Here is a 71,062-nt window from a genome sequence, read left to right as displayed (position 1 = left end):
AGTTCATGAGGCAGGTGAGTTGTTTTGGCAGTGAAAGAGCTGTGCTGCTGCTTTGGGCAGTTGCCATTCACCAACACACTCCCTTCCCTAGGTGTCATATCCACTTTCAGACATATGTGCTGCCAGAGCACTTGGTTTCCATGGCAGCGGGAAATGGCTTGGGCACTGAACTTGTCTTTGGCCGTGGAGTTTTGAGCGCCTTGAGTGAGGAGCTCCATGTTCGTTTTGTGTGGGTGCTGAAGCTGCTTGATTCCATCCCACTGGGCTCAATGGGCATGGGACCGGAAGTGACCCAACAAGGTTTCCTAGATAGCTGCCAGGACAGCTGATGGTATGTGAAGTTCATGAGGCAGGTGGAGTTGTTTTGGCAGTGGAAGAGCTGTGCTGCTGCTTCGGGCAGTTGCCATTCACCAGCACACTCCCTTCCCTAGGTGTCATATCCACTTTCAGACATATGTGCTGCCAGAGCACTTGGTTTCCATGGCAGCGGGAAATGGCTTGGGCACTGAACTTGTCTTTCGCTGTGGAGTTTTGTGCGCCTTGAGTGAGGAGCTCCATGTTCGTTTTGTGAGGGTGCTGAAGCTGCTTGATTCCATCCCACTGGGCTCAATGGGCATGGGACCGGAAGTGACCCAACAGGGTTTCCTAGATAGCTGCCAGGACAGCTGATGGTATGTGAAGTTCATGAGGCAGGTGGAGTTGTTTTGGCACTGGAAGAGCTGTGCTGCTGCTTCGGGCAGTTGCCATTCACCAGCACACTCCCTTCCCTAGGTGTCATATCCACTTTCAGACATATGTGCTGCCAGAGCACTTGGTTTCCATGGCAGCGGGAAATGGCTTGGGCACTGAACTTGTCTTTCGCTGTGGAGCTTTGAGCGCCTTGAGTGAGGAGCTCCATGTTCGTTTTGTGTGGGTGCTGAAGCTGCTTGATTCCATCCCACTGCGCTCAATGGGCATGGGACCGGAAGTGACCCAACAGGGTTTCCTAGATAGCTGCCAGGACAGCTGATGGTATGTGAAGTTCATGAGGCAGGTGGAGTTGTTTTGGCACTGGAAGAGCTGTGCTACTGCTTCGGGCAGTTGCCATTCACCAGCACACTCCCTTCCCTAGGTGTCATATCCACATTCAGACATATGTGCTGCCAGAGCACTTGGTTTCCATGGCAGCGGGAAATGGCTTGGGCACTGAACTTATCTTTCGCCATGTAGTTTTGAGCGCCTTGAGTGAGGAGCTCCATGTTCGTTTTGTGTGGGTGCTGAAGCTGCTTGATTCCATCCCCCTGGGCTCAATGGGCATGGGACCGGAAGTGACCCAACAGGGTTTCCTAGACAGCTGCCAGGACAGCTGATGGTATGTGAAGTTCATGAGGCAGGTGGAGTTGTTTTGGCACTGGAAGAGCTGTGCTGCTGCTTCGGGCAGTTGCCATTCACCAGCACACTCCCTTCCCTAGGTGTCATATCCACTTTCAGACATATGTGCTGCCAGAGCACTTGGTTTGCATGGCAGCGGGAAATGGCTTGGGCACTGAACTTGTCTTTGGCTGTGCAGTTTTGAGCGCCTTGAGTGAGGAGCTCCATGTTCGTTTTGTGTGGGTGCTCAAGCTGCTTGATTGCATCCCACTGGGCTCAATGGGCATGGGACCGGAAGTGACCCAACAGGGTTTCCTAGATAGCTGCCAGGACAGCTGATGGTATGTGAAGTTCATGAGGCAGGTGGAGTTGTTTTGGCACTGGAAGAGCTGTGCTGCTGCAGTTGCCATTCACCTCCATACTCCCTTCCCTATGTGTCATATCCACTTTCAGACATATGTGCTGCCAGAGCACTTGGTTTCCATGGCAGCGGGAAATGGCTTGGGCACTGAACTTGTCTTTCGCCAACTAGTTTTGAGCGCCTTGAGTGAGGAGCTCCATGTTCGTTTTGTGTTGGTGCTCAAGCTGCTTGTTTCCATCCCACTGGGCTCAATGGGCATGGGACCGGAATTGAGCCAACAGGGTTTCCTAGATAGCTGCCAGGACAGCTGATGGTATGTGAAGTTCATGAGGCAGGTGGAGTTGTTTTGGCAGTGAAAGAGCTGTGCTGATGCTTCGGGCAGTTGCCATTCACCAGCACACTCCCTTCCCTATGTGTAATATCCACTTTCAGACATATGTGCTGAGAGTGCACATGATTTCCATTGCAGCGGGAAATGGCTTGGGCACTGAACTTGTCTTTGGCTGTGGAGTTTTGAGCGTCTTGAGTGAGGAGCTCCATGTTAGTTTTGTGTGGGTGCTGAAGCTGCTTGATTGCATCCCACTGGGCTCAATGGGCATGGGACCGGAAGTGACCCAACAAGGTTTCCTAGATAGCTGCCAGGACAGCTGATGGTATGTGAAGTTCATGAGGCAGGTGGAGTTGTTTTGGCAGTGGAAGAGCTGTGCTGCTGCTTCAGGCAGTTGCCATTCACCAGCACACTCCCGTCCCTAGGTGTCATATCCACTTTCAGACATATGTGCTGCCAGAGCGCTTGGTTTCCATGGCAGCGGGAAATGGCTTGGGCACTGAACTTGTCTTTGGCTGTGGAGTTTTGTGTGCCTTGAGTGAGGAGCTCCATGTTCGTTTTGTGTGGGTGCTGAAGCTGCTTGGTTCCATCCCACTGGGCTCAATGGGCATGGGACCGGAAGTGACCCAACAGGGTTTCCTAGATAGCTGCCAGGACAGCTGATGGTATGTGAAGTTCATGAGGCAGGTGGAGTTGTTTTGGCAGTGGAAGAGCTGTGCTGCTGCTTCGGGCAGTTGCCATTCACCAGCACACTCCGTTCCCTAGGTGTCATATCCACTTTCAGACATATGTGCTGCCAGAGCACTTGGTTTCCATGGCAGAGGGAAATGGCTTGGGCACTGAACTTGTCTTTGGCCGTGGAGTTTTGAGCGCCTTGAGTGAGGAGCTCCATGTTCGTTTTGTGTGGGTGCTGAAGCTGCTTGATTCCATCCCACTGGGCTCAATGGGCATGGGACCGGAAGTGAGCCAACAAGGTTTCCTAGATAGCTGCCAGGACAGCTGATGGTATGTGAAGTTCATGAGGCAGGTGGAGTTGTTTTGGCAGTGGAAGAGCTGTGCTGCTGCTTCGGGCAGTTGCCATTCACCAGCACACTCCCTTCCCTAGGTGTCATATCCACTTTCAGACATATGTGCTGCCAGAGCACTTGGTTTCCATGGCAGCGGGAAATGGCTTGGGCACTGAACTTGTCTTTCGCTGTGGAGTTTTGAGCGCCTTGAGTGAGGAGCTCCATGTTCGTTTTGTGTGGGTGCTGAAGCTGCTTGATTGCATGCCACTGGGCTCAATGGGCATGGGACCGGAAGTGACCCAACAGGGTTTCCTAGATAGCTGCCAGGACAGCTGATGGTATGTGAAGTTCATGAGGCAGGTGAGTTGTTTTGGCAGTGAAAGAGCTGTGCTGCTGCTTTGGGCAGTTGCCATTCACCAACACACTCCCTTCCCTAGGTGTCATATCCACTTTCAGACATATGTGCTGCCAGAGCACTTGGTTTCCATGGCAGCGGGAAATGGCTTGGGCACTGAACTTGTCTTTGGCCGTGGAGTTTTGAGCGCCTTGAGTGAGGAGCTCCATGTTCGTTTTGTGTGGGTGCTGAAGCTGCTTGATTCCATCCCACTGGGCTCAATGGGCATGGGACCGGAAGTGACCCAACAAGGTTTCCTAGATATCTGCCAGGACAGCTGATGGTATGTGAAGTTCATGAGGCAGGTGGAGTTGTTTTGGCAGTGGAAGAGCTGTGCTGCTGCTTCGGGCAGTTGCCATTCACCAGCACACTCCGTTCCCTAGGTGTCATATCCACTTTCAGACATATGTGCTGCCAGAGCACTTGGTTTCCATGGCAGCGGGAAATGGCTTGGGCACTGAACGTGTCTTTGGCTGTGGAGTTTTGTGCGCCTTGAGTGAGGAGCTCCATGTTCGTTTTGTGTGGGTGCTGAAGCTGCTTGATTCCATCCCACTGGGCTCAATGGGCATGGGACCGGAAGTGACCCAACAGGGTTTCCTAGATAGCTGCCAGGACAGCTGATGGTATGTGAAGTTCATGAGGCAGGTGGAGTTGTTTTGGCACTGGAAGAGCTGTGCTGCTGCTTCGGGCAGTTGCCATTCACCAGCACACTCCCTTCCCTAGGTGTCATATCCACTTTCAGACATATGTGCTGCCAGAGCACTTGGTTTCCATGGCAGCGGGAAATGGCTTGGGCACTGAACTTGTCTTTCGCTGTGGAGCTTTGAGCGCCTTGAGTGAGGAGCTCCATGTTCGTTTTGTGTGGGTGCTGAAGCTGCTTGATTCCATCCCACTGGGCTCAATGGGCATGGGACCGGAAGTGACCCAACAGGGTTTCCTAGATAGCTGCCAGGACAGCTGATGGTATGTGAAGTTCATGAGGCAGGTGGAGTTGTTTTGGCAGTGGAAGAGCTGTGCTGCTGCTTCGGGCAGTTGCCATTCACCAGCACACTCCCTTCCCTAGGTGTCATATCCACTTTCAGACATATGTGCTGCCAGAGCACTTGGTTTCCATGGCAGCGGGAAATGGCTTGGGCACTGAACTTATCTTTCGCCATGTAGTTTTGAGGGCCTTGAGTGAGGAGCTCCATGTTCGTTTTGTGTGGGTGCTCAAGCTGCTTGATTCCATCCCACTGGGCTCAATGGGCATGGGACCGGAAGTGACCCAACAGGGTTTCCTAGACAGCTGCCAGGACAGCTGATGGTATGTGAAGTTCATGAGGCAGGTGAGTTGTTTTGGCACTGGAAGAGCTGTGCTGCTGCTTCGGGCAGTTGCCATTCACCAACACACTCCCTTCCCTAGGTGTCATATCCACTTTCAGACATATGTGCTGCCAGAGCACTTGGTTTGCATGGCAGCGGGAAATGGCTTGGGCACTGAACTTGTCTTTGGCTGTGCAGTTTTGAGCGCCTTGAGTGAGGAGCTCCATGTTCGTTTTGTGTGGGTGCTCAAGCTGCTTGATTGCATCCCACTGGGCTCAATGGGCATGGGACCGGAAGTGACCCAACAGGGTTTCCTTGATAGCTGCCAGGACAGCTGATGGTATGTGAAGTTCATGAGGCAGGTGGAGTTGTTGTGGCACTGGAAGAGCTGTGCTGCTGCTTCGGGCAGTTGCCATTCACCTCCAGACTCCCTTCCCTATGTGTCATATCCACTTTCAGACATATGTGCTGCCAGAGCACTTGGTTTCCATGGCAGCGGGAAATGGCTTGGGCACTGAACTTGTCTTTTGCCAACTAGTTTTGAGCGCCTTGAGTGAGGAGCTCCATGTTCGTTTTGTGTTGGTGCTCAAGCTGCTTGTTTCCATCCCACTGGGCTCAATGGGCATGGGACCGGAAGTGACCCAACAGGGTTTCCTAGATAGCTGCCAGGACAGCTGATGGTATGTGAAGTTCATGAGGCAGGTGGAGTTGTTTTGGCAGTGAAAGAGCTGTGCTGATGCTTCGGGCAGTTGCCATTCACCAGCACACTCCCTTCCCTAGGTGTCATATCCACTTTCAGACATATGTGCTGAGAGTGCACATGATTTCCATTACAGCGGGAAATGGCTTGGGCACTGAACTTGTCTTTGGCTGTGGAGTTTTGAGCGTCTTGAGTGAGGAGCTCCATGTTAGTTTTGTGTGGGTGCTGAAGCTGCTTGATTCCATCCCACTGGGCTCAATGGGCATGGGACCGGAAGTGACCCAACAAGGTTTCCTAGATAGCTGCCAGGACAGCTGATGGTATGTGAAGTTCATGAGGCAGTTGGAGTTGTTTTGGCAGTGGAAGAGCTGTGCTGCTGCTTCGGGCAGTTGCCATTCACCAGCACACTCCCGTCCCTAGGTGTCATATCCACTTTCAGACATATGTGCTGCCAGAGCGCTTGGTTTCCATGGCAGCGGGAAATGGCTTGGGCACTGAACTTGTCTTTGGCTGTGGAGTTTTGAGCGTCTTGAGTGAGGAGCTCCATGTTAGTTTTGTGTGGGTGCTGAAGCTACTTGATTCCATCCCACTGGGCTCAATGGGCATTGGACCGGAAGTGACCCAACAGGGTTTCCTAGATAGCTGCCAGGACAGTTGATGGTATGTGAAGTTCATGAGGCAGGTGGAGTTGTTTTGGCAGTGGAAGAGCTGTGCTGCTGCTTCGGGCAGTTGCCATTCACCACCAAACTACCTTCCTTAGGTTTCATATCCACTTTCAGACATATGTGCTGCCAGAGCACTTGGTTTGCATGGCAGCGGGAAATGGCTTGGGCACTGAACTTGTCTTTCGCTGTGGAGTTTTGAGCGTCTTGAGTGAGGAGCTCCATGTTAGTTTTGTGTGGGTGCTGAAGCTGCTTGATTCCATCCCCCTGGGCTCAATGGGCATGGGACCGGAAGTGACCCAACAAGGTTTCCTAGATAGCTGCCAGTTCAGCTGATGGTATGTGAAGTTCATGAGGCAGGTGGAGTTGTTTTGGCACTGGAAGAGCTGTGCTGCTGCTTCGGGCAATTGCCATTCACCACCACACTCCCTTCCCTAGGTGTCATATCCACTTTCAGACATATGTGCTGCCAGAGCACTTGGTTTCCATGGCAGCGGGAAATGGCTTGGGCACTGAACTTGTCTTTTTCCGTGGAGTTTTGAGCGCCTTGAGTGAGGAGCTCCATGTTAGTTTTGTATGGGTGCTGAAGCTGCTTGATTCCATCCCACTGAGCTCAATGGGCATTGGACCGGAAGTGACCCAACAGGGTTTCCTAGATAGCTGCCAGGACAGCTGATGGTATGTGAAGTTCATGAGGCAGGTGGAGTTGTTTTAGCACTGGAAGAGCTGTGCTGCTGCTTCGGGCAGTTGCCATTCATCAACACACTCCCTTCCCTAGGTGTCATATCCACTTTCAGACATATGTGCTGCCAGAGCACTTGGTTTGCATGGCAGCGGGAAATGGCTTGGGCACTGAACTTGTCTTTGGCTGTGGAGTTTTGAGCGCCTTGAGTGAGGAGCTCCATGTTCGTTTTGTGTGGGTGCTCAAGCTGCTTGATTCCATCCCACTGGACTCAAATGGCATGGGACCGGAAGTGACCCAACAGGGTTTCCTAGATAGCTGCCAGGACAGCTGATGGTATGTGAAGTTCATGAGGCAGGTGGAGTTGTTTTGGCAGTGGAGGAGCTGTGCTGCTGCTTCGGGCAGTTGCCATTCACCAGCACACTCCCTTCCCTAGGAGTCACATACACTTTCAGACATATGTGCTTGCCAGAGCACATGATTTCCACAGCAGCGGGAAATGGCTTGGGCACTGAACTTGTCTTTATCTGTGGGGATTTGAGCGCCTTGAGTGAGGAGCTCCATGTTCGTTTTGTGTGGGTGCTGAAGCTGCTTGATTCCATCCCACTGGGCTCAATGGGCATGGGACCGGAAGTGAGTCAACAAGGTTTCCTAGATAGCTGCCAGGACAGCTGATGGTATGTGAAGTTCATGAGGCAGGTGGAGTTGTTTTGGCACTGGAAGAGCTGTGCTGCTGCTTCGGGCAGTTGCCATTGACGAGCACACTCCCTTCCCTAGGTGTCATATCCTCTTTCAGACATATGTGCTGCCAGAGCACTTGGCTTCCATGGCAGCGGGAAATGGCTTGGGCACTGAACTTGTCTTTGGCTGTGGAGTTTTGAGCGTCTTGAGTGAGGAGCTCCATGTTAGTTTTGTGTGGGTGCTCAAGCTGCTTGATTCCATCCCACTGGGCTCAATGGGCATGGGACCGGAAGTGACCCAACAGGGTTTCCTAGATAGCTGCCAGGACAGTTGATGGTATGTGAAGTTCATGAGGCAGGTGGAGTTGTTTTGGCAGTGGAAGAGCTGTGCTGCTGCTTCGGGCAGTTGCCATTCACCAGCACACTCCCTTCCCTAGGTGTCATATCCACTTTCAGATATATGTGCTGCCAGAGCACTTGGTTTCCATGGCAGAGGGAAATGGCTTGGGCACTGAACTTGTCTTTTGCCATGTAGTTTCGAGCGCCTTGAGTGAGGAGCTCCATGTTCGTTTTGTGTGGGTGCTGAAGCTGCTTGATTCCATCCCACTGGGCTCAATGGGCATGGGACCGGAAGTGACCCAACAAGGTTTCCTAGATAGCTGCAGGACAGCTGATGATATGTGAAGTTCATGAGGCATGTGAGTTGATTTGGCAGTGGAAGAGCTATGCTGCTGCTTCGGGCAGTTGCCATTCACCACCAAACTCCCTTCCCTAGGTGTCATATCCACTTTCAGACATATGTGCTGAGAGTGCACATGATTTCCATGGCAGCGGGAAATGGCTTGGGCACTGAACTTGTGTTTTTCCGTGGAGTTTTGAGCGCCTTGAGTGAGGAGCTCCATGTTCGTTTTGTGTGGGTGCTGAAGCTGCTTGATTGCATCCCACTGGGCTCAATGGGCATGGGACCGGAAGTGAGCCAACAGGGTTTCCTAGATAGCTGCCAGGACAGCTGATGGTATGTGAAGTTCATGAGGCAGGTTAAGTTGTTTTGGCAGTGGAAGAGCTGTGCTGATGCTTCGGGCAGTTGCCATTCACCACCACACTCCCTTCCCTAGGTGTCATATCCACATTCAGACATATGTGCTGCCAGAGCACTTGGTTTCCATGGCAGCAGGAAATGGCTTGGGCACTGAACTTGTCTTTGGCTGTGCAGTTTTGAGGGCCTTGAGTGAGGAGCTCCATGTTCGTTTTGTGTGGGTGCTGAAGCTGCTTGATTCCATCCCACTGGGCTCAATGGGCATGGGACCGGAAGTGACCCAACAGGGTTTCCTAGATAGCTGCCAGGACAGCTGATGGTATATGAAGTTCATGAGGCAGGTGGAGTTGTTTTGGCAGTGGAAGAGCTGTGCTGCTGCTTCGGGCAGTTGCCATTCATCAACACACTCCCTTCCCTAGGTGTCATAACCACTTTCAGACATATGTGCTGCCAGAGCACTTGGTTTCCATGGCAGCGGGAAATGGCTTGGGCACTGAACTTGTCTATGGCTGTGCAGTTTTGAGCGCCTTGAGTGAGGAGCTCCATGTTCGTTTTCTGTGGGTGCTGAAGCTGCTTGATTCCATCCCACTGGGCTCAATGGGCATGGGACCGGAAGTGACCCAACAGCGTTTCCTAGATAGCTGCCAGGACAGCTGATGGTATGTGAAGTTCATGAGGCAGGTGGAGTTGTTTTGACAGTGGAAGAGCTGTGCTGCTGCTTCGGGCAGTTGCCATTCACCAACACACTCCCTTCCCTAGGTGTCCTATCCACTTTCAGACATATGTGCTGCCAGAGCACTTGGTTTCCATGACAGCGGGAAATGGCTTGGGCACTGAACTTGTCTTTGGCTGTGGAGTTTTGAGCGCCTTGAGTGAGGAGCTCCATGTTCGTTTTCTGTGGGTGCTGAAGCTGCTTGATTCCATCCCACTGGGCTCAATGGGCATGGGACCGGAAGTGACCCAACAGGGTTTCCTAGATAGCTGCCAGGACAGCTGATGGTATGTGAAGTTCATGAGGCAGGTGGAGTTGTTTTGGCAGTGGAAGAGCTGTGCTGCTGCTTCGGGCAGTTGCCATTCACCAGCACACTTCCTTCCCTAGGTGTCATATCCACTTTCAGACATATGTGCTGCCAGAGCACTTGGTTTCCATGGCAGCGGGAAATGGCTTGGGCACTGAACTTGTCTTTGGCTGTGAAGTTTTGAGCGCCTTGAGTGCGGAGCTCCATGTTCGTTTTGTGTGGGTGCTCAAGCTGCTTGATTCCATCCCACTGGGCATGGGACCGGAAGTGACCCAACAGGGTTTCCTAGATAGCTGCCAGGACAGCTGATGGTATGTGAAGTTCATGAGGCAGGTTGAGTTGTTTTGGCACTGGAAGAGCTGTGCTGCTGCTTCAGACAGTTGTCATTCACCAACACACTCCCTTCCCTAGGTGTCATATCCACTTTCAGACATATGTGCTGCCAGAGCACTTGGTTTCCATGGCAGCGGGAAATGGCTTGGGCACTGAACTTGTCTTTGGCCGTGGAGTTTTGAGCGCCTTGAGTGAGGAGCTCCATGTTCGTTTTGTGTGGGTGCTGAAGCTGCTTGATTCCATCCCACTGGGCTCAATGGGCATGGGACCGGAAGTGACCCAACAGGGTTTCCTAGATAGCTGCCAGGACAGCTGATGGTATGTGAAGTTCATGAGGCAGGTTAAGTTGTTTTGGCACTGAAAGAGCTGTGCTGCAGCTTCGGGCAGTTGCCATTCACCACCACACTCCCTTCCCTAGGTGTCATATCCACATTCAGACATATGTGCTGCCAGAGCACTTGGTTTCCATGGCAGCGGGAAATGGCTTGGGCACTGAACTTGTCTTTGGCTGTGCAGATTTGAGCGCCTTGAGTGAGGAGCTCCATGTTCGTTTTGTGTGGGTGCTGAAGCTGCTTGATTCCATCCCCCTGGGCTCAATGGGCATGGGACTGGAAGTGACCCAACAGGGTTTCCTAGATAGCTGCCAGGACAGCTGATGGTATATGAAGTTCATGAGGCAGGTGGAGTTGTTTTAGCACTGGAAGAGCTGTGCTGCTGCTTTAGGCAGTTGCCATTCATCAACACACTCCCTTCCCTAGGTGTCATAACCACTTTCAGACATATGTGCTGCCAGAGCACTTGGTTTTCATGGCAGCGGGAAATGGCTTGGGCACTGAACTTGTCTATGGCCGTGGAGTTTTGAGCGCCTTGAGTGAGGAGCTCCATGTTCGTTTTGTGTGGGTGCTGAAGCTGCTTGATTCCATCCCACTGGGCTCAATGGGCATGGGACCGGAAGTGAGCCAAGAGGGTTTCCTAGATAGCTGCCAGGACAGCTGATGGTATGTGAAGTTCCTGAGGCAGGTGGAGTTGTTTTGGCGGTGGAAGAGCTGTGCTGCTGCTTCAGGCAGTTGCCATTAACCACCAGACTCCCTTCCCTAGGTGTCATATCCACTTTCAGACATATGTGCTGCCAGAGCACTTGGTTTCCATGGCAGCGGGAAATGGCTTGCGCACTGAACTTGTCTTTGGCTGTGAAGTTTTGAGCGCCTTGAGTGAGGAGCTCCATGTTCGCTTTCTGTGGGTGCTGAAGCTGCTTGATTCCATCCCACTGGGCTCAATGGGCATGGGACCGGAAGTGACCCAACAGGGTTTCCTAGATAGCTGCCAGGACAGCTGATGGTATGTGAAGTTCCTGAGGCAGTTGGAGTTGTTTTGGCGGTGGAAGAGCTGTGCTGCTGCTTCAGACAGTTGCCATTCACCACCACACTCCCTTCCCTAGGTGTCATATCCACATTCAGACATATGTGCTGCCAGAGCACTTGGTTTCCATGGCAGCGGGAAATGGCTTGGGCACTGAACTTGTCTTTGGCTGTGAAGTTTTGAGCGCCTTGAGTGAGGAGCTCCATGTTCGTTTTGTGTGGGTGCTGAAGCTGCTTGATTCCATCCCACTGGGCTCAATGGGCATGGGACCGGAAGTGACCCAACAGGGTTTCCTAGACAGCTGCCAGGACTCTGATGGTATATGAAGTTCATGAGGAAGTTGGAGTTGTTTTAGCACTGGAAGAGCTGTGCTGCTGCTTCGGGCAGTTGCCATTCATCAACACACTCCCTTCCCTAGGTGTCATATCCACTTTCAAACATATGTGCTGCCAGAGCACTTGGTTTCCATGGCAGCGGGAAATGGCTTGGGCACTGAACTTGTCTTTGGCCATGGAGTTTTGAGCGCCTTGAGTGAGGATCTCCATGTTCGTTTTTTGTGGGTGCTGAAGCTGCTTGATTCCATCCCACTGGGCTCAATGGGCATGGGACCGGAAGTGACCCAACAGGGTTTCCTAGATAGCTGCCAGGACAGCTGATGGTATGTGAAGTTCATGAGGCAGGTGGAGTTTTTTTATCAGTGGAAGAGCTGTGCTGCTGCTTCGGGCAGTTGCCATTCACCAGCACACTCCCTTCCCTAGGTGTCATATCCACTTTCAGACATATGTGCTGCCAGAGCACTTGTTTTATATGGCAGCGGGAAATGGCTTGGGCACTGAACTTGTCTTTGGCTGTGAAGTTTTGAGCGCCTTGAGTGCGGAGCTCCATGTTCGTTTTGTGTGGGTGCTGAAGCTGCTTGATTCCATCCCACTGGGCATGGGACCGGAAGTGACCCAACAGGGTTTCCTAGAGAGCTGCCAGGACAGCTGATGGTATATGAAGTTCATGAGGCAGGTGGAGTTGTTTTAGCACTGGAAGAGCTGTGCTGCTGCTTTGGGCAGTTGCCATTCATCAACACACTCCCTTCCCTAGGTGTCATAACCACTTTCAGACATATGTGCTGCCAGAGCACTTGGTTTCCATGGCAGCGGGAAATGGCTTGGGCACTGAACTTGTCTATGGCCGTGGAGTTTTGAGCGCCTTGAGTGAGGAGCTCCATGTTCGTTTTGTGTGGGTGCTGAAGCTGCTTGATTCCATCCCACTGGGCTCAATGGGCATGGGACCCGAAGTGACCCAACAGGGTTTCCTAGACAGCTGCCAGGACAGCTGATGGTATGTGAAGTTCATGAGGCAGGTGGAGTTGTTTTGGCGGTGGAAGAGCTGTGCTGCTGCTTCGGGCAGTTGCCATTCACCAGCACACTCCCTTCCCTAGGTGTCATATCCACATTCAGACATAACTGCTGCCAGAGCACTTGGTTTCCATGGCAGCGGGAAATGGCTTGCGCACTGAACTTGTCTTTGGCCGTGGAGTTTTGAGCGCCTTGAGTGAGGAGCTCCATGTTCGCTTTCTGTGGGTGCTGAAGCTGCTTGATTCCATCCCACTGGGCTCAATGCGACCGGAATTGACCCAACAGGGTTTCCTAGATAGCTGCCAGGACAGCTGATGGTATGTGAAGTTCATGAGGCAGGTGGAGTTGTTTTGGCGGTGGAAGAGCTGTGCTGCAGCTTCGGGCAGCTGCCATTCACCACCAAACTACCTTCCCTAGGTGTCATATCCACTTTCATACATATGTGCTGCCAGAGCACTTGGTTTCCATGGCAGCGGGAAATGGCTTGGGCACTGAACTTGTCTTTGGCTGTGCAGATTTGAGCGCCTTGAGTGAGGAGCTCCATGTTCGTTTTGTGTGGGTGCTGAAGCTGCTTGATTCCATCCCACTGGGCTCAATGGGCATGGGACCAGAAGTGATCCAACAGGGTTTCCTAGATAGCTGCCAGTTCAGCTGATGGTATGTGAAGTTCATGAGGCAGTTGGAGTTGTTTTGGCAGTGGAAGAGCTGTGCTGCAGCTTTGGGCAGTTGCCATTCGCCACCACACTCCCTTCCCTAGGTGTCATATCCACATTCAGACATATGTGCTGCCAGAGCACTTGGTTTCCATGGCAGCGGGAAATGGCTTGGGCACTGAACTTGTCTTTGGCTGTGCAGATTTGAGCGCCTTGAGTGAGGAGCTCCATGTTCGTTTTGTGTGGGTGCTGAAGCTGCTTGATTCCATCCCCCTGGGCTCAATGGGCATGGGACCGGAAGTTACCCAACAGGATTTCCTAGATAGCTGCCAGGACAGCTGATGGTATGTGAAGTTCCTGAGGCAGGTGGAGTTGTTTTGGCAGTAGAAGAGCTGTGCTGCTGCTTCGGGCAGTTGCCATTCAGCAGCACACTCCCTTCCCTAGGTGTCATATCCACATTCAGACATATGTGCTGCCAGAGCACTTGGTTTTCATGGCAGCGGGAAATGGCTTGGGCACTGAACTTGTCTTTGGCTGTGAAGTTTTGAGCGCCTTGAGTGAGGAGCTCCATGTTCGTTTTGTGTGGGTGCTGAAGCTGCTTGATTCCATCCCACTGGGCTCAATGGGCATGGGACCGGAAGTGACCCAACAGGGTTTCCTAGATAGCTGCCAGGACAGCTGATGGTATGTGAAGTTCATGAGGCAGGTGGAGTTTTTTTATCAGTGGAAAAGCTGTGCTGCTGCTTCTGGCAGTTGCCATTCACCAGCACACTCCCTTCCCTAGGTGTCATATCCACATTCAGACATATGTGCAGGCAGAGCACTTGGTTTCCATGGCAGCGGGAAATGGCTTGGGCACTGAACTTGTCGTTGGCTGTGCAGTTTTGAGTGCCTTGAGTGAGGAGCTCCATGTTCGTTTTGTGTGGGTGCTGAAGCTGCTTGATTCCATCCCACTGGGCTCAATGCGACCGGAAGTGAGCCAAGAGGGTTTCCTAGATAGCTGCCAGGACAGCTGATGGTATGTGAAGTTCATGAGGCAGGTGGAGTTGTTTTGGCGGTGGAAGAGCTGTGCTGCTGCTTCGGGCAGTTGCCATTCACCACCACACTCCCTTAACTAGGTGTCATATCCACATTCAGACATATGTGCTGCCAGAGCACTTGGTTTCCATGGCAGCGGGAAATGGCTTGGGCACTGAACTTGTCTTTGGCTGTGGAGTTTTGAGCGCCTTGAGTGAGGAGCTCCATGTCGTTTTGTGTGGGTGCTGAAGCTGCTTGCTTCCATCCCACTGGGCTCAATGTGCATGGGACCGGAAGTGACCCAACAGGGTTTCCTAGACAGCTGCCAGGACAGCTGATGGTATATGAAGTTCATGAGGCAGGTGGAGTTGTTTTGGCAGTGGAAGAGCTGTGCTGCTGCTTCGGGCAGTTGCCATTCATCAACACACTCCCTTCCCTAGGTGTCATAACCACTTTCAGACATATGTGCTGCCAGAGCACTTGGTTTCCATGGCAGCGGGAAATGGCTTGGGCACTGAACTTGTCTGTGGCTGTGGAGTTTTGAGCGCCTTGAGTGAGGAGCTCCATGTTCGTTTTGTGTGGGTGCTGAAGCTGCTTGATTCCATCCCACTGGGCTCAATGGGCATGGGACCGGAAGTGAGCCAACAGGGTTTCCTAGACAGCTGCCAGGACAGCTGATGGTATGTGAAGTTCATGAGGCAGGTGGAGTTGTTTTGGCAGTGGAAGAGCTGTGCTGCTTTTTCAGGCAGTTGCCATTCACCAGCACACTCCCTTCCCTAGGTGTCATATCCTCTTTCAGACATATGTGCTGCCAGAGCACTTGGTTTCCATGGCAAAGGGAAATGGCTTGGGCACTGAACTTGTCTTTGGCTGTGCAGTTTTGAGCGCCTTGAGTGAGGAGCTCCATGTTCGTTTTGTGTGGGTGCTGAAGCTGCTTGATTCCATCCCACTGGGCTCAATGGGCATGGGACTGGAAGTGACCCAACAGGGTTTCCTAGATAGCTGCCAGGACAGCTGATGGTATGTGAAGTTCATGAGGCAGTTGGAGTTGTTTTGGCAGTGGAAGAGCTGTGCTGCTGCTTCGGGCAGTTGCCATTCACCAGCATACTCCCTTCCCTAGGTGTCATATCCACTTTCAGACATATGTGCTGCCAGAGCACTTGGATTCCATGGCAGCAGGAAATGGCTTGGGCACTGAACTTGTCTTTGGCTGTGGAGTTTTGAGCGCCTTGAGTGAGGAGCTCCATGTTCGTTTTGTGTGGGTGCTGAAGGTGCTTGATTCCATCCCACTGGGCTCAATGGGCATGGGACCGGAAGTGACCCATCAGGGTTTCCTAGACAGCTGCCAGGACAGCTGATGGTATGTGAAGTTCATGAGGCAGGTGGAGTTGTTTTGGCAATGGAAGAGCTGTGCTGCTGCTTCGGGCAGTTGCCATTCACCAGCACACTTCCTTCCCTAGGTGTCATATCCACTTTCAGACATATGTGCTGCCAGAGCACTTGGTTTCCATGGCAGCGGGAAATGGCTTGGGCACTGAGCTTGTCTTGGCTGTGGAGTTTTGAGCGCCTTGAGTGAGGAGCTCCATGTTCGTTTTGTGTGGGTGCTGAAGCTGCTTGATTCCATCCCAGTGGGCTCTATGGGCATGGGACCGGAAGTGACCCAACAGGGTTTCCTAGATAGCTGCCAGGACAGCTGATGGTATGTGAAGTTCCTGAGGCAGGTGGAGTTGTTTTGGTAGTGGAAGAGCTGTGCCGCTGCTACGGACAGTTGCCATTCACCACCACACTCCCTTGCCAAGGTGTCATAACCACTTTCAGACATATGTGCTGCCAGAGCACTTGGTTTCCATGGCAGCGGGAAATGGCTTGGGCACTGAACTTGTCTTTGGCCGTGTAGTTTTGAGCGCCTTGAGTGAGGAGCTCCATGTTCGTTTTGTGTGGGTGCTGAAGCTGCTTGATTCCATCCCACTGGGCTCAATGGGCATGGGACCGGAAGTGAGCCAAGAGGGTTTCCTAGATAGCTGCCAGGACAGCTGATGGTATGTGAAGTTCCTGAGGCAGGTGGAGTTGTTTTGGCACTGGAAGAGCTGTGCTGCTGCTTCAGGCAGTTGCCATTAACCACCAGACTCCCTTCCCTAGGTGTCATATCCACTTTCAGACATATGTGCTGCCAGAGCACTTGGTTTCCATGGCAGCGGGAAATGGCTTGGGCACTGAACTTGTCTTTGGCTGTGAAGTTTTGAGCGCCTTGAGTGAGGAGCTCCATGTTCGCTTTGTGTGGGTGCTGAAGCTGCTTGATTCCATCCCACTGGGCTCAATGGGCATGGGACCGGAAGTGACCCAACAGGGTTTCCTAGATAGCTGCCAGGACAGCTGATGGTATGTGAAGTTCCTGAGGCAGTTGGAGTTGTTTTGGCGGTGGAAGAGCTGTGCTGCTGCTTCAGACAGTTGCCATTCACCACCACACTCCCTTCCCTAGGTGTCATATCCACATTCAGACATATGTGCTGCCAGAGCACTTGGTTTCCATGGCAGCGGGAAATGGCTTGGGCACTGAACTTGTCTTTGGCTGTGAAGTTTTGAGCGCCTTGAGTGAGGAGCTCCATGTTCGTTTTGTGTGGGTGCTGAAGCTGCTTGATTCCATCCCACTGGGCTCAATGGGCATGGGACCGGAAGTGACCCAACAGGGTTTCCTAGACAGCTGCCAGGACTCTGATGGTATATGAAGTTCATGAGGAAGTTGGAGTTGTTTTAGCACTGGAAGAGCTGTGCTGCTGCTTCGGGCAGTTGCCATTCACCAGCACACTCCCTTCCCTAGGTGTCATATCCACTTTCAAACATATGTGCTGCCAGAGCACTTGGTTTCCATGGCAGCGGGAAATGGCTTGGGCACTGAACTTGTCTTTGGCCATGGAGTTTTGAGCGCCTTGAGTGAGGATCTCCATGTTCGTTTTTTGTGGGTGCTGAAGCTGCTTGATTCCATCCCACTGGGCTCAATGGGCATGGGACCGGAAGTGACCCAACAGGGTTTCCTAGATAGCTGCCAGGACAGCTGATGGTATGTGAAGTTCATGAGGCAGGTGGAGTTTTTTTATCAGTGGAAGAGCTGTGCTGCTGCTTCGGGCAGTTGCCATTCACCAGCACACTCCCTTCCCTAGGTGTCATATCCACTTTCAGACATATGTGCTGCCAGAGCACTTGTTTTATATGGCAGCGGGAAATGGCTTGGGCACTGAACTTGTCTTTGGCTGTGAAGTTTTGAGCGCCTTGAGTGCGGAGCTCCATGTTCGTTTTGTGTGGGTGCTGAAGCTGCTTGATTCCATCCCACTGGGCATGGGACCGGAAGTGACCCAACAGGGTTTCCTAGAGAGCTGCCAGGACAGCTGATGGTATATGAAGTTCATGAGGCAGGTGGAGTTGTTTTAGCACGGGAAGAGCTGTGCTGCTGCTTTGGGCAGTTGCCATTCATCAACACACTCCCTTCCCTAGGTGTCATAACCACTTTCAGACATATGTGCTGCCAGAGCACTTGGTTTCCATGGCAGCGGGAAATGGCTTGGGCACTGAACTTGTCTATGGCCGTGGAGTTTTGAGCGCCTTGAGTGAGGAGCTCCATGTTCGTTTTGTGTGGGTGCTGAAGCTGCTTGATTCCATCCCACTGGGCTCAATGGGCATGGGACCGGAAGTGACCCAACAGGGTTTCCTAGACAGCTGCCAGGACAGCTGATGGTATGTGAAGTTCATGAGGCAGGTGGAGTTGTTTTGGCGGTGGAAGAGCTGTGCTGCAGCTTCGGGCAGTTGCCATTCACCAGCACACTCCCTTCCCTAGGTGTCATATCCACATTCAGACATAACTGCTGCCAGAGCACTTGGTTTCCATGGCAGCGGGAAATGGCTTGCGCACTGAACTTGTCTTTGGCCGTGGAGTTTTGAGCGCCTTGAGTGAGGAGCTCCATGTTCGCTTTCTGTGGGTGCTGAAGCTGCTTGATTCCATCCCACTGGGCTCAATGCGACCGGAATTGACCCAACAGGGTTTCCTAGATAGCTGCCAGGACAGCTGATGGTATGTGAAGTTCATGAGGCAGGTGGAGTTGTTTTGGCGGTGGAAGAGCTGTGCTGCAGCTTCGGGCAGCTGCCATTCACCACCAAACTACCTTCCCTAGGTGTCATATCCACTTTCATATATATGTGCTGCCAGAGCACTTGGTTTCCATGGCAGCGGGAAATGGCTTGGGCACTGAACTTGTCTTTGGCTGTGGTGTTTTGAGCGCCTTGAGTGAGGAGCTCCATGTTCGTTTTGTGTGGGTGCTGAAGCTGCTTGATTCCATCCCACTGGGCTCAATGGGCATGGGACCAGAAGTGATCCAACAGGGTTTCCTAGATAGCTGCCAGTTCAGCTGATGGTATGTGAAGTTCATGAGGCAGTTGGAGTTGTTTTGGCAGTGGAAGAGCTGTGCTGCAGCTTCGGGCAGTTGCCTTTCGCCACCACACTCCCTTCCCTAGGTGTCATATCCACATTCAGACATATGTGCTGCCAGAGCACTTGGTTTCCATGGCAGCGGGAAATGGCTTGGGCACTGAACTTGTCTTTGGCTGTGCAGATTTGAGCGCCTTGAGTGAGGAGCTCCATGTTCGTTTTGTGTGGGTGCTGAAGCTGCTTGATTCCATCCCCCTGGGCTCAATGGGCATGGGACCGGAAGTTACCCAACAGGATTTCCTAGATAGCTGCCAGGACAGCTGATGGTATGTGAAGTTCCTGAGGCAGGTGGAGTTGTTTTGGCAGTAGAAGAGCTGTGCTGCTGCTTCGGGCAGTTGCCATTCAGCAGCACACTCCCTTCCCTAGGTGTCATATCCACTTTCAGACATATGTGCTGCCAGAGCACTTGGTTTTCATGGCAGCGGGAAATGGCTTGGGCACTGAACTTGTCTTTGGCTGTGAAGTTTTGAGCGCCTTGAGTGAGGAGCTCCATGTTCGTTTTGTGTGGGTGCTGAAGCTGCTTGATTCCATCCCACTGGGCTCAATGGGCATGGGACCGGAAGTGACCCAACAGGGTTTCCTAGATAGCTGCCAGGACAGCTGATGGTATGTGAAGTTCATGAGGCAGGTGGAGTTTTTTTATCAGTGGAAAAGCTGTGCTGCTGCTTCTGGCAGTTGCCATTCACCAGCACACTCCCTTCCCTAGGTGTCATATCCACATTCAGACATATGTGCAGGCAGAGCACTTGGTTTCCATGGCAGCGGGAAATGGCTTGGGCACTGAACTTGTCGTTGGCTGTGCAGTTTTGAGTGCCTTGAGTGAGGAGCTCCATGTTCGTTTTGTGTGGGTGCTGAAGCTGCTTGATTCCATCCCACTGGGCTCAATGCGACCGGAAGTGAGCCAACAGGGTTTCCTAGATAGCTGCCAGGACAGCTGATGGTATGTGAAGTTCATGAGGCAGGTGGAGTTGTTTTGGCGGTGGAAGAGCTGTGCTGCTGCTTCGGGCAGTTGCCATTCACCACCACACTCCCTTAACTAGGTGTCATATCCACATTCAGACATATGTGCTGCCAGAGCACTTGGTTTCCATGGCAGCGGGAAATGGCTTGGGCACTGAACTTGTCTTTGGCTGTGGAGTTTTGAGCGCCTTGAGTGAGGAGCTCCATGTCGTTTTGTGTGGGTGCTGAAGCTGCTTGCTTCCATCCCACTGGGCTCAATGTGCATGGGACCGGAAGTGACACAACAGGGTTTCCTAGACAGCTGCCAGGACAGCTGATGGTATATGAAGTTCATGAGGCAGGTGGAGTTGTTTTGGCAGTGGAAGAGCTGTGCTGCTGCTTCGGGCAGTTGCCATTCATCAACACACTCCCTTCCCTAGGTGTCATAACCACTTTCAGACATATGTGCTGCCAGAGCACTTGGTTTCCATGGCAGCGGGAAATGGCTTGGGCACTGAACTTGTCTGTGGCTGTGGAGTTTTGAGCGCCTTGAGTGAGGAGCTCCATGTTCGTTTTGTGTGGGTGCTGAAGCTGCTTGATTCCATCCCACTGGGCTCAATGGGCATTGGACCGGAAGTGAGCCAACAGGGTTTCCTAGACAGCTGCCAGGACAGCTGATGGTATGTGAAGTTCATGAGGCAGGTGGAGTTGTTTTGGCAGTGGAAGAGCTGTGCTGCTTTTTCAGGCAGTTGCCATTCACCAGCACACTCCCTTCCCTAGGTGTCATATCCTCTTTCAGACATATGTGCTGCCAGAGCACTTGGTTTCCATGGCAGAGGGAAATGGCTTGGGCACTGAACTTGTCTTTGGCTGTGCAGTTTTGAGCGCCTTGAGTGAGGAGCTCCATGTTCGTTTTGTGTGGGTGCTGAAGCTGCTTGATTCCATCCCACTGGGCTCAATGGGCATGGGACTGGAAGTGACCCAACAGGGTTTCCTAGATAGCTGCCAGGACAGCTGATGGTATGTGAAGTTCATGAGGCAGTTGGAGTTGTTTTGGCAGTGGAAGAGCTGTGCTGCTGCTTCGAGCAGTTGCCATTCACCACCACACTCCCTTCCCTAGGTGTCATATCCACTTTCAGACATATGTGCTGCCAGAGCACTTGGATTCCATGGCAGCAGGAAATGGCTTGGGCACTGAACTTGTCTTTGGCTGTGCAGTTTTGAGCGCCTTGAGTGAGGAGCTCCATGTTCGTTTTGTGTGGGTGCTGAAGGTGCTTGATTCCATCCCACTGGGCTCAATGGGCATGGGACCGGAAGTGACCCATCAGGGTTTCCTAGACAGCTGCCAGGACAGCTGATGGTATGTGAAGTTCATGAGGCAGGTGGAGTTGTTTTGGCAATGGAAGAGCTGTGCTGCTGCTTCGGGCAGTTGCCATTCACCAGCACACTTCCTTCCCTAGGTGTCATATCCACTTTCAGACATATGTGCTGCCAGAGCACTTGGTTTCCATGGCAGCGGGAAATGGCTTGGGCACTGAGCTTGTCTTGGCTGTGGAGTTTTGAGCGCCTTGAGTGAGGAGCTCCATGTTCGTTTTGTGTGGGTGCTGAAGCTGCTTGATTCCATCCCAGTGGGCTCTATGGGCATGGGACCGGAAGTGACCCAACAGGGTTTCCTAGATAGCTGCCAGGACAGCTGATGGTATGTGAAGTTCCTGAGGCAGGTGGAGTTGTTTTGGTAGTGGAAGAGCTGTGCCGCTGCTACGGACAGTTGCCATTCACCACCACACTCCCTTGCCAAGGTGTCATAACCACTTTCAGACATATGTGCTGCCAGAGCACTTGGTTTCCATGGCAGCGGGAAATGGCTTGGGCACTGAACTTGTCTTTGGCCGTGTAGTTTTGAGCGCCTTGAGTGAGGAGCTCCATGTTCGTTTTGTGTTTGTGCTGAAGCTGCTTGATTCCATCCCACTGGGCTCAATGGGCATGGGACCGGAAGTGACCCAACAAGGTTTCCTAGATAGCTGCCAGGACAGCTGATGGTATGTGAAGTTCATGAGGCAGGTGAGTTGATTTGGCACTGGAAGAGCTGTGCTGCTGCTTCGGGCAGTTGCCATTCACCAACACACTCCCTTCCCTAGGTGTCATATCCACTTTCAGACATATGTGCTGCCAGAGCACTTGGTTTCCATGGCAGCGGGAAATGGCTTGGGCACTGAACTTGTCTTTGGCCGTGGAGTTTTGGGCGCCTTGAGTGAGGAGCTCCATGTTCGTTTTGTGTGGGTGCTGAAGCTGCTTGATTCCATCCCACTGGGCTCAATGGGCATGGGACCGGAAGTGACCCAACAGGGTTTCCTAGATAGCTGCCAGGACAGCTGATGGTATGTGAAGTTCATGAGGCAGGTGGAGTTGTTTTGGCACTGGAAGAGCTGTGCTGCTGCTTCGGGCAGATGCCATTCACCAGCACACTCCCTTCCCTAGGTGTCATATCCACTTTCAGACATATGTGCTGCCAGAGCACTTGGTTTCCATGGCAGCGGGAAATGGCTTGGGCACTGAACTTGTCTTTGGCTGTGGAGTTTTAAGCGCCTTGAGTGAGGAGCTCCATGTTCGTTTTGTGTGGGTGCTGAAGGTGCTTGATTCCATCCCACTGGGCTCAATGGGCATGGGACCGGAAGTGACCCAACAGGGTTTCCTAGACAGCTGCCAGGACAGCTGATGGTATGTGAAGTTCATGAGGCAGGTGGAGTTGTTTTGGCAGTGGAAGAGCTGTGCTGCTGCTTCGGGCAGTTGCCATTCACCAGCACACTCCCTTCCCTAGGTGTCATATCCACTTTCAGACATATGTGCTGCCAGAGCACTTGGGTTCCATGGCAGCGGGAAATGGCTTGGGCACTGAAATGGTCTGTGGCTGTGAAGTTTTGAGCGCCTTGAGTGAGGAGCTCCATGTTCGTTTTGTGTGGGTGCTGAAGCTGCTTGCTTCCATCCCACTGGGCTCAATGTGCATGGGACCGGAAGTGACCCAACAGGGTTTCCTAGATAGCTGCCAGGACAGCTGATGGTATGTGAAGTTCATGAGGCAGGTGGAGTTGTTTTGGCACTGGAAGAGCTGTGCTTCGGGCAGTTGCCATTCACCACCAGACTCCCTTTCCTAGGTGTCATATCCACTTTCAGACATATGTGCTGCCAGAGCACTTGGTTTCCATGGCAGCGTGAAATGGCTTGGGCACTGAACTTGTCTTTCACCATGTAGTTTTGAGCGCCTCGAGTGAGGAGCTCCATGTTCGTTTTGTGTGGGTGCTGAAGCTGCTTGATTCCATCCCACTGGGCTCTATGGGAATGGGACCGGAAGTGACCCAACAGGGTTTCCTAGATAGCTGCCAGGACAGCTGATGGTATGTGAAGTTCATGAGGCAGGTGAGTTGTTTTGGCACTGGAAGAGCTGTGCTGCTGCTTCGGGCAGTTGCCATTCACCAGCACACTCCGTTCCCTAGGTGTCATATCCACTTTCAGACATATGTGCTGCCAGAGCACTTGGTTTCCATGGCAGCGGGAAATGGCTTGGGCACTGAACTTGTCCTTGGCTGTGGAGTTTTGAGGGCCTTGAGTGCGGAGCTCCATGTTAGTTTTGTGTGGGTGAGGAAGCTGCTTGATTCCATCCCACTGGGCTCAATGGGCATGGGACCGGAAGTGACCCAACAGCGTTTCCTAGACAGCTGCCAGGACAGCTGATGGTATGTGAAGTTCATGAGGCAGGTGGAGTTGTTTTGGCAGTGGAAGAGCTGTGCTGCTGCTTCGGGCAGTTGCCATTCCCCAACACACTCCCTTCCCTAGGTGTCATATCCACTTTCATACATATGTGCTGCCAGAGCACTTGGTTTCCATGGCAGCGGGAAATGGCTTGGGCACTGAACTTGTCTTTGGCTGTGGAGTTTTGAGCGCCTTGAGTGAGGAGCTCCATGTTCGTTTTGTGTGGGTGCTGAAGCTGCTTGATTCCATGCCACTGGGCTCAATGGGCATGGGACCGGAAGTGACCCAACAGGGTTTCCTAGATAGCTGCCAGGACAGCTGATGGTATGTGAAGTTCATGAGTCAGGTGGAGTTATTTTGGCAGTGGAAGAGCTGTGCTGCTGCTTCGGGCAGTTGCCATTCACTAAAACACTCCCTTGCCAAGGTGTCATATCCACTTTCAGACATATGTGCTGCCAGAGCACTTGGTTTATATGGCAGCGGGAAATGGCTTGGGCACTGAACTTGTCTTTGGCTGTGGAGTTTTGAGCGCCTTGAGTGAGGAGCTCCATGTCGTTTTGTGTGGGTGCTGAAGCTGCTTGATTCCATCCCACTGGGCTCAATGGGCATGGGACCGGAAGTGACCCAACAGCGTTTCCTAGACAGCTGCCAGGACAGCTGATGGTATATGAAGTTCATGAGGCAGGTGGAGTTGTTTTGGCAGTGGAAGAGCTGTGCTGCTGCTTCGGGCAGTTGCCATTCATCAACACACTCCCTTCCCTAGGTGTCATAACCACTTTCAGACATATGTGCTGCCAGAGCACTTGGTTTCCATGGCAGCGGGAAATGGCTTGGGCACTGAACTTGTCTGTGGCTGTGGAGTTTTGAGCGCCTTGAGTGAGGAGCTCCATGTTCGTTTTGTGTGGGTGCTGAAGCTGCTTGATTCCATCCCACTGGGCTCAATGGGCATGGGACCGGAAGTGACCCAACAGGGTTTCCTAGACAGCTGCCAGGACAGCTGATGGTATGTGAAGTTCATGAGGCAGGTGGAGTTGTTTTGGCAGTGGAAGAGCTGTGCTGCTTTTTCGGGCAGTTGCCATTCACCAGCACACTCCCTTCCCTAGGTGTCATATCCTCTTTCAGACATATGTGCTGCCAGAGCACTTGGTTTCCATGGCAGCGGGAAATGGCTTGGGCACTGAACTTGTCTTTGGCTGTGCAGTTTTGAGCGCCTTGAGTGAGGAGCTCCATGTTCGTTTTGTGTGGGTGCTGAAGCTGCTTGATTCCATCCCCCTGGGCTCAATGGGCATGGGACTGGAAGTGACCCAACAGGGTTTCCTAGATAGCTGCCAGGACAGCTGATGGTATGTGAAGTTCATGAGGCAGTTGGAGTTGTTTTGGCAGTGGAAGAGCTGTGCTGCTGCTTCGGGCAGTTGCCATTCACCAGCACACTCCCTTCCCTAGGTGTCATATCCACTTTCAGACATATGTGCTGCCAGAGCACTTGGATTCCATGGCAGCAGGAAATGGCTTGGGCACTGAACTTGTCTTTGGCTGTGGAGCTTTGAGCGCCTTGAGTGAGGAGCTCCATGTTCGTTTTGTGTGGGTGCTGAAGGTGCTTGATTCCATCCCACTGGGCTCAATGGGCATGGGACCGGAAGTGACCCATCAGGGTTTCCTAGACAGCTGCCAGGACAGCTGATGGTATGTGAAGTTCATGAGGCAGGTGGAGTTGTTTTGGCAATGGAAGAGCTGTGCTGCTGCTTCGGGCAGTTGCCATTCACCAGCACACTTCCTTCCCTAGGTGTCATATCCACTTTCAGACATATGTGCTGCCAGAGCACTTGGTTTCCATGGCAGCGGGAAATGGCTTGGGCACTGAACTTGTCTTTGGCCGTGTAGTTTTGAGCGCCTTGAGTGAGGAGCTCCATGTTCGTTTTGTGTTTGTGCTGAAGCTGCTTGATTCCATTTCACTGGGCTCAATGGGCATGGGACCGGAAGTGAGCCAACAAGGTTTCCTAGATAGCTGCCAGGACAGCTGATGGTATGTGAAGTTCATGAGGCAGGTGGAGTTGATTTGGCAGTGGAAGAGCTGTGCTGCTGCTTCGGGCAGTTGCCATTCACCAACACACTCCCTTCCCTAGGTGTCATATCCACTTTCAGACATATGTGCTGCCAGAGCACTTGGTTTCCATGGCAGCGGGAAATGGCTTGGGCACTGAACTTGTCTTTGGCCGTGGAGTTTTGGGCGCCTTGAGTGAGGAGCTCCATGTTCGTTTTGTGTGGGTGCTGAAGCTGCTTGATTCCATCCCACTGGGCTCAATGGGCATGGGACCGGAAGTGACCCAACAGGGTTTCCTAGATAGCTGCCAGGACAGCTGATGGTATGTGAAGTTCATGAGGCAGGTGGAGTTGTTTTGGCAGTGGAAGAGCTGTGCTGCTGCTTCGGGCAATTGCCATTCACCAGCACACTCCCTTCCCTAGGTGTCATATCCACTTTCAGACATATGTGCTGCCAGAGCACTTGGTTTCCATGGCAGCGGGAAATGGCTTGGGCACTGAACTTGTCTTTGGCTGTGGAGTTTTAAGCGCCTTGAGTGAGGAGCTCCATGTTCGTTTTGTGTGGGTCCTGAAGGTGCTTGATTCCATCCCACTGGGCTCAATGGGCATGGGACCGGAAGTGACCCAACAGGGTTTCCTAGACAGCTGCCAGGACAGCTGATGGTATGTGAAGTTCATGAGGCAGGTGGAGTTGATTTGGCAGTGGAAGAGCTGTGCTGCTGCTTCGGGCAGTTGCCATTCACCAGCACACTCCCTTCCCTAGGTGTCATATCCACTTTCAGACATATGTGCTGCCAGAGCACTTGGGTTCCATGGCAGCGGGAAATGGCTTGGGCACTGAAATGGTCTGTGGCTGTGAAGTTTTGAGCGCCTTGAGTGAGGAGCTCCATGTTCGTTTTGTGTGGGTGCTGAAGCTGCTTGCTTCCATCCCACTGGGCTCAATGTGCATGGGACCGGAAGTGACCCAACAGGGTTTCCTAGATAGCTGCCAGGACAGCTGATGGTATGTGAAGTTGATGAGGCAGGTGGAGTTGTTTTGGCACTGGAAGAGCTGTGCTTCGGGCAGTTGCCATTCACCACCAGACTCCCTTTCCCAGGTGTCATATCCACTTTCAGACATATGTGCTGCCAGAGCACTTGGTTTCCATGGCAGCGTGAAATGGCTTGGGCACTGAACTTGTCTTTCACCATGTAGTTTTGAGCGCCTCGAGTGAGGAGCTCCATGTTCGTTTTGTGTGGGTGCTGAAGCTGCTTGATTCCATCCCACTGGGCTCAATGGGCATGGGACCGGAAGTGACCCAACAGGGTTTCCTAGATAGCTGCCAGGACAGCTGATGGTATGTGAAGTTCATGAGGCAGGTGAGTTGTTTTGGCAGTAGAAGAGCTGTGCTGCTGCTTCGGGCAGTTGCCATTCACCAGCACACTCCCTTCCCTAGGTGTCATATCCACTTTCAGACATATGTGCTGCCAGAGCACTTGGTTTCCATGGCAGCGGGAAATGGCTTGGGCACTGAACTTGTCCTTGGCTGTGGAGTTTTGAGGGCCTTGAGTGCGGAGCTCCATGTTCGTTTTGTGTGGGTGCTGAAGCTGCTTGATTCCATCCCACTGGGCTCTATGGGCATGGGACCGGAAGTGACCCAACAGGGTTTCCTAGATAGCTGCCAGGACAGCTGATGGTATGTGAAGTTCATGAGGCAGGTGGAGTTGTTTTGGCAGTGGAAGAGCTGTGCTGCTGCTTCGGGCAGTTGCCATTCCCCAACACACTCCCTTCCCTAGGTGTCATATCCACTTTCATACATATGTGCTGCCAGAGCACTTGGTTTCCATGGCAGCGGGAAATGGCTTGGGCACTGAACTTGTCTTTGGCTGTGGAGTTTTGAGCGCCTTGAGTGAGGAGCTCCATGTTCGTTTTGTGTGGGTGCTGAAGCTGCTTGATTCCATGCCACTGGGCTCAATGGGCATGGGACCGGAAGTGACCCAACAGGGTTTCCTAGATAGCTGCCAGTTCAGCTGATGGTATGTGAAGTTCATGAGGCAGGTGGAGTTGTTTTGGCAGTGGAAGAGCTGTGCTGCTGCTTCGGGCAGTTGCCATTCACTAAAACACTCCCTTGCCAAGGTGTCATATCCACTTTCAGACATATGTGCTGCCAGAGCACTTGGTTTCCATGGCAGCGGGAAATGGCTTGGGCACTGAACTTGTCTTTCGCTGTGGAGTTTTGAGCGCCTTGATTGAGGAGCTCCATGTTCGTTTTGTGTGGGTGCTGAAGCTGCTTGATTCCATCCCACTGGGCTCAATGGGCATGGGACCCCAAGTGAGCCAACAGGGTTTCCTAGATAGCTGCCAGGACAGCTGATGGTATGTGAAGTTCATGAGGCAGGTGGAGTTGTTTTGGCAGTGGAAGAGCTGTGCTGCTGCTTCGGGCAGTTGCCATTCACCACCACACTCCCTTCCCTAGGTGTCATATCCACTTTCAGACATATGTGCTGCCAGAACACTTGGTTTCCATGGCAGCAGGAAATGGCTTGGGCACTGAACTTGTCTTTCGCCATGTAGTTTTGAGCGCCTTGAGTGAGGAGCTCCATGTTAGTTTTGTGTGGGTGCTCAAGCTGCTTGATTCCATCCCCCTGGGCTCAATGGGCATGGGACCGGAAGTGACCCAATAGGGTTTCCTAGATAGCTGCCAGGACAGCTGATGGTATGTGAAGTTCATGAGGCAGTTGGAGTTGTTTTGGCAGTGGAAGAGCTTTGCTGCTGCTTCGGGCAGTTGCCATTCACCAGCACACTCCCTTCCCTAGGTGTCATATCCACTTTCAGACATATGTGCTGCCAGAGCACTTGGATTCCATGGCAGCAGGAAATGGCTTCGGCACTGAACTTGTCTTTGGCTGTGGAGTTTTGAGCGCCTTGAGTGAGGAGCTCCATGTTCGTTTTGTGTGGGTGCTCAAGCTGCTTGATTCCATCCCACTGGGCTCAATGGGCATGGGACCGGAAGTGAGCCAACAGGGTTTCCTAGATAGCTGCCAGGACAGCTGATGGTATGTGAAGTTCATGAGGCAGGTGGAGTTGTTTTAGCACTGGAAGAGCTGTGCTGCTGCTTCGGGCAGTTGCCATTCACCAGCACACTCCTTTCCCTAGGTGTCATATCCACTTTCAGACATATGTGATGCCAGAGCACTTGGTTTTCTTGGCAGCGGGAAATGGCTTGGGCACTGAACTTGTCTTTGGCTGTGGAGTTTTGAGCGCCTTGAGTGAGGAGCTCCATGTTCGTTTTGTGTGGGTGCTGAAGCTGCTTGATTCCATCCCACTGGGCTCAATGGGCATGGGACCGGAAGTGAGCCAACAAGGTTTCCTAGATAGCTGCCAGGACAGCTGATGGTATGTGAAGTTCATGAGGCAGGTGGAGTTGATTTGGCAGTGGAAGAGCTGTGCTGCTGCTTCGGGCAGTTGCCATTCACCAACACACTCCCTTCCCTAGGTGTCATATCCACTTTCAGACATATGTGCTGCCAGAGCACTTGGTTTCCATGGCAGCGGGAAATGGCTTGGGCACTGAACTTGTCTTTGGCCGTGGAGTTTTGGGCGCCTTGAGTGAGGAGCTCCATGTTCGTTTTGTGTGGGTGCTGAAGCTGCTTGATTCCATCCCACTGGGCTCAATGGGCATGGGACCGGAAGTGACCCAACAGGGTTTCCTAGATAGCTGCCAGGACAGCTGATGGTATGTGAAGTTCATGAGGCAGGTGAGTTGTTTTGGCAGTAGAAGAGCTGTGCTGCTGCTTCGGGCAGTTGCCATTCACCAGCACACTCCGTTCCCTAGGTGTCATATCCACTTTCAGACATATGTGCTGCCAGAGCACTTGGTTTCCATGGCAGCGGGAAATGGCTTGGGCACTGAACTTGTCCTTGGCTGTGGAGTTTTGAGGGCCTTGAGTGCGGAGCTCCATGTTAGTTTTGTGTGGGTGCTGAAGCTGCTTGATTCCATCCCACTGGGCTCTATGGGCATGGGACCGGAAGTGACCCAACAGGGTTTCCTAGATAGCTGCCAGGACAGCTGATGGTATGTGAAGTTCATGAGGCAGGTGGAGTTGTTTTGGCAGTGGAAGAGCTGTGCTGCTGCTTCGGGCAGTTGCCATTCCCCAACACACTCCCTTCCCTAGGTGTCATATCCACTTTCATACATATGTGCTGCCAGAGCACTTGGTTTCCATGGCAGCGGGAAATGGCTTGGGCACTGAACTTGTCTTTGGCTGTGGAGTTTTGAGCGCCTTGAGTGAGGAGCTCCATGTTCGTTTTGTGTGGGTGCTGAAGCTGCTTGATTCCATGCCACTGGGCTCAATGGGCATGGGACCGGAAGTGACCCAACAGGGTTTCCTAGATAGCTGCCAGTTCAGCTGATGGTATGTGAAGTTCATGAGGCAGGTGGAGTTGTTTTGGCAGTGGAAGAGCTGTGCTGCTGCTTCGGGCAGTTGCCATTCACTAAAACACTCCCTTGCCAAGGTGTCATATCCACTTTCAGACATATGTGCTGCCAGAGCACTTGGTTTCCATGGCAGCGGGAAATGGCTTGGGCACTGAACTTGTCTTTCGCTGTGGAGTTTTGAGCGCCTTGAGTGAGGAGCTCCATGTTCGTTTTGTGTGGGTGCTGAAGCTGCTTGATTCCATCCCACTGGGCTCAATGGGCATGGGACCCCAAGTGAGCCAACAGGGTTTCCTAGATAGCTGCCAGGACAGCTGATGGTATGTGAAGTTCATGAGGCAGGTGGAGTTGTTTTGGCAGTGGAAGAGCTGTGCTGCTGCTTCGGGCAGTTGCCATTCACCACCACACTCCCTTCCCTAGGTGTCATATCCACTTTCAGACATATGTGCTGCCAGAACACTTGGTTTCCATGGCAGCAGGAAATGGCTTGGGCACTGAACTTGTCTTTCGCCATGTAGTTTTGAGCGCCTTGAGTGAGGAGCTCCATGTTAGTTTTGTGTGGGTGCTCAAGCTGCTTGATTCCATCCCCCTGGGCTCAATGGGCATGGGACCGGAAGTGACCCAATAGGGTTTCCTAGATAGCTGCCAGGACAGCTGATGGTATGTGAAGTTCATGAGGCAGTTGGAGTTGTTTTGGCAGTGGAAGAGCTTTGCTGCTGCTTCGGGCAGTTGCCATTCACCAGCACACTCCCTTCCCTAGGTGTCATATCCACTTTCAGACATATGTGCTGCCAGAGCACTTGGATTCCATGGCAGCAGGAAATGGCTTCGGCACTGAACTTGTCTTTGGCTGTGGAGTTTTGAGCGCCTTGAGTGAGGAGCTCCATGTTCGTTTTGTGTGGGTGCTCAAGCTGCTTGATTCCATCCCACTGGGCTCAATGGGCATGGGACCGGAAGTGAGCCAACAGGGTTTCCTAGATAGCTGCCAGGACAGCTGATGGTATGTGAAGTTCATGAGGCAGGTGGAGTTGTTTTAGCACTGGAAGAGCTGTGCTGCTGCTTCGGGCAGTTGCCATTCACCAGCACACTCCTTTCCCTAGGTGTCATATCCACTTTCAGACATATGTGATGCCAGAGCACTTGGTTTTCTTGGCAGCGGGAAATGGCTTGGGCACTGAACTTGTCTTTGGCTGTGGAGTTTTGAGCGCCTTGAGTGAGGAGCTCCATGTTCGTTTTGTGTGGGTGCTGAAGCTGCTTGATTCCATCCCACTGGGCTCAATGGGCATGGGACCGGAAGTGAGCCAACAAGGTTTCCTAGATAGCTGCCAGGACAGCTGATGGTATGTGAAGTTCATGAGGCAGGTGGAGTTGATTTGGCAGTGGAAGAGCTGTGCTGCTGCTTCGGGCAGTTGCCATTCACCAACACACTCCCTTCCCTAGGTGTCATATCCACTTTCAGACATATGTGCTGCCAGAGCACTTGGTTTCCATGGCAGCGGGAAATGGCTTGGGCACTGAACTTGTCTTTGGCCGTGGAGTTTTGGGCGCCTTGAGTGAGGAGCTCCATGTTCGTTTTGTGTGGGTGCTGAAGCTGCTTGATTCCATCCCACTGGGCTCAATGGGCATGGGACCGGAAGTGACCCAACAGGGTTTCCTAGATAGCTGCCAGGACAGCTGATGGTATGTGAAGTTCATGAGGCAGGTGGAGTTGTTTTGGCAGTGGAAGAGCTGTGCTGCTGCTTCGGGCAGATGCCATTCACCAGCACACTCCCTTCCCTAGGTGTCATATCCACTTTCAGACATATGTGCTGCCAGAGCACTTGGTTTCCATGGCAGCGGGAAATGGCTTGGGCACTGAACTTGTCTTTGGCTGTGGAGTTTTAAGCGCCTTGAGTGAGGAGCTCCATGTTCGTTTTGTGTGGGTCCTGAAGGTGCTTGATTCCATCCCACTGGGCTCAATGGGCATGGGACCGGAAGTGACCCAACAGGGTTTCCTAGACAGCTGCCAGGACAGCTGATGGTATGTGAAGTTCATGAGGCAGGTGGAGTTGTTTTGGCAGTGGAAGAGCTGTGCTGCTGCTTCGGGCAGTTGCCATTCACCAGCACACTCCCTTCCCTAGGTGTCATATCCACTTTCAGACATATGTGCTGCCAGAGCACTTGGGTTCCATGGCAGCGGGAAATGGCTTGGGCACTGAAATGGTCTGTGGCTGTGAAGTTTTGAGCGCCTTGAGTGAGGAGCTCCATGTTCGTTTTGTGTGGGTGCTGAAGCTGCTTGCTTCCATCCCACTGGGCTCAATGTGCATGGGACCGGAAGTGACCCAACAGGGTTTCCTAGATAGCTGCCAGGACAGCTGATGGTATGTGAAGTTGATGAGGCAGGTGGAGTTGTTTTGGCACTGGAAGAGCTGTGCTTCCGGCAGTTGCCATTCACCACCAGACTCCCTTTCCCAGGTGTCATATCCACTTTCAGACATATGTGCTGCCAGAGCACTTGGTTTCCATGGCAGCGTGAAATGGCTTGGGCACTGAACTTGTCTTTCACCATGTAGTTTTGAGCGCCTCGAGTGAGGAGCTCCATGTTCGTTTTGTGTGGGTGCTGAAGCTGCTTGATTCCATCCCACTGGGCTCAATGGGCATGGGACCGGAAGTGACCCAACAGGGTTTCCTAGATAGCTGCCAGGACAGCTGATGGTATGTGAAGTTCATGAGGCAGGTGAGTTGTTTTGGCAGTAGAAGAGCTGTGCTGCTGCTTCGGGCAGTTGCCATTCACCAGCACACTCCGTTCCCTAGGTGTCATATCCACTTTCAGACATATGTGCTGCCAGAGCACTTGGTTTCCATGGCAGCGGGAAATGGCTTGGGCACTGAACTTGTCCTTGGCTGTGGAGTTTTGAGGGCCTTGAGTGCGGAGCTCCATGTTAGTTTTGTGTGGGTGCTGAAGCTGCTTGATTCCATCCCACTGGGCTCTATGGGCATGGGACCGGAAGTGACCCAACAGGGTTTCCTAGATAGCTGCCAGGACAGCTGATGGTATGTGAAGTTCATGAGGCAGGTGGAGTTGTTTTGGCAGTGGAAGAGCTGTGCTGCTGCTTCGGGCAGTTGCCATTCCCCAACACACTCCCTTCCCTAGGTGTCATATCCACTTTCATACATATGTGCTGCCAGAGCACTTGGTTTCCATGGCAGCGGGAAATGGCTTGGGCACTGAACTTGTCTTTGGCTGTGGAGTTTTGAGCGCCTTGAGTGAGGAGCTCCATGTTCGTTTTGTGTGGGTGCTGAAGCTGCTTGATTCCATGCCACTGGGCTCAATGGGCATGGGACCGGAAGTGACCCAACAGGGTTTCCTAGATAGCTGCCAGTTCAGCTGATGGTATGTGAAGTTCATGAGGCAGGTGGAGTTGTTTTGGCAGTGGAAGAGCTGTGCTGCTGCTTCGGGCAGTTGCCATTCACTAAAACACTCCCTTGCCAAGGTGTCATATCCACTTTCAGACATATGTGCTGCCAGAGCACTTGGTTTCCATGGCAGCGGGAAATGGCTTGGGCACTGAACTTGTCTTTCGCTGTGGAGTTTTGAGCGCCTTGAGTGAGGAGCTCCATGTTCGTTTTGTGTGGGTGCTGAAGCTGCTTGATTCCATCCCACTGGGCTCAATGGGCATGGGACCCCAAGTGAGCCAACAGGGTTTCCTAGATAGCTGCCAGGACAGCTGATGGTATGTGAAGTTCATGAGGCAGGTGGAGTTGTTTTGGCAGTGGAAGAGCTGTGCTGCTGCTTCGGGCAGTTGCCATTCACCACCACACTCCCTTCCCTAGGTGTCATATCCACTTTCAGACATATGTGCTGCCAGAACACTTGGTTTCCATGGCAGCAGGAAATGGCTTGGGCACTGAACTTGTCTTTCGCCATGTAGTTTTGAGCGCCTTGAGTGAGGAGCTCCATGTTAGTTTTGTGTGGGTGCTCAAGCTGCTTGATTCCATCCCCCTGGGCTCAATGGGCATGGGACCGGAAGTGACCCAATAGGGTTTCCTAGATAGCTGCCAGGACAGCTGATGGTATGTGAAGTTCATGAGGCAGGTGGAGTTGTTTTGGCAGTGGAAGAGCTTTGCTGCTGCTTCGGGCAGTTGCCATTCACCAGCACACTCCCTTCCCTAGGTGTCATATCCACTTTCAGACATATGTGCTGCCAGAGCACTTGGATTCCATGGCAGCAGGAAATGGCTTGGGCACTGAACTTGTCTTTGGCTGTGGAGTTTTGAGCGCCTTGAGTGAGGAGCTCCATGTTCGTTTTGTGTGGGTGCTCAAGCTGCTTGATTCCATCCCACTGGGCTCAATGGGCATGGGACCGGAAGTGAGCCAACAGGGTTTCCTAGATAGCTGCCAGGACAGCTGATGGTATGTGAAGTTCATGAGGCAGGTGGAGTTGTTTTAGCACTGGAAGAGCTGTGCTGCTGCTTCGGGCAGTTGCCATTCACCAGCACACTCCTTTCCCTAGGTGTCATATCCACTTTCAGACATATGTGATGCCAGAGCACTTGGTTTTCTTGGCAGCGGGAAATGGCTTGGGCACTGAACTTGTCTTTGGCTGTGGAGTTTTGAGCGCCTTGAGTGAGGAGCTCCATGTTCGTTTTGTGTGGGTGCTGAAGCTGCTTGATTCCATCCCACTGGGCTCAATGGGCATGGGACCGGAAGTGACCCAACAAGGTTTCCTAGATAGCTGCCAGGACAGCTGATGGTATGTGAAGTTCATGAGGCAGGTGGAGTTGATTTGGCAGTGGAAGAGCTGTGCTGCTGCTTCGGGCAGTTGCCATTCACCAGCACACTCCCTTCCCTAGGTGTCATATCCACTTTCAGACATATGTGCTGCCAGAGCACTTGGTTTCCATGGCAGCGGGAAATGGCTTGGGCACTGAACTTGTCTTTGGCTGTGGAGTTTTGGGCGCCTTGAGTGAGGAGCTCCATGTTCGTTTTGTGTGGGTGCTGAAGCTGCTTGATTCCATCCCACTGGGCTCAATGGGCATGGGACCGGAAGTGACCCGACAGGGTTTCCTAGATAGCTGCCAGGACAGCTGATGGTATGTGAAGTTCATGAGGCAGGTGGAGTTGTTTTGGCACTGGAAGAGCTGTGCTGCTGCTTCGGGCAGATGCCATTCACCAGCACACTCCCTTCCCTAGGTGTCATATCCACTTTCAGACATATGTGCTGCCAGAGCACTTGGTTTCCATGGCAGCGGGAAATGGCTTGGGCACTGAACTTGTCTTTGGCTGTGGAGTTTTAAGCGCCTTGAGTGAGGAGCTCCATGTTCGTTTTGTGTGGGTGCTGAAGCTGCTTGATTCCATCCCACTGGGCTCAATGGGCATGGGACCGGAAGTGACCCAACAGGGTTTCCTAGACAGCTGCCAGGACAGCTGATGGTATGTGAAGTTCATGAGGCAGGTGGAGTTGTTTTGGCAGTGGAAGAGCTGTGCTGCTGCTTCGGGCAGTTGCCATTCACCACCAGACTCCCTTCCCTAGGTGTCATATCCACTTTCAGACATATGTGCTGCCAGAGCACTTGGATTCCATGGCAGCGTGAAATGGCTTGGGCACTGAACTTGTCTTTCACCATGTAGTTTTGAGCGCCTCGAGTGAGGAGCTCCATGTTCGTTTTGTGTGGGTGCTGAAGCTGCTTGATTCCATCCCCCTGGGCTCAATGGGCATGGGACCGGAAGTGACCCAACAGGGTTTCCTAGATAGCTGCCAGGACAGCTGATGGTATGTGAAGTTCATGAGGCAGGTGGAGTTGTTTTGGCAGTGGAAGAGCTGTGCTGCTGCTTCGGGCAGTTGCCATTCACCACCACACTCCCTTCCCTAGGTGTCATATCCACTTTCAGACATATGTGCTGCCAGAGCACTTGGTTTCCATGGCAGCGGGAAATGGCTTGGGCACTGAACTTGTCTTTCGCCATGTAGTTTTGAGCGCCTTGAGTGAGGAGCTCCATGTTCGTTTTGTGTGGGTGCTGAAGCTGCTTGATTCCATCCCACTGGGCTCACTGGGCATGGGACCGGAAGTGACCCAACAGGGTTTCCTAGATAGCTGCCAGGACAGCTGATGGTATGTGAAGTTCATGAGGCAGGTGGAGTTGTTTTGGCAGTGGAAGAGCTGTGCTGCTGCTTCGGTCAGTTGCCATTCACCAACACACTCCCTTCCCTAGGTGTCATATCCACTTTCAGACATATGTGCTGCCAGAGCACTTGGTTTCCATGGCAGCGGGAAATGGCTTGGGCACTGAACTTGTCTTTGGCTGTGGAGTTTTGTGCGCCTTGAGTGAGGAGCTCCATGTTCGTTTTGTGTGGGTGCTGAAGCTGCTTGATTCCATCCCACTGGGCTCAATGGGCATGGGACCGGAAGTGACCCAAGAGGGTTTCCTAGATAGCTGCCAGGACAGCTGATGGTATGTGAAGTTCATGAGGCAGTTGGAGTTGTTTTGGCAGTGGAAGAGCTGTGCTGCTGCGTCGGGCAGTTGCCATTCACTAAAACACTCCCTTGCCAAGGTGTCATATCCACTTTCAGACATATGTGTTGCCAGAGCACTTGGTTTCCATGGCAGCGGGAAATGGCTTGGGCACTGAACTTGTGTTTGGCCGTGAAGTTTTGAGCGCCTTGAGTGAGGATCTCCATGTTGGTTTTGTGTGGGTGCTGAAGCTGCTTGATTCCATCCCACTGGGCTCAACGGGCATGGGACCGGAAGTGACCCAACAGCGTTTCCTAGATAGCTGCCAGGACAGCTGATGGTATGTGAAGTTCATGAGGCAGGTGGAGTTGTTTTGGCACTGGAAGAGCTGTGCTGCTGCTTCAAGCAGTTGCCATTCACCAGCACACTCCCTTGCCTAGGTGTCATATCCACATATAGACATATGTGCTGCCAGAGCACTTGGTTTCCATGGCAGCGGGAAATGGCTTGGGCACTGAACTTGTTTTTGGCCGTGGAGTTTTGAGCGCCTTGAGTGAGGAGCTCCATGTTCGTTTTGTGTGGGTGCTGAAGCTGCTTGATTCCATCCCACTGGGCTCGATGGGCATGGGACCGGAAGTGACCCAACAGGGTTTCCTAGATAGCTGCCCATTCAGCTGATGGTATGTGAAGTTCATGAGGCAGGTGGAGTTGTTTTGGCAGTGGAAGAGCTGTGCTGCTGCTTCGGGCAGTTGCCATTCACCAGCACACTCCCTTCCCTAGGTGTCATATCCACATTCAGACATATGTGCTGCCAGAGCACTTGGTTTCCATGGCAGCGGGAAATGGCTTGGGCACTGAACTTGTCTTTGGCTGTGGTGTTTTGAGCGCTTTGAGTGAGGAGCTCCATGTTAGTTTTGTGTGGGTGCTGAAGCTGCTTGATTCCATCCCACTGGGCTCAATGGGCATGGGACCGGAAGTGACCCAACAGGGTTTCCTAGATAGCTGCCAGGACAGCTGATGGTATGTGAAGTTCATGAGGCAGGTGGAGTTGTTTTGGCAGTGGAAGAGCTGTGCTGCTGCTTCGGGCAGTTGCCATTCACCAGCACACTCCCTTCCCTAGGTGTCATATCCACTTTCAGACATATGTGCTGCCAGAGCACTTGGTTTCCATGGCAGCGGGAAATGGCTTCGGCACTGAACTTGTCTTTGGCTGTGCAGTTTTGAGCGCCTTGAGTGAGGAGCTCCATGTTCGTTTTGTGTGGGTGCTGAAGCTGCTTGATTCCATCCCACTGGGCTCAATGGGCATGGGACCGGAAGTGACCCAACAGGGTTTCCTAGATAGCTGCCAGGACAGCTGATGGTATGTGAAGTTCATGAGGCAGGTGGAGTTTTTTTTATCAGTGGAAGAGCTGTGCTGCTGCTTTGGGAAGTTGCCATTCACCACCACACTCCCTTCCCTAGGTGTCATATCCACATTTAGACATATGTGCTGCCAGAGCACTTGGTTTCCATGGCAGCAGGAAATGGCTTGGGCACTGAACTTGTCTTTGGCTGTGAAGTTTTGAGCGCCTTGAGTGAGGAGCTCCATGTTCGTCTTGTGTGGGTGCTGAAGCTGCTTGATTCCATCCCACTGGGCTCAATGGGCATGGGACCGGAAGTGAGCCAACAGGGTTTCCTAGATAGCTGCCAGGACAGCTGATGGTATGTGAAGTTCATGAGGCAGGTGGAGTTGTTTTGGCAGTGGAAGAGCTGTGCTCCTGCTTCGGGCAGTTGCCATTCACCAGCACACTCCCTTCCCTAGGTGTCATATCCACTTTCAGACATATGTGCTTCCAGAACACTTGGTTTCCATGGCAGCGGGAAATGGCTTGGGCACTGAACTTGTCTTGGCTGTGGAGTTTTGAGCGCCTTGAGTGAGGAGCTCCATGTTCGTTTTGTGTGGGTGCTGAAGCTGCTTGATTCCATCCCACTGGGCTCAATGGGCATGGGACCGGAAGTGACCCAACAGGGTTTCCTAGATAGCTGCCAGGACAGCTGATGGTATATGAAGTTCATGAGGCAGGTGGAGTTGTTTTAGCACTGGAAGAGCTGTGCTGCTGCTTCAGGCAGTTGCCATTCATCAACACACTCCCTTCCCTAGGTGTCATAACCACTTTCAGACATATGTGCTGCCAGAGCACTTGGTTTCCATGGCAGCGGGAAATGGCTTGGGCACTGAACTTGTCTTTGGCTGTGGAGTTTTGTGCGCCTTGAGCGAGGAGCTCCATGTTCGTTTTGTGTGGGTGCTGAAGCTGCTTGCTTCCATCCCACTGGGCTCAATGTGCATGGGACCGGAAGTGACCCAACAGGGTTTCCTAGATAGCTGCCAGGACAGCTGATGGTATGTGAAGTTCATGAGGCAGGTGGAGTTTTTTTATCAGTGGAAGAGCTGTGCTGCTGCTTCTGGCAGTTGCCATTCACCACCAAACTCCCTTCCCTAGGTGTCATATCCACTTTCAGACATATGTGCTGCCAGAGCACTTGGTTTCCATGGCAGCGGGAAATGGCTTGGGCACTGAGCTTGTCTTTGGCTGTGCAGTTATGAGCGCCTTGAGTGAGGAGTTCCATGTTCGTTTTGTGTGGGTGCTCAAGCTGCTTGATTCCATCCCACTGGGCTCAATGGGCATGGGACCGGAAGTGACCCAACAGGGTTTCCTAGACAGCTGCCAGGACAGCTGATGGTATGTGAAGTTCATGAGGCAGGTGGAGTTGTTTTGGCAGTAGAAGAGCTGTGCTGCAGCTTCAGGCAGTTGCCATTCACCACCACACTCCCTTGCCTAGGTGTCATATCCACTTTCAGACATATGTGCTGCCAGAGCACTTGGTTTCCATGGCAGCGGGAAATGGCTTGGGCACTGAACTTGTCTTTCGCTGTGCAGTTTTGAGTGCCTTGAGTGAGGAGCTCCATGTTCGTTTTGTGTGGGTGCTGAAGCTGCTTGATTCCATCCCCCTGGGCTCACTTGGCATGGGACCGGAAGTGACCCAACAGGGTTTCCTAGATAGCTGCCAGGACAGCTGATGGTATGTGAAGTTCATGAGGCAGGTGGAGTTGTTTTGGCAGTGGAAGAGCTGTGCTGCTGCTTCGGGCAGTTGCCATTCACCAGCACACTCCCTTCCCTAGGTGTCATATCCACTTTCAGACATATGTGCTGCCAGAGCACTTGGTTTCCATGGCAGCGGGAAATGGCTTGGGCACTGAACTTGTCTTGGCTGTGGAGTTTTGAGCGCCTTGAGTGAGGAGCTCCATGTTCGTTTTGTGTGGGTGCTGAAGCTGCTTGATTCCATCCCACTGGGCTCAATGGGCATGGGACCGGAAGTGACCCAACATGGTTTCCTAGATAGCTGCCAGGACAGCTGATGGTATGTGAAGTTCATGAGGCAGGTGGAGTTGTTTTGGCAGTAGAAGAGCTGTGCTGCTGCTTCGGGCAGTTGCCTTTCACCAACACACTCCCTTCCCTAGGTGTCATATCCACTTTCAGACATATGTGCTGCCAGAGCACTTGGTTTCCATGGCAGCGGGAAATGGCTTGGGCACTGAACATGTCTTTGGCTGTGGAGTTTTGAGCGCCTTGGGTGAGGAGCTCCATGTTCGTTTTGTGTGGGTGCTGAAGCTGCTTGATTCCATCCCACTGGGCTCAACGGGCATGGGACCGGAAGTGACCCAACACGGTTTCCTAGATAGCTGCCAGGACAGCTGATGGTATGTGAAGTTCATGAGGTAGGTGCAGTTGTTTTGGCAGTGGACGAGCTGTGCTGCTGCTTCGGGCAGTTGCCATTCACCAGCACACTCCCTTGCCTAGGTGTCATATCCACTTTCAGACATATGTGCTGCCAGAGCACTTGGTTTCCATGGCAGCGGGAAATGGCTTGGGCACTGAACTTGTCTTTGGCCGTGGAGTTTTGAGCGCCTTGAGTGAGGAGCTCCATGTTCGTTTTGTGTGGGTGCTGAAGCTGCTTGATTCCATCCCACTGGGCTCAATGGGCATGGGACCGGAAGTGATCCAACAGGGTTTCCTAGATAGCTGCCAGGACAGCTGATGGTATGTGAAGTTCATGAGGCAGGTGGAGTTGTTTTGGCAGTGGAAGAGCTGTGCTGCTGCTTCGGGCAGTTGCCATTCACCACCAGTCTCCCTTCCCTAGGTGTCATATCCACTTTCAGACATATGTGCTGCCAGAGCACTTGGTTTCCATGGCAGCGGGAAATGGCTTGGGCACTGAACTTGTCTTTGGCCGTGAAGTTTTGAGCGCCTTGAGTGAGGATCTCCATGTTGGTTTTGTGTGGGTGCTGAAGCTGCTTGATTCCATCCCACTGGGCTCAATGGGCATGGGACCGGAAGTGACCCAACAGCGTTTCCTAGATAGCTGCCAGGACAGCTGATGGTATGTGAAGTTCATGAGGCAGGTGGAGTTGTTTTGGCAGTAGAAGAGCTGTGCTGCTGCTTCGGGCAGTTGCCTTTCACCAACACACTCCCTTCCCTAGGTGTCATATCCACTTTCAGACATATGTGCTGCCAGAGCACTTGGTTTCCATGGCAGCGGGAAATGGCTTGGGCACTGAACATGTCTTTGGCTGTGGAGTTTTGAGCGCCTTGGGTGAGGAGCTCCATGTTCGTTTTGTGTGGGTGCTGAAGCTGCTTGATTCCATCCCACTGGGCTCAACGGGCATGGGACCGGAAGTGACCCAACACGGTTTCCTAGATAGCTGCCAGGACAGCTGATGGTATGTGAAGTTCATGAGGTAGGTGCAGTTGTTTTGGCAGTGGACGAGCTGTGCTGCTGCTTCGGGCAGTTGCCATTCACCAGCACACTCCCTTGCCTAGGTGTCATATCCACTTTCAGACATATGTGCTGCCAGAGCACTTGGTTTCCATGGCAGCGGGAAATGGCTTGGGCACTGAACTTGTCTTTGGCTGTGGAGTTTTGAGCGCCTTGAGTGAGGAGCTCCATGTTCGTTTTGTGTGGGTGCTGAAGCTGCTTGATTCCATCCCACTGGGCTCAATGGGCATGGGACCGGAAGTGATCCAACAGGGTTTCCTAGATAGCTGCCAGGACAGCTGATGGTATGTGAAGTTCATGAGGCAGGTGGAGTTGTTTTGGCAGTGGAAGAGCTGTGCTGCTGCTTCGGGCAGTTGCCATTCACCACCAGTCTCCCTTCCCTAGGTGTCATATCCACTTTCAGACATATGTGCTGCCAGAGCACTTGGTTTCCATGGCAGCGGGAAATGGCTTGGGCACTGAACTTGTCTTTGGCCGTGAAGTTTTGAGCGCCTTGAGTGAGGATCTCCATGTTGGTTTTGTGTGGGTGCTGAAGCTGCTTGATTCCATCCCACTGGGCTCAATGGGCATGGGACCGGAAGTGACCCAACAGCGTTTCCTAGATAGCTGCCAGGACAGCTGATGGTATGTGAAGTTCATGAGGCAGGTGGAGTTGTTTTGGCAGTGGAAGAGCTGTGCTGCTGCATTGGGCATTTGCCATTCACCAGCACACTCCCTTCCCTAGGTGTCATATCCACTTTCGTACATATGTGCTGCCAGAGCACTTGGTTTCCATGGCAGTGGGAAATGGCTTGGGGACTGAACTTGTCTTTGGCCGTGGAGTTTTGAGCGCCTTGAGTGAGGAGCTCCATGTTCGTTTTGTGTGGGTGCTGAAGCTGCTTGATTCCATCCCACTGGGCTCAATGGGCATGGGACCGGAAGTGACCCAACAGGGTTTCCTAGATAGCTGCCAGGACAGCTGATGGTATGTGAAGTTCATGAGGCAGGTGGAGTTTTTTTTATCAGTGGAAGAGCTGTGCTGCTGCTTTGGGAAGTTGCCATTCACCAGCACACTCCCTTCCCTAGGTGTCATATCCACATTTAGACATATGTGCTGCCAGAGCACTTGGTTTCCATGGCAGCAGGAAATGGCTTGGGCACTGAACTTGTCTTTGGCTGTGAAGTTTTGAGCGCCTTGAGTGAGGAGCTCCATGTTCGTCTTGTGTGGGTGCTGAAGCTGCTTGATTCCATCCCACTGGGCTCAATGGGCATGGGACCGGAAGTGAGCCAACAGGGTTTCCTAGATAGCTGCCAGGACAGCTGATGGTATGTGAAGTTCATGAGGCAGGTGGAGTTGTTTTGGCAGTGGAAGAGCTGTGCTCCTGCTTCGGGCAGTTGCCATTCACCAGCACACTCCCTTCCCTAGGTGTCATATCCACTTTCAGACATATGTGCTGCCAGAACACTTGGTTTCCATGGCAGCGGGAAATGGCTTGGGCACTGAACTTGTCTTGGCTGTGGAGTTTTGAGCGCCTTGAGTGAGGAGCTCCATGTTCGTTTTGTGTGGGTGCTGAAGCTGCTTGATTCCATCCCACTGGGCTCAATGGGCATGGGACCGGAAGTGACCCAACAGGGTTTCCTAGATAGCTGCCAGGACAGCTGATGGTATATGAAGTTCATGAGGCAGGTGGAGTTGTTTTAGCACTGGAAGAGCTGTGCTGCTGCTTCGGGCAGTTGCCATTCATCAACACACTCCCTTCCCTAGGTGTCATAACCACTTTCAGACATATGTGCTGCCAGAGCACTTGGTTTCCATGGCAGCGGGAAATGGCTTGGGCACTGAACTTGTGTTTGGCTGTGCAGTTTTGAGCGCCTTCAGCGAGGAGCTCCATGTTCGTTTTGTGTGGGTGCTGAAGCTGCTTGCTTCCATCCCACTGGGCTCAATGTGCATGGGACCGGAAGTGACCCAACAGGGTTTCCTAGATAGCTGCCAGGACAGCTGATGGTATGTGAAGTTCATGAGGCAGGTGGAGTTTTTTTATCAGTGGAAGAGCTGTGCTGCTGCTTCTGGCAGTTGCCATTCACCACCAAACTCCCTTCCCTAGGTGTCATATCCACTTTCAGACATATGTGCTGCCAGAGCACTTGGTTTCCATGGCAGCGGGAAATGGCTTGGGCACTGAACTTGTCTTTGGCTGTGCAGTTATGAGCGCCTTGAGTGAGGAGTTCCATGTTCGTTTTGTGTGGGTGCTCAAGCTGCTTGATTCCATCCCACTGGGCTCAATGGGCATGGGACCGGAAGTGACCCAACAGGGTTTCCTAGACAGCTGCCAGGACAGCTGATGGTATGTGAAGTTCATGAGGCAGGTGGAGTTGTTTTGGCAGTGGAAGAGCTGTGCTGCAGCTTCAGTCATTTGCCATTCACCACCACACTCCCTTGCCTAGGTGTCATATCCACTTTCAGACATATGTGCTGCCAGAGCACTTGGTTTCCATGGCAGCGGGAAATGGCTTGGGCACTGAACTTGTCTTTCGCTGTGCAGTTTTGAGTGCCTTGAGTGAGGAGCTCCATGTTCGTTTTGTGTGGGTGCTGAAGCTGCTTGATTCCATCCCCCTGGGCTCACTTGGCATGGGACCGGAAGTGACACAACAGGGTTTCCTAGATAGCTGCCAGGACAGCTGATGGTATGTGAAGTTCATGAGGCAGGTGGAGTTGTTTTGGCAGTGGAAGAGCTGTGCTGCTGCTTCGGGCAGTTGCCATTCACCAGCACACTCCCTTCCCTAGGTGTCATATCCACTTTCAGACATATGTGCTGCCAGAGCACTTGGTTTCCATGGCAGCGGGAAATGGCTTGGGCACTGAACTTGTCTTGGCTGTGGAGTTTTGAGCGCCTTGAGTGAGGAGCTCCATGTTCGTTTTGTGTGGGTGCTGAAGCTGCTTGATTCCATCCCACTGGGCTCAATGGGCATGGGACCGGAAGTGACCCAACATGGTTTCCTAGATAGCTGCCAGGACAGCTGATGGTATGTGAAGTTCATGAGGCAGGTGGAGTTGTTTTGGCAGTAGAAGAGCTGTGCTGCTGCTTCGGGCAGTTGCCTTTCACCAACACACTCCCTTCCCTAGGTGTCATATCCACTTTCAGACATATGTGCTGCCAGAGCACTTGGTTTCCATGGCAGCGGGAAATGGCTTGGGCACTGAACATGTCTTTGGCTGTGGAGTTTTGAGCGCCTTGGGTGAGGAGCTCCATGTTCGTTTTGTGTGGGTGCTGAAGCTGCTTGATTCCATCCCACTGGGCTCAACGGGCATGGGACCGGAAGTGACCCAACACGGTTTCCTAGATAGCTGCCAGGACAGCTGATGGTATGTGAAGTTCATGAGGTAGGTGCAGTTGTTTTGGCAGTGGACGAGCTGTGCTGCTGCTTCGGGCAGTTGCCATTCACCAGCACACTCCCTTGCCTAGGTGTCATATCCACTTTCAGACATATGTGCTGCCAGAGCACTTGGTTTCCATGGCAGCGGGAAATGGCTTGGGCACTGAACTTGTCTTTGGCCGTGGAGTTTTGAGCGCCTTGAGTGAGGAGCTCCATGTTCGTTTTGTGTGGGTGCTGAAGCTGCTTGATTCCATCCCCCTGGGCTCAATGGGCATGGGACCGGAAGTGATACAACAGGGTTTCCTAGATAGCTGCCAGGACAGCTGATGGTATGTGAAGTTCATGAGGCAGGTGGAGTTGTTTTGGCACTGGAAGAGCTGTGCTGCTGCTTCGGGCAGTTGCCATTCACCACCAGTCTCCCTTCCCTAGGTGTCATATCCACTTTCAGACATATGTGTTGCCAGAGCACTTGGTTTCCATGGCAGCGGGAAATGGCTTGGGCACTGAACTTGTCTTTGGCCGTGAAGTTTTGAGCGCCTTGAGTGAGGATCTCCATGTTGGTTTTGTGTGGGTGCTGAAGCTGCTTGATTCCATCCCACTGGGCTCAATGGGCATGGGACCGGAAGTGACCCAACAGCGTTTCCTAGATAGCTGCCAGGACAGCTGATGGTATGTGAAGTTCATGAGGCAGGTGGAGTTGTTTTGGCAGTGGAAGAGCTGTGCTGCTGCATTGGGCATTTGCCATTCACCAGCACACTCCCTTCCCTAGGTGTCATATCCACTTTCGTACATATGTGCTGCCAGAGCACTTGGTTTCCATGGCAGTGGGAAATGGCTTGGGGACTGAACTTGTCTTTGGCCGTGGAGTTTTGAGCGCCTTGAGTGAGGAGCTCCATGTTCGTTTTGTGTGGGTGCTGAAGCTGCTTGATTCCATCCCACTGGGCTCAATGTTTATGGGACCGGAAGTGACCCAACAGGCTTTCCTATACAGCTGCCAGGACAGCTGATTTTATGTGAAGTTCATGAGTCAGGTGGAGTTGTTTTGGCAGTGGAAGAGCTGTGCTGCTGCTTCGGGCAGTTGCCATTCACCAGCACACTCCCTTCCCTAGGTGCCATATCCACTTTCAGACATATGTGCTGCCAGAGCACTTGGTTTCCATGGCAGCGGGAAATGGTTGGGCATTGAACTTGTCTTTGGCCATGCAGTTATGAGCGCCTTGAGTGAGGAGCTCCATGTTCGTTTTGTGTGGGTGCTGAAGCTGCTTGATTCCATCCCACTGGGCTCAATGGGCATGGGACCGGAAGTGACCCAACAGGGTTTCCTAGATAGCTGCCCATTCAGCTGATGGTATGTGAAGTTCATGAGGCAGGTGGAGTTGTTTTGGCAGTGGAAGAGCTGTGTTCCTGAGGCAGTTGGAGTTGTTTTGGCACTGGAAGAGCTGTGCTGCTGCTTCAGACAGTTGCCATTCACCAACACACTCCCTTCCCTAGGTGTCATATCCACTTTCAGACATATGTGCTGCCAGAGCACTTGGTTTCCATGGCAGCGGGAAATGGCTTGGGCACTGAACTTGTCTTTGGCTGTGCAGTTTTGAGCGCCTTGAGTGAGGAGCTCCATGTTCGTTTTGTGTGGGTGCTGAAGCTGCTTGATTCCATCCCACTGGGCTCAATGGGCATGGGACCGGAAGTGACCCAACAGGGTTTCCTAGACAGCTGCCAGGACAGCTGATGGTATATGAAGTTCATGAGCAGGTGGAGTTGTTTTAGCACTGGAAGAGCTGTGCTGCTGCTTCGGGCAGTTGCCCTTGATCAACACACTCCCTTCCCTAGGTGTCATAACCACTTTCAGACATATGTGCTGCCAGAGCACTTGGTTTCCATGGCAGCGGGAAATGGCTTGGGCACTGAACTTGTCTTTGGCCGTGAAGTTTTGAGCGCCTTGAGTGAAGAGCTCCATGTTCGTTTTGTGTGGGTGCTGAAGCTGCTTGATTCCATCCCACTGGGCTCAATGGGCATGGGACCGGAAGTGACCCAACAGGGTTTCCTAGACAGCTGCCAGGACAGCTGATGGTATGTGAAGTTCATGAGGCAGGTGGAGTTGTTTTGGCAGTGGAAGAGCTGTGCTGCTGCTTCAGACATTTCCCATTCACCAGCACACTCCCTTGCCTAGGTGTCATATCCACTTTCAGACATATGTGCTGCCAGAGCACTTGGATTCCATGGCAGCGGGAAATGGCTTGGGCACTGAACTTGTCTTTCGCCATGTAGTTTTGAGCGCCTTGAGTATGGAGCTCCATGTTGGTTTTGTGTGGGTGCTGAAGCTGCTTGATTCCATCCCACTGGGCTCGATGGGCATGGGACCGGAAGTGACCCAACAGGGTTTCCTAGATAGCTGCCAGGACAGCTGATGGTATGTGAAGTTCATGAGGCAGGTGGAGTTGTTTTAGCAGTGGAAGAGCTGTGCTGCTGCTTTGGGCAGTTGCCATTCACCAGCACACTCCCTTCCCTAGGTCTCATATCCACTTTCAGACATATGTGCTGCCAGAGCACTTGGTTTCCATGGCAGCGGGAAATGGCTTGGGCACTGAACTTGTCTTGGCTGTGGAGTTTTGAGCGCCTTGAGTGAGGAGCTCCATGTTCGTTTTGTGTGGGTGCTGAAGCTGCTTGATTCCATCCCACTGGGCTCAATGGGCATGGGACCGGAAGTGACCCAACAGGGTTTCCTAGATAGCTGCCAGGACAGCTGATGGTATGTGAAGTTCATGAGGCAGGTGAGTTGTTTTGGCAGTGGAAGAGCTGTGCTGCAGCTTCGGGCAGTTGCCATTCACCACCACACTCCCTTCCCTATGTGTCATATCTGTCGCGGCTAGCTGAGCCGGCGTAGTAGGCACGGCGAATGTCCGAGCGAAAAGCACCGACACACGGAGACCATGATGGTGTTACAAGTGCTGGGAGCCGACTCCTCGCGCCGTCCTCCACAAGCCTCTTTATTACTATATTATCTCCTCTTTCCCCCAAGCCCATCAACAGGACAATAGGACGCCAATGAGTCTGCAAAGGCTAGGTGCTACTGCCTTAGGCCCGATTCCTGAGTGCTCAGCTTAAGGAATGTAAATCAGCTCCACAGCCCACAACATATTCCCCCTTCTGTATTAAAGCAGACTTGAATGCGCCTGTCTTAGGTTGTGGACTCTCAGGTTATCAGCCTTACCCGTCATTGGGAACCTCCGTAGCATGACGGAGACCCTGTCCTAGGTTGTTCAGTTCCCGGTCCATCTTACCCGTCACTGGCTGCCATTCAACGCCTTGTCTGCTGCAGCTGCTCAACCATACTTGGGGAGGCTGGTAACCCTGTTCCAAGGCTGGGAGTGAATATCAGCTCAGTAGCAAAGAGCAAACAGCAGTTTTCGGGCTTGGGAAAACAAAGCACTTCACAGGTGAAACATACATAAAAGGCACAATGGGAGGCAAGAGGCCATGATCTTAGGAGTAACTTAGCTCGTAACAATGAGCAGACAGCAGTTCCCAGGCTTGGGAAAACAATTAGCACTTGCACAGATGATAAAACAGAAATGCATACAATACAACAGAAAGGCATACGATGGGGTACAGGAGGCCTAGACCAAATCTAACAGCATTTGCTATTTCTTTTCCAACAAATCAACCCATAGTCCAGCATAGTCATGCCCACCCGCTCATGTTCATCAGTAAAGTCCTGTTGTTCCATAACTCTGGCAGTCTGTTCTGCAACCTTGTTCACTGTCACCACGGTAGCTGGTGGTGGCGGCTGTTGATGTACTGGCTATGATGGTCGCCGTTATGCCAAAGTCTCTTTTATTCTTATCAGGCCAACATAGGCCTCTCCATCAGTCCCAACAGGCACAGGCGGGATTCAGGGCAGCTGCAGGATAACAGCAGAATCGCAATAGCCATTCCAGCATGCTGTCAGGGTGCACTGGAACTTGGTGTCATTCCTTTCAGAGGCATCTCCTGTACTTAAGAGAGAAGCATAGGGATAACACAAGCAAACACAAGCTTCAAATTCAAGAGCTAAGGTTCACTCACAAGAGCGAGTCCTCAGGTTCACAGGAAAGAAGGAACTAATCCTCAGCCATAGTGGCAGGAGGAAAAACAAGAGAGAAAAACCGTAAAGTTTCCTCTCAAAGATGTTTCTCCAAAAACAAAGAAAATTCCTGGTATCCAAGGTACCTGGCCCTGGGACAAAAGGCCAGAAAGGTGTCACTGGCCAACTTCCTTGGTCCCTTTCAAATGATAAAGAGGCCAGTCTGAAACCCTCCTCCTTGCCAATGCCTGGAGAAGTGGGCTGAGGCTTCAGGTGGGGAATAGAAATGCAAATGTCACCCTTGTCTGTTGGGGAAGTAAGTACCTGTTAAGATAAGCATTTGTCCTGGGAGAGACATGCTCAGATGACTCCAAGACAAGGTGGGGAAAATATAAACCTAACAAAAGGAGTTTCAAATCAAAGCATGGGTGGGTAATAGCAAGGCTCAATACTTCCTCCCCCATCCCACATAGCTCTCAGAGAACAAAGTCCAAAGCCACTGATAAACTTCGGCTTTGCCAACAGTCAGGGAACACGCTGCAGAACAGAAAAAAAAATACTGATATACTTATGTTAAATATAAAGGCCTAATATACTTCCTTGTCCCGTTGATCTTCCGACTCAAATGCCATCATCTTGTCCAGTATCTGAGCTCTCATAAGACTCTGCAGCAGAAGCTTGCCGGACAAGCCTCTCAGGAATCCACCTCGGACCATTTTCATTTTCTGGGAAAACACAAACTGATCCTCGCCCCCAAATGAGGACGGGATCTGGGCCTAGCCACTTACCAGTCAAGGGGTCCTTCCACATAACATAACCTTTCTGCTTCTGAGACGGATTCCAATGACGATCTGCAGCAGACCGTCCTTCAACATCCAATGTTAGAAAATTTAAAATAAATAATACAAGATTCAAATGATCTCGGGGAGTGCTATATTCCCCCTTTTTGGTTTTAATAAGGTAATCCTTAATAGTACGGTTGGCACGTTCCACAATACCTTGTCCTTGAGGATTATAAGGAATACCTGTAATTAATTGTATATGGTGGGAGGCAGCAAAATCACGAAACTTGCTGCTAGTATAGCAAGGACCATTATCAGTTTTGATAACTTTAGGAGTTCCCAAGATGGAAAAACATGCATAGCAATGGGCTAGAGTATGTCTGACTTGTTCTCCTGTCTGAGGAGTAGCTAAAATAAATCCAGAACAAGTATCGATAGTGACATGCACATACTTTAGTGTCCCAAACTCTGGGATGTGTGTCACGTCCATTTGCCAGACATGATTGGGCAACAGTCCTCGGGGATTTACACCATAACGAGGAACAGGTAAAAATTGAGGGCACACTGAGCATTGCTTCACGATGATTCTGGCTTGTTCCTTAGTCAGACTAAAGTGCAAACAAAGTGTGTTAGAATTCAAGTGAAATCTAGCATGTGCCTTTTGAGCTTCTTCAAGAGCTGAGGCTACCAATTTGGTGGCTGAATCTGCAGCCGCATTTCCTGATGTCAAGGGCCCAGGTAAACCTGTATGGGCTCGAATATGAGTCACAAATAATTTATCTTTGCGGGCCCAAATACAGGCCTGAATTTTAGCAAATAGAGATGCTGCTGTGGAGTGGGAAGAAATTTGGCCCGCAGTCTCCAGCACAGGAAGGGAATGGGCAACATATCCACTATCAGAATACAAATTAAAGGGCTGCATGGAAAATGTTTGAAAGACAGCAAGAACGGCCACCAATTCTACAACCTGTGCAGAGACAAAAGATGTGGGGATGGTGGTAACCTGGCCATCTACTACAAAAGCTGCCTGACCGTTTGACGACCCATCAGTGAAAACAGTTAGAGCTTCTGGCAATGGTTGAAGAGAGGTTACAAGTGGAAAAACAACAGGATGCAAAATAAAAAACTGTACAATGGGGTCCTTGGGATAGTGGTTGTCAAAATTAACATTTAAAGTACTCAAAAGTATTGACCAGGTCTCTTCCATATTCTGCAACCACAAAAGCTGCTTCTGAGTGTATGGAACAATAATGGTATCTGGGACCTTCCCAAAATGTCTTAGGCTGCTTTTAGTGGCCTTTTGTATCAACTCTGCTATGGCCAAATAGTAAGGCACAATTGTCTTAGCAGGAGAGACATGCAAATGTTCCCACAAAATAGGTCCCTGCTGATAAAATACCCCTGTAGGTGTATATAAGGATGCTATAACAATAAATAAAAGTGGAGTACTGTAATCAATCCTGGTCAAATGGGATTGTTCAATCGCTATCTCAACTTTTCGACGTCCCTCCATAGTCATTACCCTAGGGGATGTTGGAGAGGAGTCACCTTTTAAGATATCAAACAAAGGTTTCAAATCTGCATTAGTAAGTTTCAAACTGGGCCTCATCCAATTTATATCCCTTAACAATTTCTGAAAATCATTAAGAGTTCGCAGCTTTTCTGTGGCTATGGAAATTTTTGGGGGTTTAACACAATTCTGAAAAAGTTGAAATCCCAAATAATTAAATGGAGAAACAAGTTGTATTTTATCTGGGGCTATAGCTAATCCTGCTTTTTCTAACTCTTGCTGTAACTTACACAAACAGGATTGCAACACCTGAGTAGATAGAGCTGCCAGCAAAATATCATCCATATAATGAACGATCATAACAGAGGGAAAGCTGGCGCGTACCGGTTTTAAGGCGGCAGCCACATAAATATGACACATAGTAGGACTATTAGCCATTCCTTGGGGTAAAAATTTCCATTGGTACCGTTCAAATGGTTCTTGCAAATTAACAGAAGGCACACTGAAAGCAAAACGAGGTGAATCTTCTGGATGAAGAGGAATGGAAAAAAAACAATCCTTTAAATCAATCACAACAATATTAAAATCTTTTGGAATGGCAGAAGGCAGTGGTAATCCTGGCTGCTGTGATCCCATTATCTCCATGGTAGCATTCACTGCTCTGAGATCCTGTAAAAGTCTCCACTTCCCTGATTTCTTTTTAATCACAAAAATAGGTGTATTCCAAGGTGAAGTGGAAGGGACAATATGTCCAGCAGCTAGCTGTTCTTGAACTATTTCCTTAACGGCGGCTATTTTTTCTGTAGAAAGGGGCCATTGGTCAATCCAAACGGGTTGAGAACTTTTCCATGTAATCTTCTGTGGAGTAACCTCAGCCGCCATCACAATGGCCCCTAGGGAAAATGCCCTAGCCCTTTCTTTATCCTTCTTATGTTCCACGGAGATCGGTTGAGTAATTCCTTGCAGCTTTCTTCCTATACCTTTTCCAGGAATGTAGCCGTACCTCTCCATCTACTGCATAGCTAATTCCTGACCAGATACTAATACTGCTCCCATTTGTTGCAGAACATCTCTCCCCCACAAATTAACTGGCAAACCTGGTACTACATAGGGGGTAACATGGCCACCATTTCCTTCCTTATCCCTCCAGGCTAGAGGCCTGGAGCTAGCAAGGGCTTTGGGTAATCCCCAAACCTTGTAAAGTGGTCATGGTGGGTGTAACAGGCCAACCTGGGGGCCAATATTTCTGTGAAATAAGAGTGGTGTCGGCACCAGTGTCAAGAAGCCCAGTATATTTCTTTCCTTCTATAATCAACTCCAAAGTAGGGCGGCTTGCCATATCAGCGACCCAATAAACAGAGGCTTCACCACTGGAACCAAACCCTGCTTTCTTCTGTCCAAGCCTGCAAGCATTATCTGACTTCACTGTGGGGAGCAGCACTAACTGTGCTATTCGTGCCCCTTGGGGCAACACTGCAACCCCAGCATGAACACTGGCTAAACCTTTAATTTCCCCTGTATAGTCTGCATCAATCACTCCTGGGGTAATATGAACTCCTTTCAAGGCTGTGCTGCTACATCCCAGCAGAAGCCCTACAGTGTCAGGAGGTAGTGGTCCATAAATTCCTGTAGGAATAGCCTGTACCCCCATTTGGGGTGTCAATACTATGTAGGAGGTGGTATGGAGGTCCCATCCTCCACTGCCTGTGCTCCCTCGGACAAGGTCATGAATGACCTTTGTCCCTGAGGAACAAACTGAATCGCTGCCCCGTACATTGGTGCTTGCCAGGCCTGGAGCTGGCCCCTGCTCCCATTTCCCGGCACAGATGGCTGCCTGGAGATGACTGTCTTGGACCTGCATTCATTTGCCCAATGTTTTCCACGTTGGCATCGAGGGCAAACTCCTGGGGACTGCCTGTTCATATTAGCAGCCTGTGCACAACCTTGGAGTGGGCAGTTCCGGCGGATATGTCCTAGCCGGCCACATTTAAAACATCCTTGTTTTGGGCGAGCTCCCGAGCCCACGGTTGTGCCACCACGCAATGCCTCTGCAATGGCTGCACCCATTATCTGTCCTTCCCCAATGTCTTTACAAAGTTTAAGATACGTGTTAAGGGGCTCATGCTTCCAAGGTCTAATTGCTTCCTGGCACCATTTGTTGGCATTTTCATATGCTAGTTGCTTTACAAAAGGCATGGCTTGATCTGCATCACCAAATACCCTATCTGCAGTTACCAGTAGGCGATCTACAAATGCCTGGTAAGGCTCCCCCGGGCCTTGGACAATTTTAGAGAGATGTACATGTAGCGAGCCCTTAGGTGATAAAGACTTCCAGGCCCTCACTGCAGCAGCAGCGGTCTGTGCATAAACTCCTGGGTCATAATTAATCTGATCCTGTACATTAGCAAAATTCCCCTCTCCTGTCAACATATCATGATTTCTCTCAGGAAAGCCTGCCTGGGTATTCTGCCGTGCTGTGTCAAGGCAAAGCTCAAAGAACTCAGATTTCCACATTAGAAAATCGCCCCCATCCAGAGTAGCCTTACAGAGCTGTTTCCAATCGGCCGGAGTCAAATTGTTAGGTGCTAAGGCTTCAATCATGGAAACAGTAAAGGGGGCCGATGGACCATACGTGGCAACAGCGTCCCTCAGACTCTTTATGTCCTTAAAGGACAGTGCCAGGTGCTGTCTGATTCTCTGCCCCTGCTGATTCTCTACCTCAACTACCGGGAAGGTAAAGCGCCTAGCAAGGGTAGCTGCCTCAGGGTCTCCCTGCTCCTGTGCTTGCTTTACCGCACGTTCCACAGCTGAAAGAGAAGTTGAAAGCGGGGGTCCAGCACAAGCCCCAACAATGCATCCACTCTGCTCCTGCCTCAACTGAAGGGAGAGGCGCTGAAGTTGCTCCTGTAAACCTTTTACAACTGTGCTCAGACATGATGGCGCCAATGGCTCAGGCGGCGCAGAGAGCTCTGTGCCTGTCCAAGAGGGACTTTTGTTTGGCACACGCTCTACAGGTGGAAGATCCTCAGCAAACTCACTTCCATCCTTTTCCTTCTCAGCCTCCTCAGAAGAGGACCACAAATCTCCTTCGCACACTTTCTCCAGACTTTGTCTTGTCTGGGGCTCCTTCTCCTTATTTACCCTGGTTTGTAGCTGTCTCCTACTTTTAACAGACAATTTCTTACGGCGGGCTTCCACCACTGCTTGACGGGATGACCAAGCAATATTTAGCAAGCGCCAGAGAAAAAAGATGACTACAAAGAAAGCAAACCATTGGAATACGTCGCAGACAGTTTAAAAAAAATTCTGTGAGGCCTTAAGCTTAGTGTCGGTGCCTAGTGACTGGAGCAGATCTCGGATTCCCTTAATTACCTGCATTTTAGAGAGTTCTTGCCCCATGATAAATTTTACTTATGCCCCTGCAAAAATTATAAAACCTGCCTCTAGATTTCCGGGGTCCCTCAGATTGTCCCTCGTGCCCCAAGACGGGGAGAAGGTCTGGGGATGAAATTAATTATGCCCCTCTAGAGTTAAATCCTAAACTTGCCTCCGGATTTCCGGGGTCCCTCAGATTGTCCCTCGTGCCCCTGAACAGGGAGAAGGTCTGGGGATGAGATTAATTTGCCCCTCCAGAGTTCCAGGGGTCCCTCAGATTGTCCCTCGTGAACTAGCACAGGGAGAGGGTCTGGGGATTAAATCAGTTATGCCCCTGCAGAATTCCCAAATTCCGAATTCTTAATTCAAAATTCCTAATTCCTTAATTCCTTACCTTTGTAGTTCCAGGGGTCCCTCGGACATCCTTTGCGCTGTGCCATGCCCCACGTTACAGCGCCATTTGTCGCGGCTAGCTGAGCCGGCGTAGTAGGCACGGCGAATGTCCGAGCGAAAAGCACCAACACACGGAGACCAGGATGATGTTACAAGTGCTGGAAGCCATCTCTCTCGAGCCGTCCTCCACAAGCCTCTTTATTACCATATTATCTCCTCTTTCCCCCAAGCCCATCAACAGGACAATAGGACGCCAATGAATCTGCAAAGGCTAGGTGCTACTGCCTTAGGCCTGATTCCTGAGTGATCAGCTCAAGGAGTGTAAATCAGCTCTACAGCCCACAACACTCAAGCTGCTTGATTCCATCCCACTGGGCTCAATGGGCATGGGACCGGAAGTGACCCAACAGGGTTTCCTAGATAGCTGCCAGGACAGCTGATGGTATGTGAAGTTCATGAGGCAGTTGGAGTTGTTTTGGCAGTGGAAGAGCTGTGCTGCTGCTTCGGGCAGTTGCCATTCACCACCAGACTCCCTTCCCTAGGTGTCATATCCACTTTCAGACATATGTGTTGCCAGAGCACTTGGTTTCCATGGCAGCAGGAAATGGCTTGGGCACTGAACTTGTCTTTGGCTGTGGAGTTTCGAGCGCCTTGAGTGAGGAGCTCCATGTTAGTTTTGTGTGGGTGCTCAAGCTGCTTGATTCCATCCCACTGGGCTCAATGGGCATGGGACCGGAAGTGACCCAACAGGGTTTCCTAGATAGCTGCCAGGACAGCAGATGGTATGTGAAGTTCATGAGGCAGGTGGAGTTGTTTTGGCTGTGGAAGAGCTGTGCTGCTGCTTCGGGCAGTTGCCATTCACCAGCACACTCCCTTGCCTAGGTGTCATATCCACTTTCAGACATATGTGCTGCCAGAGCACTTGGTTTCCATGGCAGAGGGAAATGGCTTGGGCACTGAACTTGTCTTTGGCTGTGCAGTTTTGAGCGTCTTGAGTGAGGAGCTCCATGTTCGTTTTGTGTGGGTGCTGAAGCTGCTTGATTCCATCCCACTATGCTCAATGGGCATGGGACCGGAAGTGACCCAACAGGGTTTCCTAGATAGCTGCCAGGACAGCTGATGGTATGTAAAGTTCATGAGGCAGGTGGAGTTGTTTTGGCACTGGAAGAGCTGTGCTGCAGCTTCGTGCAGTTGCCATTCACCAGCACACTCCCTTGCCTAGGTGTCATATCCACTTTCAGACATATGTGCTGCCAGAGCACTTGGTTTATATGGCAGCGGGAAATGGCTTCAGCACTGAACTTGTCTTTGGCTGTGGAGCTTTGAGCGCCTTGAGTGAGGAGCTCCATGTTGGTTTTGTGTGGGTGCTGAAGCTGATTGATTCTATCCCACTGGGCTCAATGGGCATGGGACCGGAAGTGACCCAACAGGGTTTCCTAGATAGCTGCCAGGACAGCTGATGGTATGTAAAGTTCATGAGGCAGGTGGAGTTGTTTTGGCAGTGGAAGAGCTGTGCTGCTGCTTCGGGCAGTTGCCATTCACCAGCACACTCCCTTCCCTAGGTGTCATATCCACTTTCAGACATATGTGCTGCCAGAGCACTTGGTTTATATGGCAGCGGGAAATGGCTTGGGCACTGAACTTGTCTTTGGCAGTGCAGTTTTGAGCGCCTTGAGTGAGGAGCTCCATGTTCGTTTTGTGTGGGTGCTGAAGCTGCTTGATTCCATTACACTGGGCTCAATGGGCATGGGACCGGAAGTGACCCAACAGGGTTTCCTAGATAGCTGCCAGGACAGCTGATGGTATGTGAAGTTCATGAGGCAGGTGGAGTTGTTTTGGCAGTAGAAGAGCTGTGCTGCTGCTTCGGGCATTTGCCATTCACCAGCACACCCCCTTCCCTAGGTGTCATATCCACTTTCAGACATATGTGCTGCCAGAGCACTTGGTTTATATGGCAGCAGGAAATGGCTTGGGCACTGAACTTGTCTTTGGCTGTGGAGTTTTGAGCGCCTTGAGTGAGGAGCTCCATGTTCGATTTGTGTGGGTGTTGAGGCTGCATGATTCCATTCCCCTGGGCTCACTGGGAATGGGACCGGAAGTGACCCAACAGGGTTTCGTAGATAGCTGCCAGGACAGCTGATGGTATGTAAAGTTCATGAGGCAGGTGGAGTTGTTTTGGCAGTGGAAGAGCTGTGCTGCTGCTTCGGACAGTTGCCATTCACCAGCACACTCCCTTCCCTAGGTGTCATATCCACTTTCAGACATATGTGCTGCCAGAGCACTTGGTTTCCATGGCAGCGGGAAATGGCTTCGGCACTGAACTTGTCTTTCGCCATGTAGTTTTGAGCGCCTTGAGTGAGGAGCTCCATGTTCGTTTTGTGTGGGTGCTCAAGCTGCTTGATTCCATCCCCCTGGGCTCACTGGGCATGGGACCGGAAGTGACCCAACAGGGTTTCCTAGACAGCTGCCAGGACAGCTGATGGTATGTGAAGTTCATGAGGCAGGTGGAGTTGTTTTGGCAGTGGAAGAGCTGTGCTGCTGCTTCGGGCAGTTGCCATTCACCAGCACACTCCCTTCCCTAGGTGTCATATCCACTTTCAGACATATGTGCTGCCAGAGCACTTGGTTTCCATGGCAGCGGGAAATGGCTTGGGCACTGAACTTGGCTTTTGCCATGTAGTTTTGAGCGCCTTGAGTGAGGAGCTCCATGTTCGTTTTGTGTGGGTGCTGAAGCTGCTTGATTCCATCCCACTGGGCTCAATGGGCGTGGGACCGGAAGTCACCCAACAGGGTTTCCTAGATATCTGCCAGGACAGCAGATGGTATGTGAAGTTCATGAGGCAGGCGGAGTTGTTTTGGCAGTGGAAGAGCTGTGCTGCTGCTTCGGGCAGTTCCCATTCACCAACACACTCCCTTGCCTAGGTGTCATATCCACTTTCAGACATATGTGCTGCCAGAGCACTTGGTTTCCATGGCAGCGGGAAATGGCTTGGGCACTGAACTTGTCTTTGGCCGTGGAGTTTTGAGCGCCTTGAGTGAGGAGCTCCATGTTCGTTTTGTCTGGGATCGGAAGCTGCTTGATTCCATCCCACTGGGCTCAATGGGCATGGGACCGGAAGTGACCCAACAGGGTTTCCTAGATAGCTGCCAGGACAGCTGATGGTATGTGAAGTTCATGAGGCAGGTGGAGTTGTTTTGGCAGTGGAAGAGCTGTGCTGCTGCTTCGGGCAGTTGCCATTCACCAGCACACTCCCTTCCCTAGGTGTCATATCCACTTTCAGACATATGTGCTGCCAGAGCACTTGGTTTCCATGGCAGCGGGAAATGGCTTGGGCACTGAACTTGGCTTTTGCCATGTAGTTTTGAGCGCCTTGAGTGAGGAGCTCCATGTTAGTTTTGTGTGGGTGCTGAAGCTGCTTGATTCCATCCCACTGGGCTCACTTGGCATGGGACCGGAAGTGACCCAACAGGGTTTCCTAGATAGCTGCCAGGACAGCTGATGGTATGTGAAGTTCATGTTGCAGGTGGAGTTGTTTTGGCAGTGGAAGAGCTGTGCTGCTGCTTCGGGCAGTTGCCATTCACCAGCACACTCCCTTCCCTAGGTGTCATATCCACTTTCAGACATATGTGCTGCCAGAGCACTTGGTTTCCATGGCAGCGGGAAATGGCTTCGGCACTGAACTTTTCTTTGGCCGTGAAGTTTTGAGCGCCTTGAGTGAGGAGCTCCATGTTGGTTTTGTGTGGGTGCTCAAGCTGCTTGATTCCATCCCACTGGGCTCAATGGGCATGGGACCGGAAGTGACCCAACAGGGTTTCCTAGACAGCTGCCAGGACAGCTGATGGTATGTGAAGTTCATGAGGCAGGTGGAGTTGTTTTGGCACTGGAAGAGCTGTGCTGCTGCTTCGGGCAGTTGCCATTGACGAGCACACTCCCTTCCCTAGGTGTCATATCCACTTTCAGACATATGTGCTGCCAGAGCACTTGGTTTCCATGGCAGCGGGAAATGGCTTGGGCACTGAACTTGTCTTTGGCCGTGGAGTTTTGAGCGCCTTGAGTGAGGAGCTCCATGTTCGATTTGTCTGGGATCGGAAGCTGCTTGATTCCATCCCACTGGGCTCAATGGGCATGGGACCGGAAGTGACCCAACAGGGTTTCCTAGATAGCTGCCAGGACAGCTGATGGTATGTAAAGTTCATGAGGCAGGTGGAGTTGTTTTGGCAGTGGAAGAGCTGTGCTGCTGCTTTGGGCAGTTGCCATTCACCACCACACTCCCTTGCCTAGGTGTCATATCCACTTTCAGACAGATGTGCTGCCAGAGCACTTGGTTTATATGGCAGCGGGAAATGGCTTCAGCACTGAACTTGTCTTTGGCTTGAAGTTTTGAGTGCCTTGAGTGAGGAGCTCCATGTTCGTTTTGTGTGGATGCTGAAACCGCTTGATTCCATCCCACTGGGCTCAATGGGCATGGGACCGGAAGTGACTCAACAGGGTTTCCTAGATAGCTGCCAGGACAGCAGATGGTATGTGAAGTTCATGAGGCAGGTGGAGTTGTTTTGGCTGTGGAAGAGCTGTGCTGCTGCTTCGGGCAGTTGCCATTCACCAGTACACTCCCTTCCCTAGGTGTCATATCCACTTTCAGACATATGTGCTGCCAGAGCACTTGGTTTCCATGGCAGCGGGAAATGGCTTCAGCACTCTCTTGTCTTTCGCATTGTAGTTTTTAGCGGTTTGTGTGAGGAGCTCCATGTTCGTTTTGTGTGGGTGCTCAAGCTGCTTGATTCCATCCCCCTGGGCTCACTTGGCATGGGACCGGAAGTGACCCAACAGGGTTTCCTAGATAGCTGCCAGGACAGCTGATGGTATGTGAAGTTCATGAGGCAGGTGGAGTTGTTTTGGCACTGGAAGAGCTGTGCTGCTGCTTCGGGCAGTTGCCATTCACCAGCACACTCCCTTCCCTAGATGTCATATCCACTTTCAGACATATGTGCTGCCAGAGCACTTGGTTACCATGGCAGCGGGAAATGGCTTCAGCACTGAACTTGTCTTTGGCTGTGAAGTTTTGAGTGCCTTGAGTGAGGAGCTCCATGTTCGTTTTGTGTGGATGCTGAAACCGCTTGATTCCATCCCACTGGGCTCAATGGGCATGGGACCGGAAGTGAGCCAACAGGGTTTCCTAGATAGCTGCCAGGACAGCTGATGGTATGTGAAGTTCATGAGGCAGGTGGAGTTGTTTTGGCACTGGAAGAGCTGTGCTGCTGCTTCGGGCAGTTGCCATTCACCAGTACACTCCCTTCCCTAGGTGTCATATCCACTTTCAGACATATGTGCTGCCAGAGCACTTGGTTTCCATGGCAGCGGGAAATGGCTTGGGCACTGAACTTGTCTTTGGCTGTGGAGTTTTGAGCGCCTTGAGTGAGGAGCTCCATGTTCGTTTTGTGTGGGTGCTGAAGCTGCTTGATTCCATCCCACTGGGCTCAATGGGCATGGGACCGGAAGTGACCCAACAGGGTTTCCTAGATAGCTGCCAGGACAGCAGATGGTATGTGAAGTTCATGAGGCAGGTGGAGTTGTTTTGGCAGTGGAAGAGCTGTGCTGTTGCTTCAAGCAGTTGCCATTCACCACCACAGTCCCTTCCCTAGGTGTCATATCCACTTTCAGACATATGTGCTGCCAGAGCACTTGGTTTATATGGCAGCGGGAAATGGCTTGGGCACTGAACTTGTCTTTGGCTGTGGAGTTTTGAGCGCCTTGAGTGAGGAGCTCCATGTTCGTTTTGTGTGGGTGCTCAAGCTGCTTGATTCCATCCCACTGGGCTCAATGGGCATGCGACCGGAAGTGACTCAACAGGGTTTCCTAGATAGCTGCCAGGATAGCTGATGGTATGTAAAGTTCATGAGGCAGGTGGAGTTGTTTTGGCAGTGGAAGAGCTGTGCTGCTGCTTCGGGCAATTGCCATTCACCAGCACACTCCCTTCCCTAGGTGTCATATCCACTTTCAGACATATGTGCTGCCAGAGCACTTGGTTTCCATGGCAGCGGGAAATGGCTTGGGCACTGAACTTGTCTTTGGCTGTGGAGTTTTGAGCGCCTTGAGTGAGGAGCTCCATGTTCGTTTTGTGTGGGTGCTGAAGCTGCTTGATTCCATCCCACTGGGCTCAATGGGCATGGGACCGGAAGTGACCCAACAGGGTTTCCTAGATAGCTGCCAGGACAGCTGATGGTATGTGAAGTTCATGAGGCAGGTGGAGTTGTTTTGGCAGTAGAAGAGCTGTGCTGCTGCTTCGGGCAGTTGCCATTCACCAGCACACTCCCTTCCCTAGGTGTCATATCCACTTTCAGACATATGTGCTGCCAGAGCACTTGGTTTATATGGCAGCGGGAAATGGCTTGGGCACTGAACTTGTCTTTGGCTGTGGAGTTTTGAGCGCCTTGAGTGAGGAGCTCCATGTTCGATTTGTGTGGGTGTTGAGGCTGCATGATTCCATCCCACTGGGCTCACTGGGCATGGGACCGGAAGTGACCCAACAGGGTTTCCTAGATAGCTGCCAGGACAGCTGATGGTATGTAAAGTTCATGAGGCAGGTGGAGTTGTTTTGGCAGTGGAAGAGCTGTGCTGCTGCTTCGGACAGTTGCCATTCACCAGCACACTCCCTTGCCTAGGTGTCATATCCACTTTCAGACATATGTGCTGCCAGAGCACTTGGTTTATATGGCAACGGGAAATGGCTTGGGCACTGAACTTGTCTTTGGCTGTGGAGCTTTGAGCGCCTTGAATGAGGAGCTCCATGTTAGTTTTGTGTGGGTGCTGAAGCTGCTTGATTCCATCCCCCTGGGCTCAATGGGCATGGGACCGGAAGTGACCCAACAGGGTTTCCTAGATAGCTGCCAGGACAGCTGATGGTATGTGAAGTTCATGAGGCAGGTGGAGTTGTTTTGGCAGTGAAAGAGCTGTGCTGCTGCTTCGGGCAGTTGCCATTCACCAGCACACTCCCTTGCCTAGGTGTCATATCCACTTTCAGACATATGTGCTGCCAGAGCACTTGGTTACCATGGCAGCGGGAAATGGCTTCGGCACTGAACTTGTCTTTCGCCATGTAGTTTTGAGCGCCTTGAGTGAGGAGCTCCATGTTCGTTTTGTGTGGGTGCTCAAGCTGCTTGATTCCATCCCACTGGGCTCACTGGGCATGGGACCGGAAGTGACCCAACAGGGTTTCCTAGACAGCTGCCAGGACAGCTGATGGTATGTGAAGTTCATGAGGCAGGTGGAGTTGTTTTGGCAGTGGAAGAGCTGTGCTGCTGCTTCGGGCAGTTGCCATTCACCAGCACACTCCCTTGCCTAGGTGTCATATCCACTTTCAGACATATGTGCTGCCAGAGCACTTGGTTTCCATGGCAGCGGGAAATGGCTTGGGCACTGAACTTGTCTTTGGCTGTGCAGTTTTGAGCGCCTTGAGTGAGGAGCTCCATGTTCGTTTTGTGTGGATGCTGAAACCGCTTGATTTCATCCCACTGGGCTCAATGGGCATGGGACCGGAAGTGACCCAACAGGGTTTCCTAGATAGCTGCCAGGACAGCTGATGGTATGTGAAGTTCATGAGGCAGGCGGAGTTGTTTTGGCAGTGGAAGAGCTGTGCTGCTGCTTCGGGCAGTTCCCATTCACCAACACACTCCCTTGCCTAGGTGTCATATCCACTTTCAGACATATGTGCTGCCAGAGCACTTGGTTTCCATGGCAGCGGGAAATGGCTTGGGCACTGAACTTGTCTTTGGCCGTGGAGTTTTGAGCGCCTTGAGTGAGGAGCTCCATGTTCGTTTTGTCTGGGATCGGAAGCTGCTTGATTCCATCCCACTGGGCTCAATGGGCATGGGACCGGAAGTGACCCAACAGGGTTTCCTAGATAGCTGCCAGGACAGCTGATGGTATGTGAAGTTCATGAGGCAGGTGGAGTTGTTTTGGCAGTGGAAGAGCTGTGCTGCTGCTTCGGGCAGTTGCCATTCACCAGCACACTCCCTTCCCTAGGTGTCATATCCACTTTCAGACATATGTGCTGCCAGAGCACTTGGTTTCCATGGCAGCGGGAAATGGCTTGGGCACTGAACTTGTCTTTTGCCATGTAGTTTTGAGCGCCTTGAGTGAGGAGCTCCATGTTAGTTTTGTGTGGGTGCTGAAGCTGCTTGATTCCATCCCACTGGGCTCAATGGGCATGGGACCGGAAGTGACCCAACAGGGTTTCCTAGATAGCTGCCAGGACAGCTGATGGTATGTGAAGTTCATGTTGCAGGTGGAGTTGTTTTTGCAGTGGAAGAGCTGTGCTGCTGCTTCGGGCAGTTGCCATTCACCAGCACACTCCCTTCCCTAGGTGTCATATCCACTTTCAGACATATGTGCTGCCAGAGCACTTGGTTTCCATGGCAGCGGGAAATGGCTTCGGCACTGAACTTTTCTTTGGCCGTGAAGTTTTGAGCGCCTTGAGTGAGGAGCTCCATGTTGGTTTTGTGTGGGTGCTCAAGCTGCTTGATTCCATCCCACTGGGCTCAATGGGCATGGGACCGGAAGTGACCCAACAGGGTTTCCTAGACAGCTGCCAGGACAGCTGATGGTATGTGAAGTTCATGAGGCAGGTGGAGTTGTTTTGGCACTGGAAGAGCTGTGCTGCTGCTTCGGGCAGTTGCCATTGACGAGCACACTCCCTTCCCTAGGTGTCATATCCACTTTCAGACATATGTGCTCCCAGAGCACTTGGTTTCCATGGCAGCGGGAAATGGCTTGGGCACTGAACTTGTCTTTGGCCGTGGAGTTTTGAGCGCCTTGAGTGAGGAGCTCCATGTTCGATTTGTCTGGGATCGGAAGCTGCTTGATTCCATCCCACTGGGCTCAATGGGCATGGGACCGGAAGTGACCCAACAGGGTTTCCTAGATAGCTGCCAGGACAGCTGATGGTATGTAAAGTTCATGAGGCAGTTGGAGTTGTTTTGGCAGTGGAAGAGCTGTGCTGCTGCTTTGGGCAGTTGCCATTCACCACCACACTCCCTTGCCTAGGTGTCATATCCACTTTCAGACAGATGTGCTGCCAGAGCACTTGGTTTATATGGCAGCGGGAAATGGCTTCAGCACTGAACTTGTCTTTGGCTGTGAAGTTTTGAGTGCCTTGAGTGAGGAGCTCCATGTTCGTTTTGTGTGGATGCTGAAACCGCTTGATTCCATCCCACTGGGCTCAATGGGCATGGGACCGGAAGTGACTCAACAGGGTTTCCTAGATAGCTGCCAGGACAGCAGATGGTATGTGAAGTTCATGAGGCAGGTGGAGTTGTTTTGGCTGTGGAAGAGCTGTGCTGCTGCTTCGGGCAGTTGCCATTCACCAGTACACTCCCTTCCCTAGGTGTCATATCCACTTTCAGACATATGTGCTGCCAGAGCACTTGGTTTCCATGGCAGCGGGAAATGGCTTCAGCACTCTCTTGTCTTTCGCATTGTAGTTTTTAGCGGTTTGTGTGAGGAGCTCCATGTTCGTTTTGTGTGGGTGCTCAAGCTGCTTGATTCCATCCCCCTGGGCTCACTTGGCATGGGACCGGAAGTGACCCAACAGGGTTTCCTAGATAGCTGCCAGGACAGCTGATGGTATGTGAAGTTCATGAGGCAGGTGGAGTTGTTTTGGCACTGGAAGAGCTGTGCTGCTGCTTCGGGCAGTTGCCATTCACCAGCACACTCCCTTCCCTAGATGTCATATCCACTTTCAGACATATGTGCTGCCAGAGCACTTGGTTACCATGGCAGCGGGAAATGGCTTCAGCACTGAACTTGTCTTTGGCTGTGAAGTTTTGAGTGCCTTGAGTGAGGAGCTCCATGTTCGTTTTGTGTGGATGCTGAAACCGCTTGATTCCATCCCACTGGGATCAATGGGCATGGGACCGGAAGTGAGCCAACAGGGTTTCCTAGATAGCTGCCAGGACAGCTGATGGTATGTGAAGTTCATGAGGCAGGTGGAGTTGTTTTGGCACTGGAAGAGCTGTGCTGCTGCTTCGGGCAGTTGCCATTCACCAGTACACTCCCTTCCCTAGGTGTCATATCCACTTTCAGACATATGTGCTGCCAGAGCACTTGGTTTCCATGGCAGCGGGAAATGGCTTGGGCACTGAACTTGTATTGGCTGTGGAGTTTTGAGCGCCTTGAGTGAGGAGCTCCATGTTCGTTTTGTGTGGGTGCTGAAGCTGCTTGATTCCATCCCACTGGGCTCAATGGGCATGGGACCGGAAGTGACCCAACAGGGTTTCCTAGATAGCTGCCAGGACAGCAGATGGTATGTGAAGTTCATGAGGCAGGTGGAGTTGTTTTGGCAGTGGAAGAGCTGTGCTGTTGCTTCAAGCAGTTGCCATTCACCACCACAGTCCCTTCCCTAGGTGTCATATCCACTTTCAGACATATGTGCTGCCAGAGCACTTGGTTTATATGGCAGCGGGAAATGGCTTGGGCACTGAACTTGTCTTTGGCTGTGGAGTTTTGAGCGCCTTGAGTGAGGAGCTCCATGTTAGTTTTGTGTGGGTGCTCAAGCTGCTTGATTCCATCCCACTGGGCTCAATGGGCATGGGACCGGAAGTGACTCAACAGGGTTTCCTAGATAGCTGCCAGGATAGCTGATGGTATGTAAAGTTCATGAGGCAGGTGGAGTTGTTTTGGCAGTGGAAGAGCTGTGCTGCTGCTTTTGGCAATTGCCATTCACCAGCACACTCCCTTCCCTAGGTGTCATATCCACTTTCAGACATATGTGCTGCCAGAGCACTTGGTTTCCATGGCAGCGGGAAATGGCTTGGGCACTGAACTTGTCTTTGGCTGTGGAGTTTTGAGCGCCTTGAGTGAGGAGCTCCATGTTCGTTTTGTGTGGGTGCTGAAGCTGCTTGATTCCATCCCACTGGGCTCAATGGGCATGGGACCGGAAGTGACCCAACAGGGTTTCCTAGATAGCTGCCAGGACAGCTGATGGTATGTGAAGTTCATGAGGCAGGTGGAGTTGTTTTGGCAGTAGAAGAGCTGTGCTGCTGCTTCGGGCAGTTGCCATTCACCAGCACACTCCCTTCCCTAGGTGTCATATCCACTTTCAGACATATGTGCTGCCAGAGCACTTGGTTTATATGGCAGCGGGAAATGGCTTGGGCACTGAACTTGTCTTTGGCTGTGGAGTTTTGAGCGCCTTGAGTGAGGAGCTCCATGTTCGATTTGTGTGGGTGTTGAGGCTGCATGATTCCATCCCACTGGGCTCACTGGGCATGGGACCGGAAGTGACCCAACAGGGTTTCCTAGATAGCTGCCAGGACAGCTGATGGTATGTAAAGTTCATGAGGCAGGTGGAGTTCTTTTGGCAGTGGAAGAGCTGTGCTGCTGCTTCGGACAGTTGCCATTCACCAGCACACTCCCTTGCCTAGGTGTCATATCCACTCTCAGACATATGTGCTGCCAGAGCACTTGGTTTATATGGCAACGGGAAATGGCTTGGGCACTGAACTTGTCTTTGGCTGTGGAGCTTTGAGCGCCTTGAATGAGGAGCTCCATGTTAGTTTTGTGTGGGTGCTGAAGCTGCTTGATTCCATCCCCCTGGGCTCAATGGGCATGGGACCGGAAGTGACCCAACAGGGTTTCCTAGATAGCTGCCAGGACAGCTGATGGTATGTGAAGTTCATGAGGCAGGTGGAGTTGTTTTGGCAGTGGAAGAGCTGTGCTGCTGCTTCGGGCAGTTGCCATTCACCAGCACACTCCCTTCCCTAGGTGTCATATCCACTTTCAGACATATGTGCTGCCAGAGCACTTGGTTACCATGGCAGCGGGAAATGGCTTCGGCACTGAACTTGTCTTTCGCCATGTAGTTTTGAGCGCCTTGAGTGAGGAGCTCCATGTTCGTTTTGTGTGGGTGCTCAAGCTGCTTGATTCCATCCCACTGGGCTCACTGGGCATGGGACCGGAAGTGACCCAACAGGGTTTCCTAGACAGCTGCCTGGACAGCTGATGGTATGTGAAGTTCATGAGGCAGGTGGAGTTGTTTTGGCAGTGGAAGAGCTGTGCTGCTGCTTCGGGCAGTTGCCATTCACCAGCACACTCCCTTGCCTAGGTGTCATATCCACTTTCAGACATATGTGCTGCCAGAGCACTTGGTTTCCATGGCAGCGGGAAATGGCTTGGGCACTGAACTTGTCTTTGGCTGTGAAGTTTTGAGCGCCTTGAGTGAGGAGCTCCATGTTCGTTTTGTGTGGATGCTGAAACCGCTTGATTTCATCCCACTGGGCTCAATGGGCATGGGACCGGAAGTGACCCAACAGGGTTTCCTAGATAGCTGCCAGGACAGCTGATGGTATGTGAAGTTCATGAGGCAGGTGGAGTTGTTTTGGCAGTGAAAGAGCTGTGCTGCTGCTTCAGGCAGTTGCCATTCACCAGTACACTCCCTTCCCTAGGTGTCATATCCACTTTCAGACATATGTGCTGCCAGAGCACTTGGTTACCATGGCAGCGGGAAATGGCTTCAGCACTCTCTTGTCTTTCGCCATGTAGTTTTGAGCGGTTTGTGTGAGGAGCTCCATGTTCGTTTTGTGTGGGTGCTGAAGCTGCTTGATTCCATCCCCCTGGGCTCACTTGGCATGGGACCGGAAGTGACCCAACAGGGTTTCCTAGATAGCTGCCAGGACAGCTGATGGTATGTGAAGTTCATGAGGCAGGTGGAGTTGTTTTGGCAGTGGAAGAGCTGTGCTGCTGCTTCGGGCAGTTGCCATTCACCAGCACACTCCCTTCCCTAGATGTCATATCCACTTTCAGACATATGTGCTGCCAGAGCACTTGGTTTCCATGGCAGCGGGAAATGGCTTGGGCACTGAACTTGTCTTTGGCTGTGGAGTTTTGAGCGCCTTGAATGAGGAGCTCCATGTTCGTTTTGTGTGGGTGCTGAAGTTGCTTGATTCCATCCCACTGGGCTCAATGGGCATGGGACCGGAAGTGACCCAACAGGGTTTCCTAGATAGCTGCCAGGACAGCTGATGGTATGTAAAGTTCATGAGGCAGGTGGAGTTGTTTTGGCAGTGGAAGAGCTGTGCTGCTGCTTTGGGCAGTTGCCATTCACCAGCACACTCCCTTGCCTAGGTGTCATATCCACTTTCAGACATATGTGCTGCCAGAGCACTTGGTTTATATGGCAGCGGGAAATGGCTTGGGCACTGAACTTGTCTTTGGCTGTGGAGTTTTGAGCGCCTTGAGTGAGGAGCTCCATGTTCGATTTGTGTGGGTGTTGAGGCTGCATGATTCCATCCCACTGGGCTCACTGGGCATGGGACCGGAAGTGACCCAACAGGGTTTCCTAGATAGCTGCCAGGACAGCTGATGGTATGTGAAGTTCATGAGGCAGGTGGAGTTGTTTTGGCAGTGGAAGAGCTGTGCTGCTGCTTCGGACAGTTGCCATTCACCAGCACACTCCCTTGCCTAGGTGTCATATCCACTCTCAGACATATGTGCTGCCAGAGCACTTGGTTTATATGGCAACGGGAAATGGCTTGGGCACTGAACTTGTCTTTGGCTGTGGAGCTTTGAGCGCCTTGAATGAGGAGCTCCATGTTAGTTTTGTGTGGGTGCTGAAGCTGCTTGATTCCATCCCCCTGGCTCAATGGGCATGGGACCGGAAGTGACCCAACAGGGTTTCCTAGATAGCTGCCAGGACAGCTGATGGTATGTGAAGTTCATGAGGCAGGTGGAGTTGTTTTGGCAGTGAAAGAGCTGTGCTGCTGCTTCGGGCAGTTGCCATTCACCAGCACACTCCCTTGCCTAGGTGTCATATCCACTTTCAGACATATGTGCTGCCAGAGCACTTGGTTACCATGGCAGCGGGAAATGGCTTCGGCACTGAACTTGTCTTTCGCCATGTAGTTTTGAGCGCCTTGAGTGAGGAGCTCCATGTTCGTTTTGTGTGGGTGCTCAAGCTGCTTGATTCCATCCCACTGGGCTCACTGGGCATGGGACCGGAAGTGACCCAACAGGGTTTCCTAGACAGCTGCCAGGACAGCTGATGGTATGTGAAGTTCATGAGGCAGGTGGAGTTGTTTTGGCAGTGGAAGAGCTGTGCTGCTGCTTCGGGCAGTTGCCATTCACCAGCACACTCCCTTGCCTAGGTGTCATATCCACTTTCAGACATATGTGCTGCCAGAGCACTTGGTTTCCATGGCAGCGGGAAATGGCTTGGGCACTGAACTTGTCTTTGGCTGTGCAGTTTTGAGCGCCTTGAGTGAGGAGCTCCATGTTCGTTTTGTGTGGATGCTGAAACCGCTTGATTTCATCCCACTGGGCTCAATGGGCATGGGACCGGAAGTGACCCAACAGGGTTTCCTAGATAGCTGCCAGGACAGCTGATGGTATGTGAAGTTCATGAGGCAGGTGGAGTTGTTTTGGCAGTGAAAGAGCTGTGCTGCTGCTTCGGGCAGTTGCCATTCACCAGTACACTCTCTTCCCTAGGTGTCATATCCACTTTCAGACATATGTGCTGCCAGAGCACTTGGTTACCATGGCAGCGGGAAATGGCTTCAGCACTCTCTTGTCTTTCGCCATGTAGTTTTGAGCGGTTTGTGTGAGGAGCTCCATGTTCGTTTTGTGTGGGTGCTGAAGCTGCTTGATTCCATCCCACTGGGCTCACTTGGCATGGGACCGGAAGTGACCCAACAGGGTTTCCTAGATAGCTGCCAGGACAGCTGATGGTATGTGAAGTTCATGAGGCAGGTGGAGTTGTTTTGGCACTGGAAGAGCTGTGCTGCTGCTTCGGGCAGTTGCCATTCACCAGCACACTCCCTTCCCTAGATGTCATATCCACTTTCAGACATATGTGCTGCCAGAGCACTTGGTTTCCATGGCAGCGGGAAATGGCTTGGGCACTGAACTTGTCTTTGGCTGTGGAGTTTTGAGCGTCGTGAGTGAGGAGCTCTATGTTAGTTTTGTGTGGGTGCTGAAGCTGCTTGATTCCATCCCACTGGGCTCAATGGGCATGGGACCGGAAGTGACCCAACAGGGTTTCCTAGATAGCTGCCAGGACAGCAGATTGTATGTGAAGTTCATGAGGCAGGTGGAGTTGTTTTGGCTGTGGAAGAGCTGTGCTGCTGCTTCGGGCAGTTGCCATTCACCAGTACACTCCCTTCCCTAGGTGTCATATCCACTTTCAGACATATGTGCTGCCAGAGCACTTGGTTACCATGGCAGAGGGAAATGGCTTCAGCACTGTCTTGTCTTTCGCCATGTAGTTTTGAGCGGTTTGTATGAGGAGCTCCATGTTCGTTTTGTGTGGGTGCTCAAGCTGCTTGATTCCATCCCCCTGGGCTCACTTGGCATGGGACCGGAAGTGACCCAACAGGATTTCCTAGATAGCTGCCAGGACAGCTGATGGTATGTGAAGTTCATGAGGCAGGTGGAGTTGTTTTGGCACTGGAAGAGCTGTGCTGCTGCTTCGGGCAGTTGCCATTCACCAGCACACTCCCTTCCCTAGATGTCATATCCACTTTCAGACATATGTGCTGCCAGAGCACTTGGTTTCCATGGCAGCGGGAAATGGCTTGGGCACTGAACTTGTCTTTGGCTGTGGAATTTGAGCGCCTTGAATGAGGAGCTCCATGTTCGTTTTGTGTGGGTGCTGAGGCTGCTTGATTCCATCCCACTGGGCTCAATGGGCATGGGACCGGAAGTGACCCAACAGGGTTTCCTAGATAGCTGCCAGGACAGCTGATGGTATGTAAAGTTCATGAGGCAGGTGGAGTTGTTTTGGCAGTGGAAGAGCTGTGCTGCTGATTCAGGCACTTGCCATTCACCAGCACACTCCCTTCCCTAGGTGTCATATCCACTTTCAGACATATGTGCTGCCAGAGCACTTGGTTTATATGGCAGCGGGAAATGGCTTCAGCACTGAACTTGTCTTTGGCTGTGAAGTTTTGAGTGCCTTGAGTGAGGAGCTCCATGTTCGTTTTGTGTGGATGCTGAAACCGCTTGATTCCATCCCACTGGGCTCAATGGGCATGGGACCGGAAGTGACCCAACAGGGTTTCCTAGATAGCTGCCAGGACAGCTGATGGTATGTGAAGTTCATGAGGCAGGTGGAGTTGTTTTGGCAGTGGAAGAGCTGTGCTGCTGCTTCGGGCAGTTGCCATTCACCACCACACTCCCTTCCCTAGGTGTCATATCCACTTTCAGACATATGTGCTGCCAGAGCACTTGGTTTACATGGCAGCGGGAAATGGCTTGGGCACTGAACTTGTCTTTGGCTGTGGAGGTTTGAGCGCCTTGAGTGAGGAGCTCCATGTTAGTTTTGTGTGGGTGCTGAAGCTGCTTGATTCCATCCCACTGGGCTCAATGTTTATGGGACCGGAAGTGACCCAACAGGGTTTCCTAGATAGCTGCCAGGACAGCATTTGGTATGTGAAGTTCATGAGGCAGGTGGAGTTGTTTTGGCAGTGGAAGAGCTGTGCTGCTGCTTCGGGCAGTTGCCATT

Source organism: Ochotona princeps, chromosome 1, assembly GCF_030435755.1.
Source record: "Ochotona princeps isolate mOchPri1 chromosome 1, mOchPri1.hap1, whole genome shotgun sequence".
NCBI classification, from domain to species: Eukaryota; Metazoa; Chordata; class Mammalia; order Lagomorpha; family Ochotonidae; genus Ochotona; species Ochotona princeps.
Note: the sequence above shows the minus strand (reverse complement) of the source record.